At 44.3% G+C, this 58075-nt stretch overlaps 1 long non-coding RNA gene across 1 annotated transcript; it reads left to right on the top strand.

Moving 5' to 3' along the window:
* The first annotated feature begins 23437 nt into the window (after positions 1 to 23437).
* LOC309794622 lies at positions 23438 to 33904 on the top strand. Its single transcript, XR_014292168.1, has 3 exons — positions 23438 to 23597; positions 24871 to 25000; positions 31515 to 33904. It is a non-coding gene; the product is annotated as an uncharacterized lncRNA (long non-coding RNA).
* Positions 33905 to 58075: the final 24171 nt, after the last annotated feature.

The raw sequence follows: 58075 nt of genomic DNA, 5'->3' as shown, positions 1-58075 counted from the left end.
CATGAATGTGGGAGACAAGTTTGGATTCTAAGTACATTTTTTAGAAAGAGCCAAGTAGATTTTTGGATGTTGTAGGTAAGGGAGAAGTTAAGGATGACTCCAGGGTTTTTGGCCCTAGGAGCTGAAGGAATGGATCCTTCATCAACTTGGATATGACAGGTGCAGTATGTTTATTTCCTTGTGCGCATCAGAAATTTTGTTTTGGGCTTTTTATGGGTCTGGGGTATTTCAGAGAACAGTGAGTGGAGCCATCAAATGGGCAGCTGGACATATATGTCTAAAATTTAGGGAAGGTCTCAGGATGGAGACTTACAAGAGTGGTGGCTATTATAAGGACCAGAGCAGAGATGTGGATGACATTTCAAAAGTGGAATGCAGGTTAGAGTGGTAATGCTATTAGTGGGTCAGAAAGACTAGGGTGCATGCCGAGGAGTGGGTCTCTCGCTTAGCACCTGGTTGAGGTTCCTGAGTATAACAAACACAGGTGAGAGAGAGAATGGCTCTGGTTGGTCTGGGAGAGATGATCTGGCAGGTGGCCAAGGCTTCCATGGGATGAATGGGTGCAAAATACGTGGTTTGGGAGGCAGAGAAATAATTGAGACAGTTTGACACTGAGGCCAGGGCTCCTGCTAATTCACTACTGTCCAGATTCTCCAGAATCGTGTAGTGAGCCTTGTTGGGGTCAGGAGTGTTTTAGTCTTGCTGGTGGATAAGATCCAGGGTAAATGGAGTCATTTGTGAAAGTCGTTATGCCTGGCAGGGAGATTGTAAGGGCTGGGGTTGTGAGGAAGTTTGAGTAGAGAGAGGAGGGTTGTGACTGTTGAGGGGACAGGCAATCAGACAGCGCATCACAGAAGTAGAAGAATGTCATGGGTGTCTGTAATTCACATGTGGTTCTGAGTGGCTGATATTGAAGCAAGGATCGGAAGCAGGTGGAGAGGCCTGCAAAGCACCATGAGGGGCTTTCCCTGGTATTGGGATTCATCAGAGGTCTGGGATTGTACTGAATAGTTTTTGAGTGTCAAGCAGTCTCGAAGGAAACTATGGGCCAGGTATATGGTTAAGTCCAGGGAGATACCTGTATTGTAGAGCAGGAAGGTAGGCAACACTGTGGGAGTGTAAACCTGGAAAATGATGATGTTAGAGAGTGAGAGTCTACAGAATGATGTGCACATACATAGGTAATGTGAGCTTATGGCCCCACAGCCCTGGTATTGGGGACTTAATGGTGAAGCATGAGCCCAGGTTTGACTGTGTCTTGTACGTACAGTCTGGGAGACCTCAGGGGAATTGCTTGGCAGGAGGGATGGGGCTCTGCTAGCCAGGCCCAGAGCTTACATGGCATCTATATGTCCCCCTGTCTGTTATTGCTGAGGGCTGAACACAGTGGTTCATGGGACCTGAGGAGAGAGTGAGCATCAGTGGCACCAGGTCCTGGTATCTCCTTTGAGGTGGGAAGCTTGGGAGGAGGATGATAGTGGGGTAGATGTGTGACGTGATGGACTGTGGGTTCTCAGAGTGTTCATTGTTTCATCTGTCCCCATGTTGACAGCACAGTATGACCTTTGAGGACATCGCCGTGTACCTCTCGTGGGAGGAATGGAGGCTCCTTGATGAGGTTCAGGGCACTTGTACCACGATGTGATGCTGGACAACTTTGCACTCATATGCTCCCTGGGTAAGACTCTCACAGCCTTCCCAGTGACCTGGAGGGAGCTCTGTATTCTGGCTCACCCCCCTTTTCTGCGGGGATGCTCTGTCCTTGTGACATGTGGACCTCAGGCACTGCTTGTTTCCCCAGCTTTCTGGGTAGTTGCTGTGGTAGGTATGCCTGGGTTGTTCGCAATTCCTTCTTCTCTCCCCTGCAACCCCAATATTTGCTGTACCGGATCCTCACGGGGAAGAATTTGAGGTCTGTAGTTCTGCAGTGCGTTTAATGATCTGTACCATCTTGTAACTGAAGATTTGTGCTTCTCGAGCAACAACTTCCCATTTGTCCCATCCCACAGCCCCTGGCCTTCTACTCTCTGTTTCTGTGAGTTCAACGTTTTTGTTTGTTTTAAATTCTACATGTAAGTGATATCATACATTATTTGGCATAACGTCCGTCTGGTTCATCCATGTTGTCCCACATGGCAGGACTACCTTTGTTTTTAAGGCTATATAATATTCAAGGCATGCATGTGTATGTGTGAGTATATCACACCTTGTTTATCCATTCCTTCGTGGATGGACACTCAGGTTGTTTCCATATCTTGTGTATTATCCATAATGCTGCTGTGAACGTGACAGTGCAGGTTATCTTTTCCCCTTTGGATTTCATTTCTTTTGGCTATATTCCAAGCAGTGGGACTGCTGGATCATATGATAGTTCTGTTTTGAATTTTTGAGGAACTTCCATACTGTTTATTCATAATGCCTGTACCAGTTTATCTTGCTACCAAGTATACAGGGGTTCCCTTATCTGTATACCTTTGCCAACCCTTAACTCTTTCTTTCTTCCTCCCTCCCTCCTTCCTTCCCCTTCCCTTTTCTTTCTTCCTTCCTTCCTTTCTTTTCTTTCTTTCTCTCTCTCTCTTTCTTTCTTCCCTTCCTTCTTTCCCCTCTCTCTCTCTCTCCCTCTCTTTCTTTCTTTCCTGGAGTATCGTTGCTTTACAGTGTTTTGTTAGTTTATACTGTATAGCAGCGTGCATCCGCTATACCTCTACATATATCCCCTATTGTGTGGATTTCCTTCTCATTTGGGTCACCATAGAGCATTGAGTAGCGTTCCCTGTGCTCTACAGTAGGTTCTCATTAGTTACCTACTTTATACACAGTATCAATAGTGTATATATGTCAATCCCAATCTCCCAATTCATCCCACCCTCTTGTCCTTTTGATGATAGCCATCCTAACAGTTACATAGTAATATCTCATCGTGGTTTGGATTTACATTTCCCTGATGATTAGTCAGGAAGAATAATTTTTCATATACTTGTTAGCCATTTGTGTATCATCTTTGGAATAATGCCTAATCAGATCCTCTGCCTATATATATATATATATGTATACTTTTTTTGTAAAAACAGGTACAAAGTTTATTGCTAGAGACATAGCACAACAGCAAGTGGGAGAGCACACCAAGAATGAACTTTAGGATTCATGTTCTATTTCTGTGAAAAATTCCATTGTGATTTTGATAAGAATTGCATTGAATCTGTATATCGCATTGGGTAGTGTGGACATTGTAACATTATTAATTCTTCCTATACAAGGACATTGGATATCTTTTCATTTATTTGTGTCACTTGCTTTTATCAGTGTCTTATAATTTTCAGAGTCCAGATCTTTTACTTCCTTGGTTAAATTTATTCATATGTATTTTATTGGTTTTGGTATCGTAAATGTGATTGCTTTCCTAGTTTCTTATTCTGATATTTCATTCTTAGTTTATAAAAATGCAACTGATTTTTGCATATTGAATTTGTATCCTGTAAGTTAACTGAATTTGTTTAATATTTGTAACAGTTTTACGGGAGAGTCTTTAGGGTACGCTATATATAAGATCATGCCTTCTGCAGACACAGTTTTACTTCTTTTATGATTTTATTATTATTACTTTTTTCTCTTGACCAAGTGTTCTGGGTAGGCCTTCCAGAACAATACTGAATAGAAATGAGGACAGTGGGCATCTTTTTTTTTTTTTTTAAATAAATTTATTTATTTATTTTGGCTGCATTGGGTCTTCGTTGCTGTGTGCGGGTTTTCTCTAGTTGTGGCGAGCGGGGTCTACTCTTCATTGTGGTCAGCGGGCTTCTCATTGCAGTGACTTCTTTGTTTCAGAGCATGGGCTCTAGGCGCGTGGGCTTCTTCATTGCAGTGTGTGGGTGCAGTTGTTAAGAATCCACCTGCCAGTGCAGGGGATATGGGTTCGAGCCCAGGTCTGGGAAGATCCCACATGCTGCAGAGCAACTAAGCCTGTGTGCCACAACTACTGAGCCTGTGCTCTAGAGCCCATGAGCCACAACTACTGAGCCCACATGCCCCAACTACTGAAGCCCGTGCGCCTAGAGCCCGTGCTCTGCAACAAGAGAAGCCACCGCAATGAGAAGCCTGCACACTGCAACAAAGAGTAGCCTCCGCTTACCTGAACTAGAGAAAGCCCGCATGCAGCAATGAAGACCCAAGGAAGGGAGGGCGGGAGGAAGGAAGGCAAACGATGGCTGTATTTCTCTGTGCTGTAAAATATATCCTTGTTGCTTAGCTTCTTGGGAGATTTTTGATTAATGATTCAGTTTCCTTACTTGTTACTGACCTATTCAGATTTTTTTTCTTCATGATTTAGTGTTGCTAGGTTGTTTGTTTCAAAGAATTTCTTCTACTTTATCCAGTTTGTTGGCATTTAATTGTTCATTATAGTTTTTTATGATTTTTATGTATCTATAATATCAGTTGTAATATCTCCTCCATTTCTGATTTCATTTATTTGAGTCTCCTTTTCTAATTTAATGTAGCTGAAGGTTTGTCAATTTTGGTTCTTTTCAAAAACCAGCTCTTAGCTTTGTTAACCTTCCTATTGTTTCTTCAGTCTGTATTTTATTTCTGCTCTGACCCTTGTTATTTCCTTCCTTCTACATTTGAACTTAGTTCTTTTTTTTCCTAGTTCCTTGTGGTGTAAAGTGAGTTTGTGTATTTGAGATTTTTCTTTTTCCTTAATATAGACATTTATTGCTATCAGGTTTACTTTTAGAAATTCTTCTGCTGCATCACATAAGTTTTGGCATGTTTTGATCCATTTTACTTTGTCTCAAGATAATTTTACTTTTCCTTCTGATGTTTTTTCTTCAACACATTAATGGTTCAGGAATGTGTTTTTTGTTTGTTTTTTTGGGGTTTTTTGCGGTACGTGGGCCTCTCACTGTTGTGGCCTCTCCCATTGCGGAGCACAGGCTCCGGACACGCAGGCTCAGTGGCCATGGCTCACGGGCCCAGCCGCTCCGCGGCATGTGGGATCCTCCCGGACCGGGGCACGAACCCACGTCCCCTGCATCGGCAGGTGGACTCTCAACCACTGCGCCACCAGGGAAGCCCTATTTTTTTAAAAAAATATTCATTATTTATTTATTTGGTTGCGTGGGGTCTCAGTTGCAGCATGTGTGCTCCTTAGTTCAGGCTTGCCAGCTCCTTAGTTGCAGCATATGGGCTCCTTACTTGTGGCATGTGAACTCTTAGTTGCGGCAAGCATGTGGGATCTAGTTCCCTGACCAGGGATTGAACCCAGCCCCCCTGCATTGGGGGCGTGAAGTCTTATCCACTGTGCCACCAGGGAAGTCCCAGGAATGTGTTGTTTAATGTTCATATATGTTTGAACTTCCCCACATTCACAAATATATTATGTTACTGATTTTTAGTTTCCAACCCTTATGGCTGGATAAGATTCTTGATATGATTTCAGTCTTCTTAAATGTGTTAAGACTTGTTTTGTGACCTAACATATGATCTCTCTTAGAGAGTGTTCTGTGTCCACTTGAATGTATTCTGCTGTAGTTGAATTGCATGTTCTGTGTATGTTTGTTAGGTTGAGGTGGTCTAAAGTTCCATTCAGTATTTGGTCAATGTTTGAGCTAAAATGTCATTAAATATTTCCTTATTGATTTTCTATGTGGTTAATTTACCCATTCTCAAAAGATGGGTATTGGAGTCTGCTAATAACTATTTCATTGCTTTCTTTTCTACTTTCCACTTTCTTAGTGTTTGCCTTATACATTTAAGTGCTCTGGTGTTAGATGCATATTACTTATAATATGTTCTGTTCTCTTGATGAGTCAAAACCTTTATCATTATTTAATGACTTTCTTTGTCTCTTGTGATAGGTTTTGAGTTGAAGTTTATTTTTCTTGCCTAAATGTAGGCTATCTATAAGTAAAAGCTACTGTTTTTTGGTTTCCATTTGTATGGAGTTTTTTTTCAATTCCTTCTCTTTCAGCCTATTTGTGTCTTTAAAGCTGAAGTGAGTCTCTTGAAGGCTTTATCCTCAGCCACTGTGTGTCTTCTGAATGGAGATAATTTTGTGAGGACTTTCTAATTGCCATATTGTTAATTTTTGTAGTTCCTTAGTTCCTTTTTTTCTTTCTCACTTTCTTCCTTTGTGATTTGATGGTTTTCGGTAGCAGTGTTCTTTGATTCCTTTCTCTTTCTCTTTTGTGTATCTACTGTAGGTTTTTGCTTTTGTGTTTACCATCAGGTTTGCATGAAACATAACAGTATTTTAAGCTGATAACAACTTAATGTCAGTTCTATACAGAAAGTCCTGTTTTAGAACCCTCCTACACTGTTGGTGGGAATGTAAGTTGGTGTAGCCACTGTGGAAAACAGTATGGAGGTTCCCCAGAAAACTAAAAGGATTACCATATGATCCAGCAATCCCTCTCCTGGGCATATATCCAGATAAAACTATAATTCAAAAAGATATATGCACCCAAATGTTCATAGCAGCACTATTCACAATAGCCAAGACATGGAAACAACCTAAATGCCCATCAATAGATGAATGGTTTAAAAAGATGTGGTATATATTGGGTTGGACGAAAAGTTCATTTGGGTTTTTCCGTAACATCTTATAGAAAAACCCAAATGACCTTTTTGGCCAACCCAGCATATATGATGGAATACTACTCAGCCATAAAGAAGGAAGTTTGACATTTGCAGCAACATAGATGGACCTAGAGACTATCATACTAAGTAAGTCAGAAAGAGAAAGACAAATACCATATGATGTCACTTATATGTGTAGTCTAATATATGGCACAAATGAACCTATCTATGAAACAGTAACAGAATCAGAGAGATAGAGAACAGACTGGTGGTTGCTAAGAGGGAGGGGGTCGGGGAAGGGATGGAGTGGGAGGTTGGGGTTAGCAGGTGTAAGCTGTTTTATTCCTTAAAATTTATTTATTTATTTGTTTATTTTGGCTGCGTTGGGTCTTAATGGCGACATGCGGGATCTTTGTTGTGGCGTGCAGGCTTCTCTCTAGTTGTGATTACGGGCTCCAGAGCGTGCGGGCTGTACAGTTGTGGCATGTGGACTACAGAGTGCATGGGCTCTATATTTTGCAGCATGCAGGTTCTCTAGTTGAGCCACGTGGTCTTAGTTGCCCCATGGCATGTGGGATCTTACTTCCCTGACCAGGGATCAAACCTGTGTCCCCTGCATTGGAGGTCAGATTCTTAACCGCTGGACCACCAGGGAATTCCCAGATGTAAGCTTTTATATATAGAATGAATAAACAACAAAGTCTTACCGTATAGTACAGAGAAGTATATTCAGTATCCTCTGATAAACCATAAAGGAAAAGAATATTTTTAAAAAAGAACGTATATATATGTATAACTGAATCACTTTGCTGTATAGCAATAATTAATACAACATTGTAAATCAACTATACTTCAATAAAAATAAATAAATAAAAGGGGGGAAAGTCCCCTTTTAGTATCTCACCCCTTACGCATTTACGTTTTTTTAAAATTTTTTTTATTTTTGGCTGTGTTGGGTCTTCGTTGCTGTGCGTGAGCTTTTTTCTCCAGTTGTGGTGAGCGGGGGCTATTCTTCATTGCAGTGCACGGGCTTCTCATTGCAGTGGCTTCTCTTGTTGCAGAACATGGGCTCTAGGCATGTGGGCTTCAGTAGGTGAGGCACGCGGGCTCTAGAGCACAGGCTCAGTAGTTGTGGCGCACGGGCTTAGTTGCTCTGCAGCATGTGGGTTCTTCCCAGACCAGGGCTCAAACCCATGTCCGCTGCATTGGCAGGCAGATTCTTAACCACTGCGCCACCAGGGAAGTCCCTGCATTTATGTTTTTGGTGTGACAGTATATATCTTTTTATACTTGTAGTCATTAAGAAATAATTGTGGCTGTAGTAATTTTTAATATTTTTGTCTTTTGTCATTTATGCTAGTATTAAATGATTACCACACCACCATGTTCAGTGTTAGCATATTCTGAGCTTGAGTATATACTTAACCTTTACCACTGTGCTTCATATTTTTGTGTACCTTTCTGTTACTAATTAGTGTTCTCTTTTCAACTTGAGAAGCTCCATTTAGCATTTCTGGTAAGGCAGGTTGAATGGTGATGAACTGTCTCAGCTTTTGTTTGTGCAGGAGAGTTTTTATCACTCCTTCATTTCTGAAGGACAGCTTTGCCAGATAAAGTATTTCTTAGTTGCTGGGTTTTTTTCTTCTGCATTTTGAATTTAATGTCCCACTCTCTCCTAGGTTGCATGGGTTCTGCTGAGAAATGTGCTTATAGCCTTACAGGGCTTCTCTTATATGTTATGAGGGTTTTTTGGCTGCTTTCAAAATTCTCTGTTTTTGACTTTTCAAGCTTTCATTTCACTGTATCTCAGCGAAGATCTTGTTGGATTGAATCTGGATGAGGACCTATGCGCATCATGTACCTGCATGTCCACACCTCTCTCTTGATTTGGTTGATTGTTTCCACCACTTTTTATTTAAATAAGCTTTCTGCTCCTTTCTCTGTCACTTCTTCTTGTGGCACTTCCACAATGCGAATATTATTTCCCTTAATGGTAACCCATAATTTACATAGGCTTTCTTCAGTCTTTTTTCCCTCTGGCTGGATAATTTCAAATCACCTGATTCAAGGTCACAGACTTTTCTCCTGCTTGATCAAGTTGGCTGGTCTCTGTTGTATTTTTCATTTCATTCATTGTGTTCTTCAGCTCCAAAATTTAATTCCTTTTTCTTTTTTTTTTTTCTCTATCTCAGAACTTCTTGGGGGTTTTTTGTTTTTTGTTTTGGCTGCACTGTGTGGCATGCGGGATCTTAGTTCCTTGACCAGGGATGGAACCTGTGCCCCCTGCAATGGGAGTGTGAAGCCCTAACCACTGGACTGCCAGGGAACTACCATTCTTGGAACCTGTTGATTTGTTTGTGTATATTTCTCCTGCTTTCATTGAGTTTCTGTTTGTGTTCTCCTGGAGCTGGCTGAGCTTCCTTAAAACATTTATTTTGAAATCTTTGTCCAGTTGTTTATAGATATGCATTTCTTTGGGTTCATTTGCTGGAAACTTACGCTCCTTTGGTGATGTGTTGTTTCCTTGATATCCCATGTTTCTTAGAGGCTTTGGTTCATGTTTCTGCATTTGATGGATCAGTCACATCATCTGGATTTTCAGACTGGTTTTGGTAGGGAAAGACCTTAACTTGGGTTGGTTACAAGATCACTGGTTAGGTGGGGTGTGGCACTTTGGGCTGTCAGAAGGGACCAGTTGTGTAATGGCTCTGCAGCTGTCAGCTGAGGGCAGGGACACCAAAAATTATAGGGATTCTCAATAACCAAGTCTGCAAGGTGAACTCATAGGTACCTTGCCCTGGTGACCCTGGAGGGTGTGACAGCAGTACTGTGTTCAGATCATACCAGGAATGTTTCCCATTTACCCAGTATTTTTTTGGTTGTTGCTCGCACCACAGCCCATGTGTACTTCCCTTCCCCACTGTTAAGCCTGTGCTGTCTAGTCAGTTTTACTCCACTGTGATATCTACTCTGACTTCCAGCCCAGGGACAAGCCCCATGTCTCTGGACTTCAAATCTCAGCCCTTACTCTCATATCTCCTCCTCTCTTGCTCTGCAGCTTTGGTCTGCATGTGCTATGAGGTGTCCACACATCCTTAAATTGGCCTTGAACAGCAGCTATTCTACTGCAGTTGGTTTCTCCTGGGTTTGGACATATGCTTCTACACAGTGTCACGTCACCAGCAGAATAGCTCCTGCAGGAATCCTCTGGCATATGAACAAGTTCTAGAATATGCCTCTCTACGTGGTGCTGCACCCTATCCTAATGTCCTTCCCCTGGTGTAGTGTACCATTCTTTTGCCTTAGAGGCACATTCATGCCTAGTAGCCACTTCCCCAGTGGAATTACAAATCTCCTTGCTGGAAAGGCATCCTGTAGACTCATTCCTAGATATGACACATCACTTTTACGATGATGTTGCCCCCTCCCTGTAAGGTCAACCTGTTTATTTGCATGTGTTTCACCAGCATTTATTTGCATTCAGGTTGCTGCTGTGGAGTAGAGAATGCAGAAGCACCCTTTCAACGAAGCATTTCTATAAGCATGTCACAGGCCAGGACTCCAAGGCACCTTCGTTTTCCCAGAAGAACTACTACAGTGAGATGTGTAATCTGGTCTTGAGAAGTATTTTTCACTTGGCTGAGCATGAAGAAACACAACACAGTCAGAAAGTGTTCGGGTGTAGAATATGTATGAAACGATTTCATTTTAGTGCAAACCTCCAAAAACACCAGAAGCAGCACATGGAAGAGAAATCCTTCAGTAACGCTGCAGTCAGGGCCTTGTTTGTGAAGAGATGCAAATGCCATGTGTCAAGGAAGCCCTTTACCTGTGAGGAAGTTGGGAAAGACTTTCTGGCCACCTTGGGACATCTCCAGCAACAGACCACTTACACCAGGGAGAAGCCAAACAAGATTGCCCAGCGTGAGGCAACTTTACAAAGCAGAGAAAGTCATTACAGCCAGGGAGAATGCAAGAAAGCCTTCAGCCCAAAACATGCACTGGTTCAGGACCAGGGTGTCCACCCTGGAAGACATTGTTTTGTGTGCAGTGAATGTGGGAAGACAGTCAGGTACAAATCCTCATTTGTTGTGCACCAGAAAGTGCATACTGGAGAAAGGCTTCCTGTGTGTCGTGAGTCTGGCAAATCTTTCAGGCGAACCTCAGCCCTCAATGTGTATCGAAAAATTCATAGTGGGGCAAGGCAGTACAAGTGCAGCAAATGTGGGAAATCCTTTAACCAAAACTTTGTCCTTATTTATCCCTGGAGAAGACACATTGGAGAAAATTGTTACTTGTGCAGTGAATGTGCGCAGTTTCCTAGCTGTAGATCCATCCTAATTCGGCAACGGACAGTTCATACTGGAGAAAGGCGTTATGAGTGTACTCAATGTGGGATATCTTTTAGACGAAAATTTTACCTCATTGTACACTGGAGGGTTCACACAGGAGAAAGGCCTTACGATTGCAGTGAGTGTGGGAACTCTTTTAACAATAGCTCGGTGCTCGTCCTACACCAGCGAGTACATAAAGGGGAAAGGCCTTTTGCTTGCAGTGAATGTGGGAAATCTTTTACCAATAGCTCGGTACTCATTCTCCACCGGAGAGTTCACACAGGAAAAAGGCCTTATGAGTGCAGTGAGTGTTGGAAGTCCTTTAGTCAGCAATCTTACCTCACACAGCACTGGAAGGTTCATAGTGGAAAAAGGCCTTATGAATGCAGTGAATGTGGGAAATCTTTTATGTCTGGCCGTGGCCTCCATTATCATCAGAGAGTTCACACTGGATCAAGGCCTTATGAATGTAGTGAATGTGGGAAGTCTTTTACCTCTCACTCTGGCCTTCGTTATCATCAGAGAGTTCACACAGGAGAAAGGCCTTATGAGTGCAGTGAGTGTGGAAAATGTTTTACCTCCAGCTCTGCCCTGTGTTACCATCAGAGGACTCATGCTGGAGATAGGCCTTATGAGTGCACTGTATATAGGAAATGTTTTTCCTCTGGTTCCGCCCTCCGTTATCATCAGAGAGTTCACACAGGATCGAGGCCATATGAGGGTAGTGAATGTGAGAAATCTTTTCCCCAGAGCTCTGCACTCCATCAACATCCATGTTGACAGAGGTGAAAGGTCTTAATGTGTGTTGTGAATGGGCAAAATTGTTTACTTCTAGTTCCACCTTTTGTTCTTATTAGAGTTCACAGGAAGAGCCTTACTGGTGCCAGGAATTTGGGAAATTGTTTCCTAAAGAATTCATCTCATGGGACTTGCCTGTTGGACCTTTGGTTCAGAATCCACCTTCCAGTGCAGGGGATGTGGGTTCGATCCCTGGTCGGGGAACTAAGATCCCCCATGCCGTGGGGCAACTAAGCCTGCGAGCTGCAACTACTGAGCCCACACACTCTAGAGCCTGTGCACCGCAACGAAGATCCCATGTGCCGCAACTAAGACCCGACACTGACAAATAAATATTAAAAAAAACGAATTCACCCCAGTATACATGGTAGAGTTCACACTGGAGAAAGGCCTTGAATGTGCAAGGAAATGTGCAATTTTCTTGTTCAGGGTAACGACATTGGAAGAAACTGAGGAGCCGCCCATCTGAATTCAATCTCATACATTCAGTTGTCCACAGGGGGAGATACCCCTGAAATTTCAGTTATGTGGGAAGCACGTGTGGCTGTATTGCACTTTGTAACCTGTCCAGGTCTCTTCCCAGATTTATGTCACTGCCCGTTTCTGTGGCCGTTTTACCTCTGTCGCCTGGCAGGTCCACACAGTGTGCATCAGTCACCAGCCCAGTGCACTCAGGGAAACTGACCTCTGTTCTACCAAGTGTTGGAGCAAACCAGGAGTGGTAGCCCAGTCCCTTAGGGGTTGGTGTTCCCCTCTCTCTGACTACGTGTACAAAAGCCTGAAGGAATGTTGGCTCAGAGAACGTCATATGAATTCAGCTGACAATGTGCAGAGAAGGATAGCCTTTTCCAGGGACATGTTCTCACATGCTCAGTTTTTCCTTGTAGCAAGTCACCAACCCAAACTGTGTGCCACACATTGTTTTGGTTTGTATAATATGGATGCCTTACTGTTTAAGTCCTATTTTGTTTTGGGAGTTCTTTGTACTGCTAGAGGGTTTTTATAAGGAGATTTGGGCTCCACAGGCATGGGCCTCAGGGAGGATAGTACGACGGCAAAAAGTGGCTTGCCATTTTTGGCCAAATTTGCATTGGTGCCAGTGAAGTCGTAGGAGAGAGGGCAGGGCTTTTTGGTCCTCATTTGAAGCATGGATGCTATGAGTTTTAGGAGACTCAGACATCACCCTGAAGAGGAGTAAGATGTGACAACCTCAAGTTCTTGGAGCAGCATGAATTTTTTCCCCCTTTCACAGGGGCTATCACAAGAGATGTCAGCACTGTTGAGAGGCATCTCCCCTGGTCATGGAAAGAGCATGTACCCTGATGTCCACAGTTCCATGGGTGACAGTCACTGGTTGTAAGACTATAGGGGTCGGGGGAAACTGAAACTGCTACAGAAACTGGGTTAGTAGGGAGCGGAGAAGACAGCAGCCAGCTCATTGGAATGTGCCTCTTCTGAAAGTGTGTCCACAGATGTCTTTGTGACGATGACCGACGTGCAGGCTCAGCGTGTACACAAATCTCAGGACCTCCAGGCATGTTTATCTTGTGTAGCTGAGGTCATTGTCAGAGAAGATACTTGGGAAAGTTTTGGGGATTTTTGTAACCTCCTTGTAATGTTCGCCTCAAGGCCGTTGCTGCATAGGCAGAAAAAAGAAGGGTAGAGAAAAGTAGTCCAGGGATGTGGCTCTTGTGAGCCAGCCAGCATTCCTGTTGACTGAGGTGGAAATGTCCTTTATTACTCACCAGTGTTTGCTGCCACTGAGGCAGGATTGACCCCCAGAAGGCATGACAGAAAGATGGTGGAGTCAGTATAGGGCTGTCAAATCTATTTTCAAAAAAAGTGGGGCATGCAGATTTTATCTTGAAGTGTTTTTTTAAAGCTTTATTTAGTTGTAATTTACATGTAGTAAAGTACACACATTTAAAGTGAAGTATTTGATAAGTTTTGACATACACATGATACTTGTGAAAACATCATCACAGTCGTGGTAATGACCGTGTCTATCACTGTGTACTTGCTCGATGTCCTTTTATAATCTCTGTGTCCCTGCCCTTCACAGCCCTCCAAGCAACCATTGATTTATTTCTCCTTGTAATAGATACCATTACGATTTCTATAATTTACATGATGGAATCCTAAAATGTTTACTTTTGTTTTCTCCTGGTTTTGTGTTTTATAATTATTTTGAGATTCATCAGTGATGTTAAATGAGGAGCTCTTTTTTATTTTTTTGAGTAATCTTCTTACCATTAGATATAACAGTATCCATTCACCTGTTTATGGCTATTTGGGTTAATTCCCTGTTTTGACTGTTGATAATAAACTTGTGCAAGCATTTGTGTACAGTTCTTAATCTGGATATTTGTTTCTTTTATCTTTTGGCCAAAAAATTAGATGGCAGTGTTTGAATCACAAAGTTAGGTGAACGTTTAGCTTTTGAAGAAACTAACAAATTGCTATTTAAACATAGTATTTTTTCTTTTTAATTTTTATTGGAGTCTAGTTGATTTACAGTGTTGTGTATTTTTTTGTATTCGTACCAGCAGTTGTATGAAGGTTCCATTTCCTCCACATCTTAGTGAATAATTAGTTGGTCAGTCGTTTTTTATTTTAACTCTTTATGAGTTTGCCATGCTCTCACTGTTTTAATTGAATTTCCCTAAGGATTCATGGTTAGCATCTTTTCAGATGTATATTTGCTATCTTTGGTTAAATGTCTCGTTTTGTCTTCTGCTTTTTTTTTTTTTTTTTTTTTTGGCTACACTGCACAGCTTTTAGGATCTTAGTTCATCAAACAGGGATTGAATCTGGGCCCTTACAGTGAAAGTCCTAACCACTGGACCGCCAGGGAATTCCCTCTTCTGCTTATTCTTTGATTCATTGACGATTTTCCTTTTCTTTAACGAGTAGGACAGTGAAACAACAAAGATACCCATTTTACTGCTTTATGAAATAATTGCTTTCAGTACTCGAAGAACATACCTTGAGTTTTTTTAGTGTTTTTGTTTCACACAACATAATGGACACATATACTTTACAGTTTCAGATTAATCTGCCAGGAGAATTTACTTAGTCCTAAGTAAACTTGATGAATGGCACCCCCCACCAGCCTCTTTTTTTCAGCATTTACTAAGAAGAGTTTATAATTTTATGTATGTTTCTCAAAGAGCTGAGAGCTAATCCATTGAAATGTAATCATCAGGATTAATTAGGCCTCTGTCTCTCAGTCTCTTTGGTGTCTCTCAGTCTCTTTGGATAGGATAGAATCCTAGTTTTCATAATTACTGCCTATCAAATACAGCTGCACTAATCTTGTTTACATTTCCCAACACTTTATAATGTTTCAGTTCTGTGACTACTGAGCTCCCATCTTCCCTGTTTTCTCATTCTCCCTTTATTTAAAAATTTATATATATATTTATCTCACAGGGTTTTTTTTTTTTTTTTTTTTTTGGTGGTATGCGGTCGTCTGAGTATTGTGGCCTCCCCTGTTGCGGAGCACAGGCTCCGGACACGCAAGCTCAGCGGCCATGACTCAGGGACCTAGTCGCTCCGCGGCATGTGGGATCTTCCCGGTCCAGGGCACCCACCCGTGTCCCCTGCATCGGCAGGCGGACTCTCAACCACTGCGCCACCAGGGAAGCCCTTCACAGGGCTTTTTGGGTTTTGTTTTTTGGCTGTGCCACGCTGCGTGCTGGATCTTAGTTCCCCGACCAGGGATTGAACCTGTGCCCCCAGCAGTGGAAGTGTGGATTCCTGACTGCTGGGCCGCCAGGGAAGTCCCTCTCATTCTCCGTTTAAAACATCTGATCACCTCTGCAGAAATTACCATGGAGTTGAACTCTTGCTGTCAGTAGTTATTGAATAAAAAGTTTTTTTCCATTGTTGTTTTTATCATTTCAACTAACATCTGGTTGTGTTTATCTTTGACACCATCAGTGTCAGAAGGGAACAAAGAAACATGCTATTTTAGTATAGTACAGTGGCTGCATTGTTCAAAGGTGAAGCATGTATGTGAATCGTCTCCTGAGTCTTGAACTAATGGGAGTAGCATAAATGCAGAATTTTATCTCATTGTATTACCAAACTCAGGTTTGGCTGCTCACAGCTGAAAAGCCAATAATGGAGAAGGAAGTGTCAGAAGGGAAAGATGTTTTAATCAGAAAAGCTGGCAATCTGGAGAGAAGGTGGACTCATGTGCCGAGACCAACTCTGAATATTCTGGTCAGCCATGACAGTTTTGGGGTTTCTTTTGGCCACACGTTGCAGCATGTGGGATTTTAGTTCATGAGCAGGGGTCGAACCTGTGCCCACTGCAGTGAAAGCGTGAAGTTTTGATCACTGGACTGCCAGGGAATTCCCAGCCATGACAGTTTTTAAAAGGAAAAGGGGAAGAATCTCAGTGAATCGTCAAGGCAGGAGGTTAGTTTCTGCAACTTTTCCATTGCATTCAGTCTGGCTGACTTCGGATGTTACGTTGCCTGTGGGGTCTGCCTGCAGGATTGCTTAGGGAGCTGTTGAGGGTAGAGGGCTAGTCATTCTTTACTTAATTCTTTTAATCTAGGAAAACAATGAACAGGTCAGGCAAGGTGTGTGCATTCAGGAGAGCATAAGTCAGGAGTTAGTTTAAATTGTTTAGTGATCTCATTCCTTTAATTAGGTTCTTTCAAGGTGAGGGGGGACAGAAATGGGCAGACAGGAACGGGGCCAAAGAGCAGCTTTCAATTGACGTGATTATTATTTCCTTTGTGATTCCAGGGACTTTTCTACAGTTGGGAATTTGTATTGTCTGTGTTAGCATTCTCCGTAAAAACAGAAGCAGTAGGATATATAGATACAGTTCCATATCTGTGAGTTCTGCATCCCAGGATTCAGCCAACCCCAGATGCAGAACCCCGACATCCAGAGGGCCAGCTGTGCTGGGCCATCTTATGTAAGGTAATTGAGCATCTGAGGATTCTGATATCCAAGTGGTGGAGGCTGGAACCAGGTCCCTGTGGATACATCCCCTGAGGGATGACTACGTTAAGAGGACGTTTATTGTAGGAATTGGTTATGGAGGTTGAGAAGTCCCACAACCTGCTCTCTGCAAACTGGAGAACCAGGAAAGCTGCTGGTGTCATTCAGCGCAAGTCCGAAGGCCTGAGAACCAAGCGCCTGCTGGTGTAAATCCCAGTGTGCAAAGGGCCAAGATCCATGAGCTCTCGTGTCTGAGGGCAGGGGAAGATGGGCTAGTTCTGCACAGACACTAACAGCGAGTGCAACACATTCATCACAACAGCCTTACCGTAGACTTTCCCATGAGACCAGAGTGCTGCTCTCATCCAGGTGAGACAAGCACCATAAGCACTGGCTCATTCTGGTGACTATGTGTGTCTCCTTTTCCTTGCTGTCTTCTATTCTTTTGGATAACTGATGATAAACCCACACCATCGTCTGATGAGCACCTGTGCTCTGGTGTCTTCAGGCTTCTGGCAATTCATCTGCTTCCTGCTCTTTGACAGTGACACACAAGTTTCTCAGTTCTGCTTTGTCTGTTGGGCAAGGAGAACAGAGGTTCCAAGTGTAGTCTCTGGGTTATAAGTTCATTCTGGAAGATCTCAATATTTAAATAATCAACTTTATATATTTGTAGGCTCACATTTTTTCCTGTTTACCCAACTGGGACATTTTGATTCAAAATTGAATAACGATGATGATAACTGCTTCATACTACATATAGTGTATAGAAACATGAATGGTACTAATAACTATTTAAACATAATTATGTAAATTGTATAGTGTTATTCACTAGAGGTTCAAAGAATTTTATAATATATATAGGAATGTTCAGGGTAGAAAACCACTGCTGATTTGAAATTTATCTTGACACCTAGAAGATTTAATTTACAAAGCATTGTAGGAAAAAATATGTTTCAATGGAGAGAAAAAGACTTGGGAATACTCTGAGTTGGAAAGGTACATGTGGAGTTCAAAGAACAGAAGGAGGACCTGTTTAGGGTATTGTGTGATGGGGACAGTGGGTAGCAAAGAAGCAGAGAAAGTACGTATCTGAGGCTATCTCGAGGATCAGGATGAACACAGTTTTTTATCGGGGAGACGATGGCTTTGTGAGGGATTAATCAAGTAGGACAAATAATCATAATTGTTTAAGATAAAAGGTGCTAGGTATTGAAATGAATTTATTTTATTAAACTATATTTTAACACCTTTTAATGTTTGTTTCAGTTGGAAGCTTTCTATTTGTTTTAAAAAGTTAGTAGTGGTTATGCATTTATGGAATTTAGAGTATTCAGTGGGCAGCTTCTGGAAGTTATGTTTTTTTTTTTTTTTGCGGTACGCGTGCCTCTCACTGTTGTGGCCTCTCCCGTCGTGGAGCACAGGCTCCGGACGCGCAGGCTCAGCGGCCATGGCTCACGGGCCCAGCTGCTCCGCGGCATGTGGGATCTTCCCGGACCGGGGCACGAACCCGCGTCCCCTGCATCGGCAGGTGGACTCTCAGCCACTGTGCCACCAGGGAAGCCCTGGAAGTTACGTTTTTACAAAAGTCACTTCTAGAAATTACTGTGAGCCATTAGCACCTGCAGGATACTTTCACGTCGTTGGACTCTCGTTGCCTGTTTATCCCACAGCTTTAGTAACTCCATTGCCTTTTAGTACCACGAACAGTTACATTAACTTAGTGATATACATATGTTGAGGTCCTAAGACCTAAGTGACTGTAGTTGGAGACAGGGCCTTTAGAGAGGTAATGAAGATTACATGAGGTCATAAGGGTGGGGCCCTAATTCATTAGAACTGGTTTCCTCATAAGAGGAGTAGACACTAGGTGTATGCCCACAGGGACAAAAAAGGCCATTTGAGGACCCAGTGAGAAGATGGCCTTCCCAAGCCAAGGAGAGAGGCCTCAGGAGATACCAAACCTGCTGACACTTTCCTCTCGGACTCCCAGCCTCCAGAAGTGTGAGAAAATACATTTCTATTGTTTAAGCCAATCCTTGTATGGTACTTGTTATGGCAGTTCTAACAGATTAACACAAACGTCATTAATGTGTTCTCTTTCCCAAATAGTGAGGTGCAACATGCACAGAGACAGCAGAGACAATGGGTATAATTCTAAAAATGGTACAAAACTATGAATTAGCTTTGGGAGGGGAGGGAATTTAATATGGAGTTTCCTATTTTACTTCCACTCGTGCTGCAAACCAAAACTTAGCTCCAATTTGCAAAGTCCCCAAAGAAGCCCAGTAGGGAGAGTCAGACTTTAAAACTCAGAATCACTCTTATTTCCTACAGTGTGTTGTGGGTTACAGCTGTCATGGAGTAACAGGGTCTTGTTGTCATCAACTGTAAAACTACAAAATACAAGAGAATTCACCACATTCACAGCCACAGCGTTTCCCCTAGACTTTCCCATGAAACCGAAGCACCATTCTCTGGGAAAAAAGCTGTGTTCACCATTCTCATCCTGGTGAATATGTTGTCTCCTTTTACCCTGTTCTCTTCTATTTTATCTTTTTGGATAAGCCTGATTATGAACCCACACCATGGTCTAATGAACACCTCTGCAAAGGTATTTTCAGGCTTACCAAGATTCATCCTTTTGTTCTCTTTGGTAGTGACACAGCTTTCTGTTTTGCTTTGCCTTCTGGGCAAGGAGAACAAATATTCTAAGTGTAGCTCCTGGACTATAAATTCTCTCTAGAACACCCTTGTATTTATTTAATCAACTTTATATATTTGTAGGCTCACATTTTATATCATTTCATCTTTCAGAATATTTTGATTCGAAATCGAATAACAGTGATAATAACTGCTTCCTATTACATGTAGAGTATAAAAACAGCAAAGATACTCATAATTATTCAAAACCAATTTTCTAAAATTATATACTGTTATTCACTACAGGTCCAGGGAATTTTATGGTAATATAGAGAATATTCAAGATTTAAGATTGTAGATTATAACAGCACCTTAAATGTTAAACTATTATGTTGACACTTAAAAGATTTATTTGAATTTACAAAGCATAGTGGGGAAAATAGATGTTTCATTTGGAGAGCAAAAGACCTGGGACTACTCTTGAGCTGTAAAGTCACATATGGAATTCAAAGACTGAAGGAAGATCAATGTGTTTGTGGTATAGTGTGCGATGGGAAGAGTGATGAGAAAAGAAGCAGGGGAAGCAGGGGAAGGCTTCTTTTGCCAGGTATCAGAGGATACCTCAGTGATGAGAATGATCCGAACTTTTTGTAGGGAAGATGATGAGTTTGTGAGGGATTACTCAGGTGGGATAATAATCAGTGTTATATGTGATAACAAGTGTAAGTATTCAAGTGAATTAAACTATATATTTGCATCATTTACTATTTGTTTTAATTGAAAGTTTGTGTTTGTTTGAAATAGTTCTTAGAAGTGATGCATTTACGAGCGTCCCTCGTGGTGCAGTGGTTAAGAATCCACCTGCCGATGCAGGGGACACAGGTTTGAGCCCTGATCCAGGAAGATCCTACATGCCTCAGAGCAACTAAGCCCGTTTACCACAACTACTGAGCCTGTGCTCTAGACCTTGCAAGCCACAACTACTGAAGCCCGAGTGCCACAACTACTGAAACCTGTGCGCCTAGATCCCATGCTGCACAACAAGAGAAGCTAGTGCAATGAGAAGACTGAGCACTGTAATGAAGAGTGGCTGCTGCTCACCACAACCAGAGAAAAGCCTGCGCACAGCAACGAAGACCCAATGCAGCCAAAAATAAAATAAATAAAATAAAATAAGTAAATTTAAAAAAAGAAGTGATGCATTTACGGTATTTAATAGGCATATTTTGGAAATTATGCTTTTATAAAGGCAATTTCAGAAATTATTGTGATCTATTGGCAATTGGAGGATACTTTTTTTTTTTTCCCATACGCGGGCCTCTCACTATTGTGGCCTCTCCCATTGCGGAGCACAGGCTCTGGACGCGCAGGCCCAGCGGCCATGGCTCACGGGCCCAGCCGCTCCGCAGCATGTAGGACCCTCCCGGGCCGGGGCACGAACCCGTGTCCCCTGCATCGGTAGGCGGACTCCCAACCACAGCGCCACCAGGGAAGCCCCAGAGGATACTTTTAAAAGTTGAATATTCTTTTCCTCTTTATTACCCAGTTTTAGTAAGCTACTTGTCTTTTATTACCACTAACATATATTAACAGAATACTTGTCATAGGTTGAAGCCCTAACCTACAGTGGGATTGTAGTTGGACATAGGTCATTTATAGAGGTAATTAAGGATAAGTGAGGTCATAAGAGTGTGGCTGTATTCCATTAAGACTGGTTTCCTTCTGTTGACAAAAACTCAATTAACAATCAAGTTAAGAAGAAAAAAGTGAATTTTATTCAAGCCAAACTGAGAATTATCACCCAGGAGACAGACTCTCAGAATCTCTGAGATCTGTTCTGCCTTTTAGAAGTTGAAGGCACAAATATTTACATTTTCAGACAAAGGATTGTACAACAAAATGACATACTGACATTTTACATAAAGTTCGTAGGCCAAGTAAGCATGTACAAAGCGAGCAGTGAGTCACCATGACCCCCAACAGAGTTTGGAAAGAATGCTAATCTTTTAAGAAGTTCCATTGCTAGCATCAGAAGAAAGGGAAAAAAAATTGATCTTTACATTCAAGAAAGCATTCCCATCTTTGAGGAAGGCTAGTTAGTGTGTAATGTACATGCACACTGCACATTAAGGAGGTAGGGAGGCCAAAGAAGAAAATTTTATGTTTAAATTTTCTTGTCCTTCCTTAAAATGTAAATTTTATTTCATCACTTATAAGAAGAGGGATAGACATCAGGAGTATGCTCACAGGGAGAAAAGGCCATGTGAGGACACAGCACGAAGTGGACTACCCAAAAGCCAAAACAGAAGCCTCAGGAAAAATTAAACCTGTTGACACCTTCCTCTTAGACTTCCAGCATCCAGAGCTGCAAGAAAATAAATTTCTGTTATTTAAGCCACCCAGTCCATACTGTTACTGAACCAGTTTCATGTGACCTACACACAGCAAGCCAAACGCTGAGACACTGTGGTTTGCAGCAGAGAAACTGTTTATTCACAAGGCAGCCAAGCAAGGAGAAGGAAGGACAAATCTCAAATTCATCTCCCCAAAGGTGAGGGGCTAGGAATATTTATGGGATAAAGCTTGGCAGGGGTGATGATGGGGATTGAAGATATGGAAAAGGTGCAGTAATTGTCATTCTGCACAGGTAAAAGTAAGCTACAGACTTCTTCATGAGATACATGTTCAGAAAGTGGCAGGCTTAGCTTGTTCTGAGGGTGGGCTTTTGGCCCTCTGACATCAAAAATCATCTAGCTGGGGACTTCCCTGGTGGCATAGTGGTTAAGAATCCGCATGACAAAGCAGGGGGCACTGGTTTGAGCCCTGGTGTGGGGAGATCCCACATGCCGTGGAGCAACAAAGCCTGTGCGCCACAACTACTGCCTGCGCTCTAGAGCCTGTGAGCCACAACTACTGAGCCCACATGCTACAACTACTGAAGCCCATGCACCTAGAGCCCGAGCTCTGCAACAAGAGAATCCATGGCCACGAGGAGCCCGCGCACCGCATCGAAGAGTATCCCCCGCTCCGCTCGCCGCAACTAGAGAAAGCACGTATGCAGCAATGAAGACCCAACACAGCCAAAAATAAATTAATTAATTAACTAAAAAAAAAAGTCACCTAGCCAACACTTGCACTTGCCCAGTTGGAGAGTCAGTGGTCTTAGCAGTTTTAACCAACTTGAGCTCAAACTGGACACAGGTGACTCCAATTTCCTAAAAAGCAACTTGGCAAAGATCTTACTGTTTAGGCTATTTGATGCTTGGGAGTACGTCCACGTTTTTGTAAAAGCAAAGTGAGGTTGATCAGTGAAGGCAGGTTACAGTTTATTTTTTATTAATGGCTTATGACTACCCTCGGATTCAATAGTATTCAAATGTTATGGCAACCCTAGCAGACTCACACAGTTCTCATTCAATATTTTCTTGTCACCAAATAAATAAATGAGCTCAACACCCAAAAAGATATAGGCCTAACTATATTTACAACACCACTCCTGCCGTCACAGTAAAATCGATCATCAGAAGATTGAAGGAATTGAAAGACCAGTAGAAACAGCACCATTTGAAACTCTGCTGCCCTTTAATAAACGGGTTCATTTTTGTAACAAAATTTATATATATATATAGTTAGGGGACACAATTGTTAACAATTCTAAAAAGGCCACAAAACTAAAAATTAGCATACAATTTAGGACATTTAGTTTGGCAGTTGCTATTTTACTTCCACTTCTGTTGATCCTGTTGATTTTTGTTTCCACTTCTGAAAATGACTGATAATACAAGCAAGGGAGCCGTTTTTTATGGAAACCAGCAGAGGCTGAGCTCCTGCTGGTCCACCTGCTTCAGGGGGCTGCAAAACCAACGCTCGGGTTGAACAGTATCAACTCGCTTCGCTGCGGGCCCCCAGAAGGCCCCTGGCCGAGAGGCCGCAGTTACAAACCCACGACCAATCAGGGTGAGGGGTTCCCGCGCGTGCGCATTGCGTTGGGGCGGGACTTCCGGCGTCCTCCTTTCGGCGGTCATTTTCGCTTCCTTCTGGTCGGTTTGGCCTCTGGAGTTTTGTGTCAGGTTCTAGGTGACGGGACAGAGACGGTCCGAGAGGAGGGTCTGTCCCCGCTACACAGAGGCGCGTCTGAGGCTCGGCGACGCAGCCCGGGGTGCCCTGCGCCAGGCCCGGGAGAGTGACCGCCGTGCCCGCGTCTCGCCTCCTCTCCCGCAGCTCCCGGCCCCGCTCCGTCCACCGAGTCCGATGGCGGCGGCGGCCCTGAGGGACCCGCCTGAGGTAAACGCTCGTCCTCCGGCCCCTCACCGCCCTCACTGCACCAGACACTAAAGCACCGAGTGCAGGACGCCTGTTCACGTGCCCGCAGCCCAGGCCGCGGTGTCCTGGACGGTGTGGCGGTCGTGGGTGGCGCGTGGGCGAGGGTGACAGGCGGAGGGACCGGCAGGTACAAAGGCTTGGAGGTCGGACTGAGCCGGGAGGATTCGGGAAACCTGGGGCGCATGTGATGACTGCAGTAAAGAGAGTGTGAGGGGGAACCACGCCTGGGCCGGCAGAGAGAGAGGTTGCTCCTTTATTCTGAGGGACCTGGGGGTCACGGAGGGCTGTGAACGGACGAGGAGCGGTGTGTGTGCGGGCTTTAAAGGTTTTCAAACAGCCGCTCAGAGAAGAGAACGAACGGCTTGGGTTGGAATGGGGGTGACAGAGAGGCACAGGGAGCTGAGTCCTCGTCCGAGGCCACAGGATCCGATGAGAGGCAGCCGAGGTTAGTCAGGCAGCCTGAGGTCGCTAGGTTCCAGGGCCGGGTGGGGGTGCGAGGGGGTCCTGCACACACGGCGCCCAGCCATGGTTGCCTGCCTTTTCGCCCAGGTTCTGAAGGGTGAAGAGGCACGTACGGAGCCTGTGTAAGGCAGGAGGGGGTGTCCCAGTCCCTCCCTGGTTCTGGGTGGCTAATCCTGAAACAGATCAGAAGCGAGGCAGGCAGGGCTTTCCCTGGCTCTGGGCTCCGTCGAGAACTGGGGTCGTACCCGATCACGTTGGATTTTGTTGAGCGCTCTGTGGGTGCCATGTTCCAGGTCCCGGGGGGGGGGGTCCAGAGAGGTGCCTGTGACGTGGGGCGGGGGGGCGGTAGGGCCGTGGGAGGGCGGCTGTGAGGCCGGAAGCTGCGAGAGGGGTTTGGTCGACCGGACGCCGTGCACGTCAAGGGCGGGTGTGAGCTGAGGGCCCGCAGGCCCTGGTGTGGGGGTCAAGGGCAAAGATGAGCCCATGTTTGGCCGTGTCCTGGAGGCACAGTGTGGGAGACCTCAGGGGAGTTACTTGGGGGAGGGATGGGACCCTGCAGGCCAGGCCCCGAGTTCAGATGGCGTTTATCCCCCCGGCCACCGCCTTGTGTTGCTGAGGGCTGAACGCAGGGAGGAGAGATCAGGCATCACGGGCACCAGGCCTGACGTGGGGAGCTCGGATGGAGGAGGACCGTGGAATACACGTGTGAGGAGATGCGTTGTGGGTCCTCCGAGAGAGAATGTTGATGTTCCATCTATCTCATTCATGACAGGGTGGTGTGACCTTTGAGGACATTGCCCTGTACTTCTCCTGGGAGGAATGGAGGCTCCTCGATGAGGCTCAGAGACGCCTGTACCGTGATGTGATGCTGGAGAACTTGGCGCTCATATCTTCACTGGGTGGTAAGAGCCTCACCCTCCCCAGTGACCTGGGCTGGGCTCTGTATCCGGCCTCACCCTCTTTTCTCCAAGGTGTGCTCCGTCCTTCTCACATGTGGACCTTGGGCACTGCCTGTTTCCCCAGCTTTCGGGGTCGTTGCTGTGATAGGTAGGGCTGCGTTGTTTGCACTGCCCCCTTCTCTCCCCATAGTCCCAGTACAGTCCGTACTCAGCCCTCGTAGGGATGGATTTGAGGTCAGCAGTCTTGCAGTGAGGCTAATGGATTGTATCTTACTTGCCCTTTCCCTGGTCAGGTGGTGAATCCAGGTCCATGGCACTTCTGTGTCCCAGGTTTTGTTCCTTCTTATCATCTGACATTTCCTTCTGCTTCCATATGCCAGGAATTGAAGGTATTGTCATGACCATTACTTACTTGGATCATGGGCTTTTTTCCAAGGCTGTCCTTTATGGTTTTACTTGTAGTGTTTAGATCTCTTTTCTTTTTTCTTCTCCAGGTTATTGAGGTATAATTGACAAATAATACTGTATATATTTAAACTGTACAGGGAGTTCCCTGGTGGTCTAGTGGTTAGGATTCAGCGCTTTCACTGCCATGGCCTGGGTTCAGTTCCTGATAGGAGAACTGAGATCCCACAAGCCACGCGTTGTGACCAAAGAATAAAAAAAAAAAAGGTGAAATGTAGAAGTAAGTGTACAGTGTCATGATTATATATATACATACACACATTGTGAAATGATTATTACAGTCAAGTTACTTAACACATCCAGTACCTCACATATTATATTTACATTTCCTGTGTGTGTGAGAACCCTTAAGATCTACTTTGTTAGCGCATTTGAAGTATACCATACAGCATTATTAAGTATAGGCTCCATGCTGTATTAGATCCTCAGAGCTTTTTCATCTTATAACTGACCAGCATCTCCCCATTTCCCCTAGACCGGAGCCCCTGGCATTCCACTCTTTGCTGCTATGGGTTCAACTTTTTTTTTTTTTTTCAAAATTCCATATATAAGTTTTAGCATACAGTATTTATCATTCTCTGGCTTATTTCACTTTGCATTATGCCCTCCAGGTTCATCAATGTTGTCACAAATGCACAATTTCCCTTTTTATGGCTGAATAATACCCCACTGCATATAAATACCAAGCTTTATTTACCCATGCATCTGTAGACAGATACAGGCATATTGCAGGTTTGGTTCCAGACTACTGCAGTAAAGTGAGTATCACAATAAAGCAAGTCACACAGACTTTTGGTTTCCTAGTGCATACGAATGTTATGTTTACATTGTACAGTAGCCTGTTAGTGTGCAGTAGCCTTATGTCTAAAAAAACAACGTGTATAACTTAGTTAAAAAATACTTTATTGCTGGGCTTCCCTGGTGGTGCAGTGGTTGAGAGTCCACCTGCCAATTCAGGGGCCACAAGTTCGTGCCCCGGTCCGGGAAGATCCCACATGCTGCAGAGCGGCTAGGCCCGTGAGCCATGGCCGCTGAGCCTGCGCGTCCAGAGCGTGTGCTCCGCAACGGGAGAGGCCACAACAGTGAGAGGCCCGTGTACCACAAAAAAAAAAAAACACAGTAGAACTTCTTTCAAAATTGGAGTCAGTCTTCTCAAACCCTACTGTTGCTTTATGAATTAAGTTTATGTAATATTCTTTTTTTTTTTTTTTTTCGGTACGCAGGCCCCTCATTGTTGTGGCCTCTCCTGTTGCGGAGCACAGGCTCCGGACGTGCAGGCTCAGCGGCCATGGCTCACGGGTCCAGCCGCTCCACGGCATGTGGGATCTTCCCGGACCAGGGCACGAACCCGTGTCCCCTGCATCGGCAGGTGGACTCTCAACCACTGTGCCACCAGGGAAGCCCAGTGTAATATTCTAAAGCATTTGTCATCATTTCAACAACCTGCACAACGTCTTCACCAGGAGTACATTCCATCTCAAGAAACCACTTTCTTTTCTCATCCATAAGAAACAACTCCTCATCTGTTAAAGTTTTCTCCTGAGATTATAGCAATTCAGCCATCTTCCAGCTCCACTTCTAATTCTCTTGCTTTTTCCACATCTGCAGTTACTTCCTCCACTGAAGTCCTGAACCCCTCAAAGTCATCCAGAGAGTTGGAATCAAGTTTTTCCCAACTCCTGTTAATGTTGATATTTTGACCTCTTCCCATGATTCACAGCTGTTCTTAATGGCATCTAGAATGGTGAATCCTTTCCAGAAGGTTTTCAATTTACTTTGCCCCGATCCATTAGAGGAATTGCTATCTATGGCAGCTGTAGCCTTATGAAATGTATTTCTTAAGACTTGACAGTGTGAACTACTTGATCCATGGGCTACAGAATGGACGTTGTAGTAGCAGGCATGAAAACAACATTCATCTTGTACGTCTCCACCAGAGCTCTTAGCTGACCAGCTGCATTGTCAGTGAGCAGTAATATTTTGAAAACAATCTTTTTTTCAGAGCAGTAGGTTTCAACAGTAGTCTTAAAATATTCAGTAAACCATGTTATAAGGAGACGTGCTGACATCCAGGCTTTGTTCCATTTATAGAATATATGCAGAGTAGATTTAGCATATTTGTTAAGGGCCTAAGATTTTCAGAATGATAAATGAGCATTGGCTTCAACTTCCAGTCACCAGCCTCATTACCCCTAATAAGAGAGTCAGCCTGTCCTTTGAACCTTTGAAGCCAGGCATTGACTTCTCCTCTCTAACTGTGAAAGTCCTAGATGCCATCTTCTTCCAACATAAGACTGTTTCATCTACATTAAAAATGTGTTGTTTAGTGTAGCCACGTTCATTAATTATCTTAGCTAGATCATCTGGATAACTTTGGTACGGCTTCTACATCAGCACTTGCTGCTTCACTGTGTGCTTTTTTTTCACCTTGTACTTTTATTTTATGGAGACGGCTTCTTTCCTTAAATCTCATGAACCAACCTACGGTAGCTTCAGACGTTTTTTTTTTTTTTTTTTGCAGCTTCTCACCTCTCTCAGCCATCACAGAATTGGAGAGAGTTAGGGCCAGACTCTGGATTAGGCTTTGGCTTAAGGGAATGTGTGGCTGGCTTGTTGTTGAATACAGATCACTAAACTTTCTCCATATCAACAATAAGGCTCTTTTGCTTTCTTATTTGTGTGTTCACTAGAGTAGCACTTTTAATTTACTTCAAGAACTTTTCCTTTGTATTTATTGATACAACTTGGTTAATACTGTTTGGTCCAAGAAGCCTGGCTTTCAGCCTTTCTTGGCTTTTGACTTGCCTTCCTCACTACGCTTAATCATTTCTAGCTTTTGATTTAAAATGAAAGACGTGTGAACCTTCCTTTTACTTGAGCACTTAGAGTTGTAAGGTTATTAATTAGCTTAACTTCAATATTGTTACATCTCCGGTAAGAGGGAGGCTTGGGGACAGGGAGAGAGATGGATTGGCCAGTTGGTAGAGCCGCCAGAACACATATAATGTTTATCTATTAAGTTTCCTGTCTTATATGGGTCCAGTTTGTGGCACCCTGAAACAAAGATCACTGATCACAGATCACTATAACAAATGTAATAATAATGAAAAAGTTTGAAATATCGCAAAAAATACCAAAATGTGATGCACAGACACAAAGTGAGCAAATGCTGTTAGAAAACTTGGGCAAATAGGCTTGCTTGACACAGGGTTACTGCAAAGCTTCAATTTGTAAAAAAAATTAGTTATCTATGAAGCACAATAAAACAAGGTATGGCTGTACTTACTTAGGTTGTTTCTAAACCTGGGCTATTGTGAATAATGCTGAAATGAACATGGGGGTGCAAACAGCTGTTTGAGATACAGATTTTGTTTCCTCTGGAAATAGACACAGAATTGGGATTATTGGACCATGCAGAGTTCTATTTTTAATTTTTAGGAAATTCCATACAGTTTTCCCTAACGGCTGTACCGATTTACAGTCCTACCCACAATGTAGAAGGGTTTCCTTTTCTTCACATCCTCAAGAACACGTATCTCTTGTCTTTTTGATAGTAGTGTTCCACACAGGTGTGAGGTGATACCTCGTTGTGGTTTGGATTTGCATTTCCCCGATGTTAGTGATGTTGAGCACCTTTTCACGTACCTGATGACCATTTGTATGTCTTTGGATAAATATCTGTTCAGGTCCTTTGCCCATTTTTAATTGGATTCTTTGGTTTTTTATTGTTGAATTGTATGAGTTCTGATATTTTCTGGATATTAACCCCTTATCAGAGGAACCCTTTGCAGGTCTTTTCTCCTTTTCCTTAGGTTGTGTTTTCATTTCGTTTCCCTTGCTGTGCAGGAGGTTTTGGGCTTGATATACACCCACTTGTTTGGTTTTGCTTTCATTGCTTCTGCTACTGGTGTCATCCAGAAACATCATTGCCAACACCAGTGTCAAGGAGCTTTTTCTCTGTGTTTTCTCCTAAATGTTTTACAATTTCGGTCTTACATTTAAAAATGTTTAATCCAATTCAAGTTAATTTTTGTGAATGGTGTAAGACAAGGGTCAAGTTTTCATTTTTTTTTGCATGTGGATATCCAGTGTTCCCATCACCATTTATGGAGGAGACTGTCCTTTATCCATTGTGTGTTCTTGAGGTGCCTATCAAAGATGAGTTATATAAGCGTGCCTTTATTTCTGGGCTCTCTATTCTGTTCCATTGGTCTATGTGTCTTTTTATGCAAGTGCCATCATGTGCTAATTACCATAGCTTTGTAATATTTTGAAATCAGGAAGTGTGATGCCTCTAGCTTTGTCCTTCTTTCTCAAGATTGCTTTGACTATTTGGGATTTTTTCTGCTGCCATACAAATTTTAGGATTGTTTACTCTATTTCTGTGGAAAATGTCATTGGACTTTCCATTTGGATTGTTTTCAGTCTATAAGTTGCTCTTGGTAAAATTAACAATATTCTTCCAATTTAAGAACACTGGATGTCTTTCCATTTATTTGTGTTTTCTTCAGTTTTTTCCATCGTTGTCTTATAGTTTTCAGAATACAGATATTTCATTGTTAGTTTATAGAAATGCAACTGCTTTTTGCATATTGATTTTGTATCCTGCAGCTTTACTGATATTGTTTAATAGTTCTAACAGATTTGGGTGGGAGGAGTCCCTAGGGTTTTCTATATGTAAGAGCATATCTTCTGCAAACACAGACAGTTTTACTTATTTTGTGATTTTGATGCCTTTTTTTTTTTTTTTTTTTTTCCTGATAACTATGTGTTCTGGCTAGGCCTTCCAGAACTGTGTTGAATAGAAATGTGAACAGTGGGCATCTTTGGCTTGTTCTGGATTTTAGAGGAAAGGCTTTAAGTTTTTACACTTTGAGTATAATATTAGTGTGGGCTTATTGTATATGGGTTTATCGTATTGAGGTACATTTCTTCTATACCTAATTTGTTGAGAGTTTTCAACATGAAAGTATCCTCAATTTTGTTTATTGCTTTTTCTGCATTTTTTGAGACATTCATATGATTTTTATCCTTCATTCTGTTAATATGGTATGTCATGTTTTTTGATTTGTATATGAGGAACTATCCTTGCATCCCAGGGATAAATCACACTTGTTAATGATAATAGTGTAAGATTCTTCTTCTGCAGTAAAAGCGCCAAGCCTTAACCACTGGATGACTGCCAGGGAGTTACCTAAATTTTTTTTTTATTATTCAATAGTGTAAGATTCTTCTTTTTTTTTTTTTTGTGGTACGCAGGCCTCTCACTATTGTGGCCTCTCCCGTTGCGGAGCACAGGCTCCAGACGCGCAGGTTCAGCAGCCATGGCTCACGGGCCCAGCTGCTCCACGGCATGTGGGATCTTCCTGGACCGGGGCACGAACCCGTGTCCCCTGCATCGGCAGGCGGACTCTCAACCACTGTGCCACCAGGGAAGCCCTAGTGTAAGATTCTTGAACGTGCTGTTGAGTATTTATTAGGAATTTCTCATTCTATGGTCACCAAGGATTTGGGCCCGTAATTTTCCTTTCTTGTAGTTTGCATATCTTGCTTTTGTATCAGGGTAATGCTAGCCTCAGAAATTGAGTTTTGAAATGTTTCTTCTTAAGTGTTTTGGAAGAGTTGAGGAAGGATTGACATTAATTCTTCTTAAAAATCTTGGGTAGAATTCACCAGTGAATCTATCTCATCCTGGACTTTTCTTTGTTGGAATATTTTTTTTTATTAATGATTCAGGTTCCTTACTTGTTATTGGTCTATTCAGATTTTCTATTTCTTCATGACTCATTGTTGGTACATTGTCTGTTTCAAAGAATTTATCCGTTTCTTCTAGTTTATCCAGTTTGTTGGCATTTAATTGTTCATAGTAGTTTCTTATGACCTTTTTATAAATAGCCACTTCCCCAATGGAATTTCAGATCTCTTGTGTGGACGAGCATCCCACCAACTCATTCTTAGATGTCACACATCACATTTACGATGATGTTGCCCCCTCCCTATAAGGTCAACCTGTTTATTTGCATGTGTTTCACCAGCATTTATTTGCATTCAGGCTGCTGCTGTGGAGCAGAGAACGCAGGAGCACCCTGTCAACGAAGCATTTCTATAAGCATGTCACAGGCCAGGACTCCCGGGGCACCTTCGTTTTCCCAGAAGAGCCACCCCTGTAAGAACTGTAGTCTGGTCTTGAGAGGTATTTTTCAGTTGGCTGAGCATGAAGAAACACAACACAGCCAGAAAGTGTTCGGGTGTAGAATATGTATGAAACAATTTCATTTTAGTGCAAACCTCCAGAAACAGCATATGGAAGAAAATTCCTTCAGAAACGCTGTAGTCAGGGCCTTGTTTGTGAAGAGCTGCAAATACCATGTGTCAGGAAAGCCCTTTACCTGTGAGGAAGTTGGGAAAGACTTTCTGGCCACCTTGGGACATCTCCAGCAACAGACCACTTACACCAGGGAGAAGCCAAACAAGATTGCCCAGCGTGAGGCAACTTTACAAAGCAGAGAAAGTCATTACAGCCAGGGAGAATGCAAGAAAGCCTTCAGCCCAAAACATGCACTGGTTCAGGACCAGGGTGTCCACCCTGGAAGACATTGTTTTGTGTGCAGTGAATGTGGGAAGACATTCAGGTACAAATCCTCATTTGTTGTGCACCAGAGAGTGCATACTGGAGAAAGGTTTCATGTGTGTCGTGAATGTGGAAAATCTTTCAGGCGAACCTCAACCCTCAATCTGCATCGAAGGATTCATAGTGGGGCGAGGCAGTACAAGTGCAGCAAATGTGGGAAATCCTTTAACCAAAACTTTGTCCTTATTTATCCCTGGAGAAGACACATTGGAGAAAATTGTTACTTGTGCAGTGAATGTGCGCAGTTTCCTAGCTGTAGATCCATCCTAATTCGACAACGGACAGTTCATACTGGAGAAAGGCGTTATGAGTGTACTCAATGTGGGATATCTTTTAGACGAAAATTTTACCTCATTGTACACTGGAGGGTTCACACAGGAGAAAGGCCTTACGATTGCAGTGAGTGTGGGAACTCTTTTAACAATAGCTCGGTGCTCGTCCTACACCAGCGAGTACATAAAGGGGAAAGGCCTTTTGCTTGCAGTGAATGTGGGAAATCTTTTACCAATAGCTCGGTACTCATTCTCCACCGGAGAGTTCACACAGGAAAAAGGCCTTATGAGTGCAGTGAGTGTTGGAAGTCCTTTAGTCAGCAATCTTACCTCACACAGCACTGGAAGGTTCATAGTGGAAAAAGGCCTTATGAATGCAGTGAATGTGGGAAATCTTTTATGTCTGGCCGTGGCCTCCATTATCATCAGAGAGTTCACACTGGATTAAGGCCTTATGAATGTAGTGAATGTGGGAAGTCTTTTACCTCTCACTCTGGCCTTCGTTATCATCAGAGAGTTCACACAGGAGAAAGGCCTTATGAGTGCAGTGAGTGTGGAAAATGTTTTACCTCCAGCTCTGCCCTGTGTTACCATCAGAGGACTCATGCTGGAGATAGGCCTTATGAGTGCACTGTATGTGGGAAATGTTTTTCCTCTGGTTCCACGCTCATTAATCATCAGAGAGTTCACACTGGAGAAAGGCCTTATGTGTGCAGTCAATGTGGGAAATCTTTTTTCTCTAATTCCAACCTCAGTAATCATCAGAGAATTCACACAGGAGAAAGGCCTTATGTGTGCAGTGAATGTGGGAAATCCTTTATACAAAGGTGTTCCCTTCTTAAACACCAGAGAGTTCACACAGGAGAAAGGCCTTATGTGTGCAGTGAATGTGGGAAATCCTTCACCCAAAGATGTCACTTTCTTATACACCAGAGAGTTCACACAGGAGAAAGGCCTTACAAGTGCAGTGAATGTGGGAAATCTTTTTCCACTAGTTACAACCTCAGGAATCATCAGAGAATTCACACAGGAGAAAGGCCTTATTTGTGCACTGAATGTGGGAAATCGTTTATCCAAAGATCTTACCTTCTTATACACCAGAGAGTTCACACAGGAGAAAGGCCTTATAAGTGTAATGAATGTGGGAAATCTTTTACCACTAGGAGGAACCTTCGTTATCATCAGGGAGTTCACACTGGATAAAGGCCTTTTGAGTGTAGTGAATGTGGGAAGTCTTAGATCTATAGTTCCATCCTCCAGGATCATCAGAGAATTCATGTAATCAAAAGGTCTTATGGGGGCTTCCCTGGTGGCTCAGTGGTTAAGAATCCACCTGCCAATGCAGGGGACACGGGTTCGAACCCTGGTCTGGGAAGATCCAACATGCCGTGAAGCAACTAAGCCTGTGCATCACAACTACTGAGCCTGCGCTCTAGAGCCCACGAGCCACAACTACTGAAGCCCAGATGCCTAGAGCCCGTGCTCTGCAACGAAGAATAGCCCATACTCGCCGCAACTAGAGAAAGCTCACACCCAGCAACAAAGACCCAACTCAGCCATAAATTTTAAAAAATAATAAATGAATATTTTTAAAAGGTCTTATGAATGCATTGTATATGGAAAATCGTTTAGAGCAAATTCTTATCTCACTGAACACTGTAGAGTTCACAATGCAGCAAAGCCTTTATGCATGCAGTGAATGGGTAAGTCTTTTTCATCTAGGTCCAGACTCTGTTATCATCAGAGTGTTATGATCAGAACAGGGTCAAGGCCTTATGAGTGTAACGAATGTGGGAAATCTTTTCTGAAGAGTTTTTCACTCATGGAATATCACGTAATTCACACAGGGGAAAGGCCTTATGAGTGCAGTGAATGTGGGAAATCTTTTCTAGATTTTACTTCATCTTCAGATGGTTCACACAGGAGAAAGTAGTTATGACTACAGTAAATGTGGGAAATCCTTTAGGGATAATTCTCAATTAAGTCAGTACTGCAGAGTTCACACTGGAGAAGGCCATTATCAGTGCACTGTATTTGGGAAATTATTTAGCCATAAATCTCACCTTTCTCAATACTGGAGACTTTATAACTAGAAAAAGTTCTTATGAGTGCAATGAGTGAAGGAAATCTTTTACCTGTATTTCTAGTCTTCATTATCATTAGAGAGTTCATATAGGATGAAGACCTTATGAGTGTAAGGAATGTGGGAACTCTTTTTCCCATAGGTCAGCACTCATTTGACATGGGAGAGTTCACACAGGAGAAAGGCCTTATGAGTGCAGTGAATGTGGGAAATCTTTTATCCAAAGATGTCTCCTAATACACCAGAGAGTTCACACAGGGGAAAGGCTTTGAGTGTAGTGACTGCGAGAAACCTTTTACTACTAGGTCTGGCCTCCATGATCATCTGAGAGTTCACACTGGAGAAAAGCCTTATGAGTGCAGTGAATGTGGGAAATCTTTTTCATCTAGGTCTGGTTTCCGTTAACATCAGAGTTCACTCAGGATCAAGACCATATGAGTGTAGTGAATGTGGTAAATCTTTTATCTGTAGTTCCATTCTCCATGAACATCAGAGAATTCACACTAACAAAAGGCCCTATGAATGCACTGAAAGTGGGGAGTCCTTTAGAGCAAATTCCTATCTCATTGAACACTGTAGAGTTCATACTGGAGAAAAGACTTATAAATGCAGTGAATGTGGGAAGACTTTTTCGTCTAGGTCCGGTCTCCGTTATCATCAGAGAGTTCACACAGGATCGAGCCCATATGAGGGTAGTGAATGAGGGAAATCTTTTCCCCAGAGCTCTGCAGTCCTTCACCATCAGTGTTCACAGAGGTGAAAGGCCTCAAGTGTCTGGTGAATGTGGGTAAATCCTTTACCTCTAGTTCCACCCTTTATTCATATCAGAGAGTTCACAGGAAAAACCCTATTTGTGCCAGGAATTTGGGAAATTCTTTCCTAAAGAATTTTCCTCATTATACATGGTAGAGTTTACACTGGAGAAAGGCCTTGAGCATTCAAGGAAATGTGCAATTTTCTAGTTCAGGGTAATGACGTTGGAAGAAACTGAGGAGCCGCCCATCTGAATTCAATCTCATATATCCAGTTGTCCACAGGGGGAGATACCCCTTAAGTTTCAGTTACATGGGAAGCATGTGTGGCTATATTGCACTTTGTAATCTGTCCAGGGCTTTTCCCAGATTTATGTCGCTGCCCGTTTCTGTGGCCATTTTACCTCTATCACCTGGCAGGTCCACACCATGGGCATCAGTCACCAGCCCAGTGCGCTCAGGGAAACTGACCTCTGTTCTTCCAAGTGTTGGAGCAAACCAGGAGTAGTAGCCCAGTCCCTTAGGGGTTGGTGTTCCCCTCTCTCTGACTACGTGTACAAAAGCCTGAAGGAATTTTGGCTCAGAGAACGTCATATGAATTCAGCTGACAATGTGCAGAGGACAACCTTTTCCAGGGACATGTTCTCACATGCTCAGTTTTTCCTTGTAGCAAGTCACCAACCCAAACTGTGTGCCACACATTGTTTTGGTTTGTATAATATGGATGCCTTACTGTTTAAGTCCTATTTTGTTTTGGGAGTTCTTTGTACTGCTAGAGGGTTTTTATAAGGAGATTTGGGCTCCACAGGCATGGGCCTCAGGGAGGATAGTACGACGGCAAAAAGTGGCTTGCCATTTTTGGCCAAATTTGCATTGGTGCCAGTGAAGTCGTAGGAGAGAGGGCAGGGCTTTTTGGTCCTCATTTGAAGCATGGATGCTATGAGTTTTAGGAGACTCAGACATCACCCTGAAGAGGAGTAAGATGTGACAACCTCAAGTTCTTGGAGCAGCATGAATTTTTTCCCCCTTTCACAGGGGCTATCACAAGAGATGTCAGCACTGTTGAGAGGCATCTCCCCTGGTCATGGAAAGAGCATGTGCTCTGATGTCCACAAATCCATGGGTGACAGTCACTGGTTGTAAGTCTACAGGGGTCAGGGGAAACTGAAACTGCTACAGAAACTGGGTTAGTAGGGAGCGGAGAAGATAGCAGCCAGCTCATTGGAATGTGCCTCTTCTAAAAGTGCATCCAGGGCTTCCCTGGTGGCGCAGTGGTTGAGAGTCCGCCTGCCGATGAAGGGGACGCGGGTTCGTGCCCCAGTCCAGGAAGATCTCACATACCGTGGAGCGGCTAAGCCCGTGAGCCATGGCTGCTGAGCCTGTGTGTCTGGAGTCTGTGCTCTGCAACGGGAGAGGCCACAACAGTGAGAGGCCCGTGTACTGCAAAAAAAAAAAAAGTGCATCCACAGATGTCTTTGTGACGATGACCGATGTGCAGAATCAGCGTGTACACAAATCTCAGGACCTCCAGGCATGTGTATCTTTTGTAACTGAGGTCATTGTCAGAGAAGATAATTGGGAAAGTTTTGTGGATTTTTGTAACCTTGTAATGTTCGCCTCAAGGCCGTTGCTACGTAGGCAGAAAAAAGGTAGAGAAAAGTAGTCCAGGGATGTGGCTCTTGTGAGCCAGCCAACATTCCTGTTGACTGAAGTGGAAATGTCCTTTATTACTCGCCAGTGTTTGCTGAGGCAAGACTGACACCCAGAGGGCATGACAGAAAGATGGTGGAGTCACTATAGGGCTGTCAAATCTATTTTCCAAAAAAGTGGGGCATACAGATTTTGTTTATCTTAAAGTGGTTTTTTTAAAGCTTTATTTGGGTGTAATTTACATGTAGTAAAGTACACATATTTAAAGTGAAGTATTTGGTAAATATTGACATACACATGATACCTGTGAAAACATCATCACAGTCATGGTAATGACCATATCTGTCACCATGTATTTGCCTGATGTCCTTTTACAGTCTCTGTGTCCCTGCCCTTTACAGCCCTCCAAGCCACCATTGATTTATTTTCCATTATAATAGATACCTTTACGTTTTCTATAATTTATATGATGGAATCCTTAAATGTTTACTCTCTTTTTTTCTGGTTTCTTCTTCTTTTTTTTTTTTTTTTTTGTGGTACGCGGGCCTCTCACTGCTGTGGCCTCTCCCATTCCGGAGCACAGGCCCCGGACGTGCAGGCTCAGCGGCCATGGCTCACGGGCCCAGCCGCTCCGCGGCATGCGGGATCTTCCCAGACCGGGGCACGAACCTGTGTCCCCTGCATCGGCAGGCGGACTCTCAACCACTGCGCCACCAGGGAAGCCCTCTGGTTTCTTCTATATTTTGTAATTATTTTGTTATATGATGTTATATTTGTTATACAGATGTTATGTGAGTAGTTCATCCCTCCCTTTTATCTTCTTTTTTGGTTCAGTACTCTTATCTTTAGATATACTGCTATTTGTCCATTCACTTGTTTATGTACATTTTGGATATTTCCAGATTTTAACTGTAGAAAATAAACTGGTGCAAACATTTGTGTACAGTTCTTAATATTGATATTTGTTTCATTTATCTTTTGTTCAAAAAATTAGATTGTAGTGTCTGAATCATGAGGTAGGTGACTATTTAGCTTTTGAAGAAACTAACAAATTCTGACTAAATAATTGTGTTTTTTACATTTTTACCAGCACTGTATGAGGGTTCCATTTTCTCCATATCCTAGCGAATACTTATTTGGTCTGTCGTTTTTAATTTTAACCCTTTTAATAAGTTTGTTACTCTATCTCATTGTTGTTTTCATTGTATTTCCATAAGAATTCATGATTAGCATTTTTTCGGATGTTTGATCCCTTTTTTCATTTGCTCTCGTAAAATATCCATTTTTATCTTCTATTTTATGAACTTTGGCTATTTTTTTTTTAACAAGTAGGACATTGAAACAACAAAGATGTGTATTGGAGTGTCATCCACTTTCACTTGTTGAATAATGTGACTGTTTTATGGAAGAAATGCTTTCAGTACTGGAAGAACATGCCCTGAGTTTTTTCAGTTTTTTTGTTACGCATGTTGTAATGGACACATGTTACCATACACTTTTAAGATTAATTTGCCCTGGGAATTCCCTGACGGTCTAGTGGTTAGGACTCTGCTAGGGCCTGGGTTCAATCCCTGGTCAGGGAACTAAGATCCCACAAGCCACGCAGTGCAGCCAAGGGGAAAAGAAGAAAAAGATTAATCTGCCCTAATATGTTGTCCATCAGTTTCTGAAGTCCAGACAGTGAATAATGACCTTGTTTTGTAGGGTTTGTACATTTTCCTGCTCCATTATGGGGGTTGGTGGGTTGGAGCAGGACTCTTAGATAGACTAAATGACATCAGGATGAACAGTACATTCTTTGAGTCTCCAAAGCCCGATATGGAGGGAAATAGGAGGGCAGGGATCAGAATCTCCAAGCTTGGGTCAGGCAACCTGGGTTTGTAGCCCAGATGTTGGATTCACATCCTGGATCCCGTTGCCTTGACTCACAGATAAATGAGTCACTTACCTTCTCCCCTCCCCCCACCCTCTGTAAACAGGGATGAGGAGCGTCTTGTCCCCTGGCCTTCAGATGAGCTGCAGAGACAAAGCACCCATTCCCTGTGAGGTGGGTACGCCTGTGGTGACACACCGAGCCCAGCCACCCTGCACTCCTCCTGACTAGCAGTCCGAGCTGATGCCGTGGAGCCACCCTCAGGAGGCCAGTGCTGCAGGGCACTGAGGTCTCGAGTGGGTTTCCCACCAGAGAATCTTTAGGTGACTTGTTGGAACTCCTTCAGGTTCAGTTCCTGACAGGGATGTGCAGGCAATGATGGCATTCAACTTGTTCTTTGTTAGGATCAATAAAAGGAAGAGACGGACTTCCCTGGAGGTCCAGTGGTTAAGACTCCGTGCTTCCACTGTAGGGCGCACGGGTTTGATCCCTGGTCAGGGAACTAAGATCCCACATGCAGTGCGATGTGGCCAAAAAAAAAAAAGAGACCAAACAGAGGTAGACCACTCGAGATTGGTAGGTGGCAGTTTTAATGGGCAAGGGAACTTATGAGGCTTGTCTTGGGTCTTGTCTTGGCTACAAGATGTGTGGCTTTCCCCATACACCCACCAAATCTTTTGTTTTTATTCTTCCTCTCATTCCTTCCTCCCTTCCTTTCTTTTCTTTCATGCATGCTGTGCCGGGTCTTAGTTGTGGCATGCGGGATCTAGTTCCCTGACCAGGGATTGAACCCGGCCCGGTGCATTGGGAGCACAGAGTCTTAGCCACTGGACCACCAGGGAAGTCCCCACGCACCAAATCTTAAAAGTTAGTATGGACGCCCTAACTGGATTCAGCCACATACACTGTCTAGATAGTCTCAACACCACATTTCTGTCTGAAGGCTGTATCCTTGGAGAAGCTTCTGGAAGTGGAGAAGGCAAGTGATTGCACATTCCAAGGACAGCAGAGTGACTGAGGGGCCTCCAATTGCCCAGGTCCAGCCTGGGGCTTACCCAGCAGTCACGTCTTCTCAATGACCTCCTCCGACACTACCCACCACCCCGTGACCGGCTCTGCAATCTCCCGAGCTCCCCTCTTCCGCAGCTTGCCCACATCCGTCGGCCATGGCTTTCTGCCGCATGGAGGTGGCTCATTTGGCAGATACCTGGCTGTGCTGAAGGCAGATGCCTAAGCAGCAATAGAGGCACAGGCAAAAAGAAACAGACTGACAGTGTTCCCAAACTCAGTGTCCGTTTTTTCCACCAAGAACTCGTGAAAGTTGGCTTCTGTCATCGTGTGACTTCAATATGACGTTAGCCGACTCATGGGGTATGAACATGCCACATTCTGTAGTTGATGGTGCACACGCCTCCTTGAGTGGTAGTCACAACGTCCGCGGCCTTCCTACTGTGGAGGACAGCTTTTCTATTTGGAGCGATTTAAGGTTTCAATGAAGACAGGCTTTGTTGGCTGTCATTTGAGGCTGCCTGGGCGGATTGTCTAAGAGCTGCTGTGTGTGCTTTCACACCCTCCAGGCCGATGGAGGGGGACCACACCAGTGGGAAACAGACGGTACCCACCTAGACCTGTGGAGAGGGAGGTTGGCAACTGTTCCTGTGGGGTGGATTCTCCCTGTGCCCAGGGAAGACCCAGGGTACAGCAGCCTGCCACCCAGGTGGAAGCCATGGCCAAAGATTAGTGCCACACGACCATCAGGTCCCACTTAGGGCCACCCAGTGAATACGTGACCAGTGCAACAAGTCAGTGACAAACTAGTTGCTGTACTTCAAAATGATGCAGTGACTGCACAGTTCCAGTGATGTCCATCCCCTATCCCTGGCCTCATTAGGTTGGTTCTGTTTAGATTTTTCTGTTCCAGCATAGGGCTGTCTGGGTGCTCAGATGTCCATAACCTGGGGTAAGTCACATAAACCCCTCCCATTCTGCACACAGCCACCCATGGCTCTAATAATGTTTTTGTTGTTGTTTTAAATGATACTTGCGGGCTTCCCTGGTGGTGCAGTGGTTGAGAGTCCGCCTGCCGATGCAGGGGACACAGGTTCGTGTCCCGGTCCGGGAAGATCCCACATGCCGCGGAGCGGCTGGACCTGTGAGCCATGGCCGCTGAGCCTGCGCGTCCGAAGCCTGTGCTCTGCAACGGGAGAGGCCACACAACAGTGAGAGGCCCGTGTACCACAAAACAAAACAAAACAAAACATAAATGATACTTGCAGTCAGTTTGACAGGCTGCCTGGGTAGTTTGACAGAAAAAGAATACTCCTACCCATTGTTATGGGTCGTATGCCAAAGGCCAGGTCTCTGGATCAGTATTGATAATGTCAGATTGTTGACCTGAAACAAATAGATTGTCAGATATTTCCTCAATAAAGATGGGATTAGGGACTTCCCTGGTGGTCCAGTGGTTAAGAATCCACCTGCCAATGCAGGGGACACAGGTTCAATCCTGGTCAGGTAACTAAGATCCCACATGCCACGGGGCAACTAAGCCCACGCACTCTGGAGCCCCCATGCCACAATTAGAGAAGCCCTCATGCTGCAGTGAAGATCCTGCATGCCACAACTGAGACCTGATGCAGCCAAATAAATTTTAAAAAAGATGGGCTTATTTGGGATCAGCAGAGAGTTACAAATCAGGGTCCATAACTATGGCAAGGCACACGCTATTTCATGCATGGCAAGGGCAGGGGAACACGTTTTTTAAAATTTATTTTATTTATTTTTGGCTGCATTGTGTCTTTGTTGCTGTGTGTGGGCTTTCTCTAGTTGTGGCGAGCGGGGGCTACTCTTCATTGCAGTGCGCGGGCTTCTCATTGCAGTGGCTTCTCTTGTTGTGGAGCACGGGCTCTAGGCACACAGGCTTCAGTGGTTGTGGCACCCGGACTCAGTAGTTGTGGCTTGCGGGCTCTAGAGCGCAGGCTCAGTAGTTGTGGCGCACGGGCTTAGTTGCTCCGCAGCATGTGGGATCTTCCTGGACCAGGGCTCGAACCCATGTCCCCTGCATTGGCAGGTGGATTCTTAGCCACTGAGCCACCAGGGTAGCCCTGGAACACTTTTATAGAGAGGAAAAGGGAGTTGGGAGGGCTGTAGTAAACAAAGAGTCCATGGCTGTTCATTGGCTGAGTCTTTGCCAGGAAAGGAGTCTTTCTTCTTCCTGTTGGACATTGCAGGGCATGAGAGCTCACCTTTCTAGTCTCCAAACTGTATTTGAGGCTTCCGTTTATTGTTTTACATTTACCTTTTTTTATAAGTTAATTTTTTTATTGGAGTACAGTTGCTTTACAATGTTGTGTTCGTTTCTGCTGTACAGCAAAGTGAATCAGCCATACATATACATATAACCACTCTGTTCTAGACTCCATTCCCATATAGGTCATTATACAGCACCAAATAGAGTTCCCTGTGCTATACAGTAGGTTCTTATTAGTTATCTTTTATATATAGTAGTGTGTACACATCAATCCCAATCTCCCAGTTTATCCTCCCCCCCACCCCAGCCCTTTCCCCTTTGGTAATCATAAGTTTGTTTTCTACATCTGTGACTCAATTTCTGTTTTGTAAATAGGTTCATTTGTACCATTTTCTTCAATCCCACATATAAGCGACATCATATGATATTTGTCTTTCTCTTTCTGACTTACTGCACTCAGTGTGACAATCTCTAGTTCCATCCATGTTGCTTCAAATGGCATTTTTTCATTCTTTTTTATGGCTGAGTAATATTCCATGGTATATATGTACCACATCTTCTTTATACATTCATGTGTTGATGGACATTTAGGTTGCTTCCATGTCTTGGCTATTGTTAACAGTGCTACTGTGAACATTGGATTGCATGTATCCTTTCGAATTACTGTTTTCTCCGGATATATCCCCAGGAGTGGGATTGCTGGATCGTATGGTAGCTCTAGTTTTAGTTTTTTAAGGAACCTCCATTCTATTTTCCACAGTGGCTGCACCAATTTACATTCCCACCAATAGTGTAGGAGGGGTCCTTTTTCTCCACACCCTCTCCACCATTTATTGTTTGTAGATTTTTTGATGATGGCTATTCTAATGGATGTGAGGTGATACCTCATTGTAGTTTCGATTTATGTTTCTCTAATAATTAGTGATGTTGAACATCTTTTCATGTACATTTACCCTTTAGAACAAGATCCTTGACGGCATCACCAAGCAAAAAGCAGATTTTCTAGTTTCAGTGGCTTTTTGTCCCTCAGTGTCAGGAAAGAGCTTTTTTGGCTGTAGTATCTCAAGTCATATGGAAACTGCACAGATTAAATACCTATTAAGGTCACACTTAAGTCTTAGGCACTTTTTTTTTTTTTTTTTTTTTTGGCGGTACGCGGGCCTCTCACTGTTATGGCCTCTCCCGTTGCGGAGCACAGGCCCCGGACGCGCAGGCCCAGCGGCCGTGGCTCACGGGCCCAGCTGCTCCACGGCATGTGGGATCCTCCCGGACCGGGGCACGAACCCGTGTCCCCTGCATCGGCAGGCGGACTCTCAACCACTGTGCCACCAGGGAAGCCCAAGTCTTAGGCACTTTTATCTCAAGTCGATATGTTATCAAGATCATAAACCTTGGAGATCTTATGAAGCATTATGCTATCACCAAAGGTTTGGTGACAAATTTCTAACAGGCCTGGTCCAGATACCTTGGGAAAGCTGCCTCATCATATGCCCTCTGTTTCAATTCTGGGAAATCTTTTGTTTTGTTTTGTTTTTTGGCTGTGCTGGGTCTTAGTTGCAGCATGCGGGATCTTTAGTTGTGGCACGTGGGATGTACAGGCACTCCCACACCCAACAGTTGAATTGATGTTTTTTTGTCGGGCAACTGAGTGGGCCCACTGTATAAAGGAATTTCCACTAGGTGCTCTTCCCATGACCAGATACCACGTGAGCAGCAGATGCCTTAGGTGAAAAAGGCAGATGTGTAGTAGCACCTTGCCTGGGGAGGTCTTCCTCTTCTGTAAGAATTACACTTGTGACCTGATCGATAAATGGTAACGTGGCTTCAGCTTTAGGAATTTGACCTGGCTGTGCAAACCATATGTGTTGGCCCGGGGAGGGAGCTCTGGCAGGCGTGGGGAGATGGACTGGGGGTGGATACGCCCCGCCAGGACCACTGCCTTCTTCTTTCTTTCACCGGTGCACATTTCTTCCAGGTATGATGCATTTCCACAGGCCCAGCTTGCAGCAGGATGACCCGGTCCCAGTGGAGTCTTAGAATAGTAACTCCCATTCACCCAGGGGTGTTAAGTAACTCACCCACCCCAGCGGGACATGCCACTGCAAATCACAGTAGATAACTCCTTTCCCAGGCGTGCTGGGGCACACTGATCCGTGGTGAGAGTTGGGGTCAGTGGCTGTTTCCCACGACTTCCACTCCTTGGCAGGGACCCCCAGTCTGGCACATGGGGCAACAGGCCCTACTGGTTGACCATTCAAACGTATTAAAGCCTGGGACAGTACTTTAGTTCACCCAGCCAGGTGGTCTCACCTGTTAGTGATTTAATCTGCTGCTTTAATACTCCATTTTTCCTTTCTACCAACCCTGCTGCTTGCGGGTTACAGGGGAGATAGAACCTCCACTCAATGCCAAGTTCTTTTGCTCAGTCTTGCACGTCACGACCTTTGAGATGTGACTCCCAATCACCATCTGTTGGATGAGAGTATGCATGCATGTGACTCAGCCCCTCCAATTCCCTGCTAGTGGCCAGCTGGTTTCCCTGGCACCAGGAGGCAGCTTGGGTTAAACCCGACACAGTGTCCATACAAACCAAGGCGTATTTAGAACCTTCCCTCGCAGGGAGGAGGCCAGTGTAATCATTTGCCAGCCACTCCCTGGTCAGCAACTCCATAGATGGCCCCAGACTCCTTTGACAGTTGCCTTGGACGTTGTTTAGAACACCCTGAGAAAGCCCTTCCTTTTTCCTTTCTGTTTCCTCCTGGTTGTTGTCAAGAGAAAGCCTCTGTGTGATGCTGAGTCTCTATGCCCCCCCCCGCCCCCGTTACTAATTTCCCTTTTCAGCAGAGGGAGCAGGCCTAACAAGCCCCGTGAGGTCCCTGGGATGGTGGAGCATTATTTTGATTTCATGAGTGTATTTTCATGGTGAACTTCATTTGTGAGAAGTCAGGCTTGTTTTCCTAATTAGCAGAGAAGCAAATACGGTTCTTAGAATACAATCTAAAAAAAAAAAAATACAATCTATGTAAGATGGTGTACATCAGTTTAAAGAGAATAAAATTAGTAACGATTATCACAGCTAAGGTCCCCTTTTCCTTTCAGCTGTCATACTGTAAACAATGACCTTTCTGTGATCTATTTAGTACCACATTAGTGCTTTTTTTTTTTTTTTTTTTTTTTTTCGGTACACGGGCCTCTCACTGTTGTGGCCTCTCCCGTTGCGGAGTACAGGCTCCAGACACGCAGGCTCAGCGGCCATGGCTCACAGGCCTAGCCGCTCTGCGGCATGTGGGATCTTCCCGGACCGGGGCACGAACCCTTGTCCCCTGCATTGGCAGGCGGACTCTCAACCACTGAGCCACCAGGGAAGCCCCGACTGTACTTTTTTTTTGGCCTCACCACGTGGCATTGGGGATCTTAGTTCCCCGACGACCAGTCGAACCTGCACCCCCCGTAGTGAAAGCATGGAGTCCTAACCACTGGACCACCAGGGAAGTCCCTGACTGTACTTTAATACTGTTTTTTTTTTGGCCACGCTGCTCAGCTGGTGGGAACCTTAGTTCCCTGACCAGGGATTGAACCTGGGGCCACAACAGTGAAAGTGCGGAGTCCTAACCACTGGACTGCCAGGGGATTCCTGCTAATACATTGATTTTTAAAGCACAGGTGATTCTCATCATTTCTCATTCCTAATCGTTATATTGTGTTTTACCATTATGTATGTTCCTGAGGTTTTGACTACCGAATCGGTGTTTTGGGAACAGAATACCAAGTTGTGTTTCTGCACATCTCTTTCCAATTCCATGTTGTGTGATGTTGTGACAGCTTGAGATGGGCCGTGGAGGGAGTATTTACATGAGAGATATTGACAAACACTACCAACCCGGGCTTGTTCTATTGACATTTAGACTTTAGAAAGTGATGAACAATATGTTAATAGAACAGATTACACTAAAGTGTACAGTGTCTATGGCTGTTACATTATGAATAGCACAAAACATTGAGGATATAGTCTTCAGTTCTCAAAAACAATTGTTATTAAAAAAAAATGTTATAGGCTTGTGCCCCGTCGTCCAATTTATAGTTAAAGCTTTAACCCTAATCCAACTGTATCTGGAGTTAGGGCATTCAAAGAAGTAATTAAGGTTAAATGAGATCATTAGTGTGGGGCTCTAACACAACATAATTACTGTTTTTATAATGAAAGGGAAAGACACCAGGGAGGCAGTCACACAGAGAAAAGCCACGTAAGGACGCAGCAAGATGGCGGCCATCTGCAAGCCAAGGAGAGAGGCCTCAGGAGAAACCATCCTCGATGGCCCCTTGAACTCCGTCTTTTAGCTTCCAGACCCAGATCCAGATTCCTCTGTGCGTAGATGCATAGAGAGAGCGCCCTCTGCTGTCTCTTCCTCTTCTTACAAGGACACTAGTCCTGTCAGATCAGGCCTTATTTACCCTGAACTACCTCCTTAAAGGCCCTATCTCCAAATATAGTCAAATTGGGCATTAGGCCTTCAAATAAGAATGGTGGGGCTTCCCTGGTGGCGCAGTGGTTGAGAGTCCGCCTGCCGATGCAGGGGACACGGGTTCGTGCCCCGGTCCGGGAAGATCCCACATGCCGCGGAGCGGCTGGGCCCGTGAGCCATGGCCGCTGAGCCTGCATGTCTGGAGCCTGTGCTCTGCGACGGGAGAGGCCACAACAGTGAGAGGCCGGCGTACCGCAAAAAAAAAAAAAAAAAACAAAGAATGGTGGCAGGGGGTAGGAGAGAGATAATTCAGTCTATAACACAGTACAGTACTAAGGTAAAGGCCTTGACCCCATGTGAACATTCTGATGTCTTAGGGGGAATTCCCTGGCAGTCCGGTTGTTAGGACTCTGGGCTTCCATTTTAGGGGGCACGGGTTCAATCCCTGGTCGGGGAACTAAGACCCCGCATGCCGTGTGGCATGGTTAAAAGAAAGACAGTTGATGTCTTAGGAAACTGGAGTTGGAAGCAAAGGATTTGCTACAATCCCTGCACTCATAGGACCCTTCTCCAGTGTGAAGCCTAGTGTTTAAAACAGATTTAGGCTCTGTTGGGACTTCCCTGGTAGTCTAGTGGGTAAGACTCTGTGCGCCCATGCGGGGGGCCCGGGTTTGATCCCTGGTCGGGAAACTAGATCCCACATGCATGCCACAACTATTTGGTGCAGCCAAATAAGTAAATGTTTTATTTTAATTTTTTAAAATAAATTTATTTATTGACGTATGGCTGCGTTGGGTCTTCGTTGCTGTGCGTGGGCTTTCTCTAGTTGCGGTGAGCGGAGGCTACTTTTCGTTGTGGTGTGCAGGCTTCTCATTATGGTGGCTTCTCTTGTTGCAGAGCACGGGCTCTAGGCACACGGGCTTCAGTAGTTGTGGCATGCGGGCTCAGCAGTTGTGGCTCGCCGGCTCTAGAGCGCAGGCTCAGTAGTTGTGGCTCACGGGCTTAGTTGCTCTGTGGCATGTGGGATCTTCCCGGACCAGGGCTTGAACCCGTGTCCCCCGCATTGGCAGGCGGATTCCTAACCACTGTGACACCAAGGAAGTCCCTAAATAAATATTTTTTTAAATAATAAAATAAAACAGATTTAGGCTGTATAGGCAAGAAGGGCGAATGCCTTTCATATGGATTTCAAACTTTCTGTGCCTCAGAGGGGACAGTTTGATGGTGGAAAATAGGTTCCCAGTTTTGGCCAAGAATAGGTTGCTGTCCATGGGCCTCCTGGGAAAGAGGGCTGGGCTTTGTGGTCCTCATTCGGGACCTGGATGCCATGAGTTTTAGAAGACTCAGAGGAGGGGTCAGTGTGACAATCTCAACTGCTTCTGGGAGCAGCATGAATCTCCCCCCCTGTTCACAGGGCCTATAAGCACTGATGAGGGGAATGTCTTCTTCAGGTCTTGCCAAGAGCCGTGTCCCCTGACGTCCAGAGTTCAGCAGGTGATGTTCACTGGTTCTACGATCACAGGGTCATGGGCAACCATAATTGGTACAGCAACAGGGGAATAATAGGGAGTGAAGGAAACTGCAGCCGGTTGGATATAATGAGGAAGATGTGGGTGAAGGTTTTCAAAAGATACAAGTGTCCAGTTAGAAAATAAATAATTCCTGGGCTTGTAATGTACAGCCTTGTGGCTAGAGTTAGTAACACCATATGACCCAAATGTAAGACTGGAAACCAGAAAACTCCTAGAAGAGAACATAGGTGGAACACTTCGACATAAATCATAGCAATATTTTTTTTTTGGATTTGTCTCCTAAAGCAAAGGAAATTAAAAAAAAAATAAATAAATAAACAAGTGGGGCCTAATTAAACTTTAAAACGTTTGCACAGCAAGGGAAACCATTGACAAAACAAAAAGAAAACCTACTGAATGGAAGAACATATTTGCAAGTGATATGACCGATAAGGGGTTAATATCTAAAATATATAAACAGCTCATACATCCATTTCAACACCAAAAAAAAGCAAACAGCCCAATTAAAAAATGGGCAGAGGATCTGATTATGCATTTTTCCAAAGAAGACATACAGATGTCCAGGAGGCACATGAGAAGATGCTCAACATCACTAATTATTAGACAAATACAAATCAAAAGCACAATGAGGTATCACCTCACACAGGTCAGAATGGCCATCATCAAAAAGTCTATAAATAATAAAGGCTAGAGAGGGTGTGGAGAAAAGGGAACCCTCCTATACTTTTGGTGGGAATGCAAATTGGTGCAGTATGGAGGTTCCTTAAAAAACTAAAAATAGCACTACCAGATGACCCAGTAATTCTACCCCTGGGTATTTATCCTAAAAAAGGAGACACTCATTCAAAAAGATACATGCATCCCTTTGTTCGTTGCAGCACTATTTACAATAGCCAAGATATGGAAGCAGCCTAAGTGTCCATCAACAGATGAATGGATAAAGAAGGTGTGGTGCATATATACAATGGAATACTACTCAGCCACAAAAAGGAGTGAAATAATGCCATTTGCAACAATATGGATGGACTTAGAGGGTATTATGCTAAGACAAAGAAAGACAATATGTATGATACCACTTATATGTGGAATCTAAAATATAAAACTCAGGAATTCTGTGGCAGTCCGATGGTTAGGACTTGGTGCTTTCAATGCCAGGGGACCCTGCTTCAATCCCTGGTTGGGGACTAAGACCCCACAAGTCATGTGGTGGGGCCAATAAATAAATAAAATATAAAACTCACCCCCCTCTTGTTTTCCAGAGGTAATCTCTGGTCCCCATGCAGACAACATCATTGCTCTTACAGGTGAAATGATAATCGCTTCCCATCAAGGCAGTGATTGTGGAATCCAACACCTTAACCTCAGTATTCATGCGTCCACTTTCCACATCTGCACATATGCTATCACTGCGGCTACCACCCTGGCAGCAAATGTAAACGTGGGAAGTGACCACTTTTCCCAGGTAAGTATCACATTCTTGTAAGGATAGATCCTATCTCAGAAAATTAAATAATAAATGCTGTATCGAAAAACAATTCAGATTTTTGGATTTGGAACAGAAATACTGACAAAGAGAGGCAGAAGGGATGTATTCTGAGGGTCCCGGAGGCATGGCCACACCTCATCCACTTGCTTTAGGGCTGCCTAGTATCTCTCCTCCATGTTTCCTCTCATAACCTGTCTGTACTTTTCTGCCTCTTTTCACTGACTAAACACTGAACCTCATAACATCTATTATATTAGCTTAATTCCACATGAAGTGAAGAGCAAGACTGTTTTACTTGTAATTTTTTGTGGACATGCAGTGTCTTTTTAGTAATAGTTGGCTGTGCATATTTTAGTCTTTTGGGTGGATGATTTTCAAATGGATCCTTAGGAGAATTTTAGTAACATGTCTGAAGAATGCAAGAGCAAAAACTTCCTGCCCCATTTTGTGAAAGGAAGAATACACTTAAACATGTGAACAAAAGAATGTAAGTTAAAGTAGTAAGGTAAGCAGGGATGTAAGGAATCTCTAAATGTTACCATGTATGAAAACACATTTTATATGTGCATAGTATCTTCATTACTATTAATATTATGCTCCCTTCTCTCTAAAAATATTTCTGGTGACCCTGAATCAATATAGATTTTTTTTTTATTTTTTTTTTTATTTTTATTTTTTTATTTTTTGCTGTACACGGGCCTCTCACAGCTGTGGTCTCTCCCGCTGCGGAGCACAGGCTCCAGACGCGCAGGCTCAGTGGCCATGGCTCACGAGCCCAGCCGCTCCGCGGCACGTGGGATCCTCCCGGGCCGGGGCACGAACCCGCATCTCCCGCATCGGCAGGCAGACTCCCAACCACTGCGCCACCAGGGAAGCCCCAATATAGATTTTTAATGTGTCATCTAGAAATCATGAGATGGCTTATTCTAACCGTATTATGATCACTCTCACTCCCTAATGGGTATCTTCCTAATCCTTCTTGTGGAAATTGAAATTTTCTCGGGTACCTTAGAAAATAAAGCACAAATGTCCTAAGGAATCTGTTGTAGCCAATAAATTAATTTTATGTTTTATGCATCTCGACTGCAATTTTTTTTATCCCGTAAGGATAATAAGGACAATATTCACTCAGATTCGACCAAATACACAAAGCAACTAATTTCAGGCCTTGAACGGTGGATAGCATAGGGCCGTAACCTTGAGGGCTGTAATGAGAGGTCAGGTGCAGAGAGCCAGTGAATCCTAGCTTTCTCCTCCAGCAGAGGCATCCTCATCACTGGCCTCAGAGGCTGAGTCTCCACTCCTTCCTCCAGAGTTTGATACCCTCTGTGGCACCTGAACAGTGCCAACTCCAGTGTCAGGACAACCTCAGAGACCAGTCCAGGACAGAACACAACCAGGATGATAGGGCTTTTGTTGCTGCCTCCTGGACTTCATGGTGGGCTAGAAGGCCAAATGCAGCCCCAACCTGCATGACCAGATGGATCTGGATCCCAGGTCTTGGGACAGCTTCCTTATTCCCTGGACTTAATGCCAGCAATAACTTGTACTGGGATTTGGCCTGGGGGACCTGGAATGCTCAGGAACGGGCCTAGGATGATGCCAGGTGCCTCAACAGAGTTTCCCATAGCCTAGAAGAGGGACCTTGCAGGAAGCAAGGGGAAATCAGTTCTGGCCTGGTTCCTGCCCTCTTGTAGAAGCCAGTCATGGAACATGCAGACAATGAAATGCAAAATAGGCAATTTGAGGTCTACTAAGTGTGGCAACAAGGAGGCATCAAGTGTGAAATGAGGAAGTAGGCTTAGGATGTCTAAGATATATTGCTAAGTGAGAAAAGGAAAGTACAGATCTGTATACAAAATACGTATGACTTTATTTTTCCTAAGCCAACAACTTTTATGGGAAAATATCTGAACACAGACCCCCACAGAATGACACACATAAATGCAGACCCAATTCTAAAAGGATAATACTATAGTGCAAACCTCAGCTATTCCATTTATTTTTGCAATCCTCTCTACTCTGAATGTCCTCTTTAACTCTTCCTCCAACTGGGATTTGGTCAATGTTTTCAAGAATGAAGAAGGATCACAGTTTGGAGACAGACTCTTCAGAGTGACCGTTCTTGTCGGGTACTGAGCTTAATTCAATGTCTTCTCAGACATCACTGCTAAAACTTCTCAGAGATCTTAACTTTTTTCACCATTCACTGATGTTTCACCAGAACTATTTCTGCTACCATCTTTGAATCACTACTTAATTGTTATTAATAGCTTTCTATAATTTGCATTTTACAGCTGCTTTTCTGAGATAATTTCAATTCCACGTGGAGGTCAGTCCCAGTAATGACTAGAGAAATAATCATTATTTTCCAGCAAAAAGATGAAATCATCTGTTTAAGATATTCCCAATATTTCGGTTGTTAAACAAAAGTCAGCTGAGTAAATTTGAAGATCTAATTGGCTTTATTAGGTGATTCATGTATTGGATAGCATTCTAGCTAGCAACTAGAAGGATGCTCTAAGGGGCTGCACAAGATGGAAGGTTCTTATAGGCAGAAGTGGGGTGGGGCAAGGATGTTGCCAAAAAGAAAAGGATTATTTTAAGGCTGAAACATCTTTGGTGGGGAAGGGAATGGCACAGGTTTTGTCATGCTCACTGCCTCTGCTTCCTCAGGGGGAAGATAGAGAGGCCCACAGATTACCTCACTGGTGCCGGCCAAGAAATTCCAAACTGGTTGATGATGATTACGTTTCTCAGAAAGGTTGAAACTGCAATTAGGTTAGGTATTAAGTCTAGTTTTGGAATTATGGTCTTTAGCACAAGTGATGTCATTTTGGGCCTGTGGTTTTTCTCTTTAACAAGGTGTTGAGAGCATGTTTTGCTATATGTTCCACATTGTTTCCTTATTCTCTGTTTGAGATTGATTTCAGATTCCTGAAGGAATTGAATATGTGTCAGGATATGGATTAAGAGATATTCAGTAAATAAGTGTTTCATAATTGGATACAATTATGAATTATAATGGAGGAGAACTGTTTTATGCAGGAATCACTGATGGAGATCCATCTTTCCACTCCTGCTTCAGGCTGGTGAACATCCCTCTTCTATCCTCCATGCTCTGGCCCTATCTGGAGTTGTTTTTCTCTTGTCCCTGACCAAATGTACATGGACTGACAAAAAATGAATCTAAAGCTTGAGAGTGCATACCTTTGAACTACAAAACAATAATGTTTATTAGCTTCAGCTTCCAGTGGAGTCATTTTGTCTTAATTACTGTATGGAATGATACATGCCTTTAGATTTGTGACCACTGAGAGCATCTCAAATGATATTTTTAGACTCTGGGAACATGCTGAGCTGCTTCACTGAGTCTGAAATAATGTCTCCAAATGAAACTGAGTCCCCCTCAAACGGAGTTCCCTTACAAAGTTTATGATTAATCTCTGTATCCAAAACCGTATTCCCTTTCTTATCCCCTATAACCTCAATCCTGGGCTAACTGAACACTAATCAACCAGAATCAGATGACTAAAATTGCTGTTGTCAATAACATCACTGTAGGCACTAAAAATGCTCTTATAGATATCATTAACATACAAACTCAGGTTGTTTATGTAGAGCAAGATTAGCTAACAGACCCCGGAGCCATGGACCACGTGGCCAGAGAATTATAAGCCAGAGACATCCTGATTCCCATATCCACGATTAAGAAGTGTCACAAGATAATTAATCCTTGCCTCTTCTTCTTCCCCTTTAAAAAATACCCCTAAGTCAGGGGCTTCCTTGGTGGTCCAGTGGTAAAGACTCTGCGCTTCCAATGCAGGTGCGCTAACAATGCAGAGGGTGCAAGTTCGATCCCTGGTGGGGGAAGTAAAATCCCACATGCCGGGTGGCATGGACAAAAACAAACCAACCAACCAACAAACAAACACACCACCCCTAACTCAAAGACCGCATGGGAGTGGGTCTGACGCCTGTCTTCCGCTCCATTCCTTGGTGCCCTGCAGTAAGTGCTGTTCTTTCCTAACCACCAGGTGGCAGTAGACTGGCCTTGTGAAGCCAGCGGACCATGTGGTAACACGAACAGCAGCACTCCCACAGATCTTAGTATGGTCCTTTTATGAGGAACAAAATCTGTCCTTAGAACTGGAGTCACTGTTTTCCTGTTTTCCGGCACCGCTCATTGTGGAGTTTAGCTTTTTCTCCTGAAAGTCTGGTAGGTTCGTGCATCTATGTGAACTACATTACCCAGAATGCTCAACGGAAAAGGGCAGTATGAGTAACCAATGAGTTCTCAGAAAATAGGCAGTTTCCGTTTGAGGCGCAACTTTTAGGGGCGGGACTTCCGGCCTCCTCCTCAAGGTGACCATTTTAACTGCTCTGGGTCAGTTCAGGTCCGGATCTCCGTGTTAGAAACGGGGTGACGGAACCGGGAAGGTCCGAGCAGAGGCATAGTCCCCACTGCACAGAGGCGGGTCTGAGGCTCGGCGACGCCGCCCGTGGGCCCCGCGCCAGGCCCGGGAGAGGGGCCGCTGTGCCCTGGTCCCACTTCTCCCGCGGCTCCCGGCGCCGCTCCGCTCACAGTCTGATGGCGGCGGCGCTGAGGCACCAGCCTCAGGTAAACGGTCGTCCTTCGGGCCCTCACCCCACCAGGCACTAAAGCCCCGAATGCGGGGCACCTGCCCATGTGCCCGCAGGCCAGGCCGCGGTGTCCAGGACGGTGAGGCGGTCGTGGGTGGGGCTCTGTTTCCGACAGTGTGATGGCGCGTGGGAGAGGGTGACAGGCGGAGGGACCCGCAGGTGCAAAGGCTGGGAGGTCGGATTGAGCCGGGAGGATTCGGGAAACCTGTGGTCCATCTGATGTCTGCAGGACACAAAGAAGGTGAAGCGGAGTCATACCCGGACTGTCAGGCTGAGGGTTGTATTTTTATTGTGAGGACCTAAGAAGGCATGGAGAATTTTGAACAAAAGGGGAACAGGATTTACATTAGCGTTTTAAATGTTTCCTAAGGCCCTTCAAAGGAAAAACAGATTTGAGGGGAGTGGTGAGGACATTGAGGCACTCGGAGGTTGAATCTTTGTTCAAGGCCATACAGCTGGTAAAGGGTGATCCAGAGCACCGAGGAACAGGGGTCAGACGACCAACCTGACGTCGTCTGGCTCCAAGGCCAGGCAAGGAAGGATACAGGGTGGCATGAGCCTCAACGTTTCTAACCCACCGTTACATTCTTCTAAGGCCTGTCTCTTCCCACAGAGTCCAAAGGCTGCAGAAGTACTTATGGAAACAACAGGTATGGTAGTGGGTGTCCTAGTTCCTTCCTGGCTCCAACCCTCACTCAGATGCTTTCTGGTTTGTGGTGTCCTGGGACTCTTCTGTGCCATTTTCCCAGTCCTTGGGTCTGGGGACCCTAGAGAAACACCAAGCCCAGGGTCCTAAGTCTATATCAGGGGTGATATGGAGGTGTTCTCATTTCTGGAGACTAGTGTAAACTAGTGTGGAAGGTTAACCCAGGAGCTGCTACCAGGATATGCAAATACTTAGTGTTAAAACTGAGCTGGGAGTGTTCAGGAACCACAGGTCTCCTTTTCTGGTATGAACAAAGAAAAGGAATATAGGATGACTGCCTGAGAAATTAGACATCTATTTTGGAGGTATTGGGAGGTTTGGATCAGAGGAGGGAGGTGATATTTCCAAGGTCTAAAAAGGCTCCATCTGACTGTAAAGTGGAGAACAGACTGTGGGAGTGAGGGAGGAGCAAGGTGGAGGCTACTGACATAGTCTAGGTGAAGGTTAATGGGCCAGGGCTGTGGTTTAGGAGATGTGGTTGGAGTCTGGATGCATGTTCTGAAAAGGGGCAACTAGATTTTATAGTATGGATGATGAGAGAGTGAAACAGAGAACTCAGGGATAACCCCAGGGTGTTTGGTCTTGGCAGCTGTAGGGATGGAAGCTCCAACTGAGATGAGGAAGTTGGTAGTAGGAGTAATAATCGCTGGGGGTATCAGGAGCTTTGTTTTGACCATGTTAAGAGTCTGGGGTATTCCAGAGACCAGTAAGTGGAGGCATCAGATTGTCAGCTGGACTCACAAGTTGGGAAATCAAAAGAGGGGTTCAAGTTGAAGACATTCAAAAAGTGGTAGCTACTATGTGGACCCAAGTAAGTGACCTGTGGTCACAGGAGGTATAATCTTCATGTTACCATCCTAAAGCTGTTCAGGAAGCAGGAAGTGGAGGATAGAAACTGACCACTGGTTCTCTTGCTTGAATACCTGAGTGATGGTTTTGGGTTTCTTAAGTGCAATTGAGGGAGGTATGTGGCCATAAAGGTAGGGTGTATCAGACATGAGAGCCTGGCAAGTGGCCAAGGCTTCCAAGAGAAGAGTAGATAGGAGATAGATGTCAAGGCATAGGAGTGTTTGAGGCAAGATGACATGCAGACCAGAGCTATTTCTTATTCACCATGCTATGGACTCACCAAGATTCTGTGAGGACTTTGCTGGGGCCTGGAATGTTTCAATTAGCCTGGTGGATATGGTCAGGGCAAGTATGATCATTTGTGATAATTAATAGGACTGGGGTGGTTGGTAAGTGGGACTGGGCTTTGAATGAGGGTTAGATGGACAGAGAAGGCTGTCGTTGCTGAGGGACAGCAAGAGCAGCACAGAAATGGAAGAGGGCCATGGGCATCCAACATCGACAGGTGGTTCTGTGTGGCTTACTCTTAGGCAAGGAATAGCCATACAGGGAGGGAGGCCTTCATAGAAGGATTAGATGTTTCCACCCCCAGTGGGAGCCATGAGAGGTCTAAGCCAATATTGAATCTTGTTTGAATTTGCCAGGCAACTCTGGGTGCTTTCTGCAAAGTTGTATTTTTAAGGCCTAAAATAAAGGCCCATTATCATGTGCTGCCTTGACATCTAATAAAACCTAGAGTGGCTCAAATGGCCTGAGTGTAAGTTCTCCTCTCGAATTGGTGATCTTGGATAGGGTCTCCCATTTTATTAAGGAGACCAGAGCAGTTCCTGATCTTAAGAAAAACTCAACTCACATTGGCGGAAATTCCCTGACGGTACAGTGGTTAGGACTCGGCACTCTCACTGCTGGGGCATGGGTTCGATCCTTGGCTGGGGAACTAAGATCCTGCAAGCTGTGTGGCAGGCCCCCCCAAAAGGAAAGAAAGATCAAATTAGCTTTATTCAACAATTCATGCTTTGGGTAGCATCCCATCTAGCAAATAGAAAGGAGCTCCACTGAGCTGTAGAAAAGGAAAGGTTTTTAAATGTGGAAAGGGGGTGGAAAAGGGAGATTATTAGCAAAGAATGCATTGTCTCGGCAAGGTTGCCCTCCAGTGGGGAACGAAAGGGGTCTATTGGGCGGATTACCTCACTAGTTCTGACCAGGAAATTCCAGGTTGATTAGTTAAAGGTTACTTTCCTGGAGGTTGAAACCGCAGTTAGGTTAGTTATTGAATATTAAGTCTTGGTTTGCTTATGTGGGGTTTAGCACAGTGACTCTGTTTTCACCTGCCATCTCCTTTTTAACATGGCTAATCTTTTTTAAGTGGGTTTCAGTTCTCTACTGGCCTGCAGAGTTTTTCAGACAAGCCACTTGCATCATCCTCTAGGAACCAGGTTGTACCCCGACCTCTTGATCCTACAAAACTTCCACTGCACAACCCCTGGTGGTTTTTTTCTTTTCCAGAGTACAACATGCATGTGTCCCTGTATGGTATGTGATGTCCTCCTCTCCCAGGCTGTATCTCTAATTAATAAACTGTTGTTGATCTCATCTGTCCAGTGTCAGGTGTCGTGTCTTCTGCATCGCCATAACCCTAGGACAGGAATTCCAGTGGGGTAAAGAGGAGGTGATTAAAACAAAAATAACATATAGAGAGGCCAGGGAGATGCCTGTGCTGTGGGGCAGTGAGGCGTGGTGGCCATGGGCACGTGGCTCTGGTGTTGAGGGATGTGCAAGTCATGTGTACTTGGAGAGGGAGTGTGTCTGATGGCCCCAGGGCTCTGGTGTTGAGACTTCTGTGCCTTTGGTTGTATTGGGAATAGCTTGACAGGAGTAGGTGGATGCGTCTTCGCCAGGCCCACAGCTTAGACACCTGTTTCTCCACCTGCCACTTGTTGCTGATTGTTGGACTTCATGACCAGTGAGCCCATAAGGGGACGACAGCACACGTTGCACCAGGGCCTGGCTTGTCCCCCGAGTTGGGGGGCTTGGGAGACGGGTGGGCATGGGGTAGGTGTGTACGGGATGCATTGTGGGTACGCAGAGCAGAGCTGTGTACGGTTTTATCTGTTCACCACCATGACAAGGCACTGGGACCTTTGAAGATGTGGTTGTGTACTTCTTCTGAGAGGAGTGGAGTCTCCCTTATGAGGTTCAGAGACATCTGTACCGTGATGTGATGCTGGAGAACCTTAAACTTAAAACTTCCCTGGGTAAGGTCTTCACACCCACCTCTGTACTGTGAGGTATTCCCTGCTCTCTCTTTTTTTCCTAGAGCCTGATCTGCCCTTCCTACATCAGAACCACAGAAACTGCCTCCTTCCCCAAGTCCTTAAGTAGGTGCTGTGGTTGGTTGGGATAAGGTGTGTGCACTGCCCTC

This window comes from Mesoplodon mirus (assembly GCF_964341445.2).
Source record: "Mesoplodon mirus genome assembly, chromosome: 19".
NCBI classification, from domain to species: domain Eukaryota; kingdom Metazoa; phylum Chordata; class Mammalia; order Artiodactyla; family Ziphiidae; genus Mesoplodon; species Mesoplodon mirus.
Note: the sequence above shows the minus strand (reverse complement) of the source record. Positions and strands in the feature narration are given on the sequence as shown.